Source organism: Papaver somniferum, chromosome 1 (genome assembly GCF_003573695.1).
Source record: "Papaver somniferum cultivar HN1 chromosome 1, ASM357369v1, whole genome shotgun sequence".
Taxonomy (NCBI): domain Eukaryota; kingdom Viridiplantae; phylum Streptophyta; class Magnoliopsida; order Ranunculales; family Papaveraceae; genus Papaver; species Papaver somniferum.
The window spans coordinates 79,867,076-79,939,164 of NC_039358.1; the positions used below are offsets into that span (position 1 = coordinate 79,867,076).

A 72,089-nucleotide genomic window follows, 5' to 3' on the forward strand; every position below is an offset into this window, starting at 1 on the left:
TTAAATTTTTATTAAGTCTAAAATTCATTGCCTTCACAAGTCTTAAAACAAACCTTTTATCACTATCTATAACAACTTTGAGAACACATCAAATTTTTGGCGCCACCGACGCGGACTTGTTTTTAGGCTAGAGTTTTTAGATTATTTTTTTTTAGGTTTTTATTTGTTTTTATTTTATTTGTTCTTCTTTAAGTTTTTGGGTTTTTGTCTTTTCCTTACAGATTTTGGAATTGGGAGCGAAAGGAAATTTTGCCAAAACTTTGGTGAATACTTAAAGACTTGGAGTAAAAGACAAAGCGAAAGGAGCGAAAGAAGAATTATTTTTTTTTATTAAAAAAAGAGAGAGAAAAAAAATAGAGACATTTTTTTTATTTTTTATTTTTTTTAGACTTTCCTTTTCTTTTGGACTTTGGACTTTGGACTTGGACATTTGGACATTCTTTTATTTTTAAACCCTACGGAAGGGTAGTATTAAATATTAAATTGTTTGCAGAGAAGGACGGTGATTACGATATCACCTTGGCCCCTCGGGTTCGTACATGACATTGTAGTTGTGGCCCGAGTCGACTTCAGCGGTTCATCCCCCGTCTGGAACGGGAGGTAAGTTTGTCGAAACACTCGTGAATCCCCGGTCAGCGAGTTACTGTATTTCTTCGTTTGCATATATGCTGAGGACTTGAAAATGGCTGCTTTAATTTCCTAGTAAAGGGAAAGGACTGGCCATACAAGATAAGGGTTCGGATTTCATCACCGTTCTCTTCTTTCCCACCTTAGGAAAACAAAACCAAACGCGAGCCTAAACCTAAAATTTGGAATAGAACGAGACTTATAGGGTAACGAGCTTAATAGGAAAGTCGTTCGAAAAATATTGGTTACTCTTTTGAGCATACTTCGAAGTTCATGATGGTTTCTGTGAGTTGAATGAGTGACTGCGCCGCCTTGGAATGCGCTGAGGCTTTGGGTATCAAAGCTCTACGCAGCTTCCCTCGCCTCTATTCAACTTACTTTGACTCGGATTGATTCCAGAGGGGTTTGCTCAAATTGTAACGAATTCCCATTCGAAGGATTAGAAGCTGGTCTAGAAACAATCTAAGTGGAGCCATCATGCTTTTTGTTTGCTAGAAGTCAGTAGGTTTGCTGTGGTGGAGTCAGCCTTGTTTGTGTTTGCATAGAAATTCCCTTCCTTTTAGGACTTTTTTCTTTTTCTTTTGTTAGTGTATGCCCGAAAGGGCTTGGAAAAGAAATACTTTTGGCCGTTTGATTAGTGACGAGCCTAGAAGTTCTTCTTGTGAAAGCGGGAAGCTCGAAGACTCTTCTTTTGAGAGCCCGGTTTTTGGAAACTTTAGTTTTGAGAATCTGTCTCTTCGTGAGAAAAGTACCCCTAGTACTTCAGTTGTGCCAGCAATGGCAACTTTGAAAGATTACATGTTCCCAACTAGGACCAACCAAGCTTCGTGCATTAAATTGCCAGCTAGTACGGATAATTTCGATATAAAACCTAATATTCTTCAGATGATCCCTATGTTCTTAGGAAAAGATGATGAGAACCCTTATTTTCATATTAGGGACTTTGAGGAAATCTGTGGGACAGTTAGAATAAAAGACCTCACTGATGAAGTTTTGAAACTTAAGATGTTTCCCTTTTCCTTGAGAGATAAAGCCAAGACCTGGCTGAACAACCTACCACCTGAGTCCATTGAAACATGGCAGGAACTTGTTGCTGCTTTCTATATGAAATTCTACCCTAAGCATAAAACTGCAGCTGTTAGGCAGAAAATTAGTGCTAGTGTGCAACAAGAGGGAGAGTCTCTTTATAGGTTTTTAGAGAGATTCAATGATCTCCTATCCCAGTGTCCTCACCATGGATTTGATAAAATGAAATTTGTTGAGATTATTTATAATGGTTTAGACTATTCGACCAAAGCTATGGTCGAGTCTATGTGCGCTGGTGAATTCACCAGTAAAAATGCTGATGATGCTTTTACCTTCTTAGGAGCTATCGCTGAAAAATCCCAACAGTGGGAGTCTTGTGTTAAACCCCCTAAAAGACTCTTGGTCAATAGAAGTAGCACAAATGTGGTAGATACAAGCTTCGAGTCAGATGCTAAGTTTGCTGCTTTGTCTAGAAGGTTAGAAGCTTTAGAATTGAATCAGCCTAATTATAGGTCTCTTGTTGAACCTGATGATAGGATTAGAGCCGCTCAAGTCTCTAGTTGTGGAGTGGATCCCAATAACTCATTTTGGGAAGGTCATGTTAGTCAAGAACAAGCCCATGCTATCTATAACAACGCTAGGTTTGAGAACCGTCAGAAGTTTGACCCATACTCAGAAACCTACAACCCTGGTTGGAGAAACCATGCTAATTTTTCTTGGTCTAAGGGCCAGAATCAAGGTCAGTCTAGTAATTCTCAGCCTCCCCCAGGTTTTGGTTATGCTAAGAACTCTTCAGGTCAAACCCAGTTTCAGAACCCTTCGGATAAAAAGATCACAAGTTTAGAAGACACTCCAGCCTAGTTTATTAAAAACTCTGATAAGATCAACCTAATGGTTGCTCAAGGGATAGAAAAAAGTAAAAATATAGGTTATGCCAACTCCCAAGCTATTTCTGAGTTAAAAAACCAGGTTAGTCAGATAAATGAATCTTTGAGGGAAAAAGGTAAGTTTCCTAGTCAAACTCAACCCAATCCTAAAGCAGAGAAATCGTACAATCATCTGAACTCTATTACAGCCCTTAGGAGTGGAAATAAAGTTGACAATAAGGTTGCCATGCCTGATAGCGAACATGCTGTAGTTCACCCTTCTGAGCCAAAAAATGAGGAGACTGATAGAGTCTCTAAAAAGACCAATGAGGGTCCTGCTGAGCCCGGCTTTGTTCTCAGAGCCCCGTTTCCCCAGCTGCTAGTTCCAACTAAGAGCGAGTCGAACTTTAATGATATATTGGAGGTTTTAAGCAGTTACTATCAACCTACCATTGTTGGATGCGATTAAGCAGATTCCCGCTTATGCTAAGTTTCTTAAGGACTTGTGTACACGAAAGCGTAAGCTTAGTGTCCAAAAGAAAGCCTTCCTAGCTAGTCACGTGAGTTCCATTATTCAGAATACCACTACTCATAAGTATAAATACCCAAGGTCCCCTACTATTTCTTGCACAATAGGTAAATACCGTGTTGAGAAATCTTTGCTTGACTTATGAGCCAGTATGAATTTACTTCAATACCATGTGTACCTCAAGCTAGGACTTGGTGATATGAAACCTACCCAGATGACACTTCAGTTAGATGATAGGTCCGTTAAAATTCCTCGTGGTGTGATCGAGGATGTTCTTATTGAGGTCGACAAGTTTATTTATCCAATGGATTTTGTTATCCTAGATACCCAACCTGTCCTTGACCCAGAGAACCAGATACCAGTGATTTTAGGTCGCCCATTTTTAGCAACATCCAATGCGATCATTAATTGTCGAACTGGTATTATGAACTTGTCTTTTGGTAATATGACTATTGAGATGAACGTCTTTCATATTAGTAAGCTACCCTATGAACTAGATGACTCGAGCATAGAAGGGGTAAACATGATAGGAAAATTAGTCGAGGAGTCATTACCAAACACTTTGTTAGAAGATCCGTTAGAGAAATGCCTAGATCACTTTGGGATTGATTTCGATGATGATAATGTGATTAATGAGGTGAATGCTTTGTTAGATTCAACCCCTTTGTTAGACATTAGTAACGGATGGAAACCTAAGTTCAAACCACTACCAGTTTCTAAGTATACCCTCGTTCCTTCGTTAGAAGAGCCTCCTAAGTTGGACCTAAAACCATTGCCAGATACCCTGAAGTATGTGGTTTTAGGACCGTATGAAACTTTACCTGTGATTGTTGCTTCTGACTTGGATAGTGATCAGGAAAGTAGGCTAGTGATCGTCCTTCAAAACAACAAGGAAGATTTAGGGTGGACCATAGCAGACATTAAGGGTATAAGTCATATTGTTTGTATGCATCAGATCTATTTAGAGGAAGATACCAAACCTTCTAGGGAGATGCAACGAAGACTAAACCCTAATATGAAAGAAGTAGTTCGAACCGAGGTTCTTAAGCTGTTAGATGCAGGCATTATCTACCCCATTTCAGACAGTAAGTGGGTCAGCCCCGTTCAGGTTGTTCCCAAGAAATCCGGTATTACTGTAGTCCAGAATGATAACAATGAGTTAATCCCGACCCGAGTGACCACGGGCTAGCGTGTTCGTATTGACTATAGGAAATTGAAAAAGGTCACTAGGAAGGACCACTTTCCCCTTCCCTTTATCGACCAAATGCTAGAGAGATTAGCTGGACATAGTCATTACTGTTTTCTAGATAGCTACTCAGGCTACAATCAGATTGTTATTGCCCCAGAAGACCAAGAAAAAACTACTTTTACATGTCCCTTTGGTACCTTTGCGTATAGACGCATGCCTTTCGGGCTATGTAACGCCCCTGCGACTTTTCAGCATTGCATGATGAGCATATTTTCCGATATGGTAGAAAAGTTTTTAAAGGTCTTTATGGATAATTTTTCAGTGTTTGGTTCGTCTTTCGATGAGTGCTTGCATCATTTGTCATTAGTGTTGACTAGGTGTAAGGAAAAGAATTTAGTGCTTAATTGGGAGAAATGTCATTTCATGGTTCGATCAGGAATTGTCTTAGGGCATATCGTATCTTCTAAGGGTATAGAGGTAGATAAAGCCAAAATTGACCTTATCAAGACTTTACAGGTCCCAAAAACCATAAGAGATATTAGGTCATTCTTAGGGCATGCAGGTTTTTATCGTCGATTCATTAAGGATTTTAGCTTGATTTCTAGACCTCTTTGCAACTTTCTTGCAAAAGATGTTAATTTTGTCTTTGATGATGCTTATTTAAAGGCTTTTGAGAAGCTTAAGACTTTACTCACTACCGCCCCCATAGTCCAGGCACCCAACGGGAACTTACCCTTTGAGATCATGTGTGATGCTTCAGATTATTCTATTGGTGTTGTGCTAGGTCAGCGAGAAAACAAATTACTTCATGTGATTTACTATAATAGAAAAACTCTGAATGATGCCCAGTTGAACTATACCACTACCGAGAAGGAACTGTTAGCCATTATGTTTTCCTTAGACAAGTTTAGACCATATCTCTTAGGTTCTAAGATCGTCATATATACTGATCATGCTGCTTTGAAATATCTTTTGTCTAAGAAGGATACGAAACCTAGATTGATTAGGTGGATATTTTTGTTGCAAGAGTTTTCTCTAGACATTAGAGAAAAAAAGGGTGCCGAAAATGTAGTAGAAGACCACTTGTCTAGGCTAGTTTTTGATTCCCCTAATGATTCCCTTCCTATAAGGGATAGTTTTCCTGATGAACAACTTTTCTTTGTTACCCAAGCACCTTGGTATGCGAATATAGTGAATTATCTTGTTACTGGTCGAATGCCCCAACATTGGGGTAAACAAGATCGTTCTAGGTTTTTAGCCGAGGTTAAGCACTTCTTTTGGGATGATCCTTATTTATTTAAGTATTGTCCAGACCAGATTATTAGGAGATATATACCTGAGAGTGACCAGTCCAGTATTATTTCCTTTTGTCATGATCATGCTTGTGGGGGTCACTTTAGTGCTAAGAAGACTGCTGCTTAGATATTGCAGTGTGGATTCTATTGGCCTTCGTTGTTTAAAGACTCACATAGTTACTGTGTTACTTGTGAGCGTTTCCAGAAATTAGGAACCATTTCCCGTAGGAACATGATGCCCTTGAACCCTATTTTAGTTGTTGAGGTCTTTGATGTGTGGGGTATTGACTTTATGGGTCCGTTTCCTAATTCTTTTGGTAACCTATACATCCTTGTCGCCGTAGACTATGTCTCTAAGTGGATTGATGCGGTTGCGTGTAAAACCAATGACCATAGGGTTGTGATTGAGTTCTTGAAAAATAATATACTTACACGTTTTGGTACACCGCGAGCTATAATTAGTGATGGAGGGTCGCACTTTTGTAATGAACCTTTTAGGCTTCTGATGAAGAAATATGGTATTACACATAAGGTAGCTACTATGTATCATCCGCAGACTAGTGGTCAGGTAGAGGTTTCCAATAGGGAGATAAAACGTATATTAGAGAAAACAGTTAATCCTAATCGGAAAGACTAGTCGTCTAGGCTTACTGATGCCTTATGGGCTTACCGTACTGCGTTTAAGACCCCCATTGGAATATCCCCTTATCGGCTTGTGTATGGCAAGGCATGCCATTTACCTGTTGAGTTAGAACATAGAGCTTATTGGGCTGTTAAGCAGCTAAATTTTTCACTTGACAAGGCAGAAGCCCATAGGAAACTCCAGCTCAATGAGTTGGACGAGATTCATATAGATGCTTACGATAGTGAGAAGGAGTATAAGAACAAAATGAAACTTGTGCATGATAAAAATATTTTACGGAAGTCATTTTCTCCAGGTCAAAAAGTTCTTCTGTATGATACCCGTTTACATATTTTCCCTGGGAAGTTACGTTCTCGGTGGACGGGTCCTTTTATAGTTCACACTGTCTTTCCTCATGGAGCTGTTGAAATTGAGACACCGGATGGTAGTAGTTCTTCGAAGGTTAACGGTCAGAGATTGAAACCCTTTTTAGAGCCCTTTCCTACAGGTGATGTTGAGGAGGTCCCTCTGGAGGACCCTGTTTACCCTTGATTGACCATCGAGGAAGTTGTATGTTGTATATTAGTTTTTGATTTTCTTCACCCAGGTACTATCTCTCCAACTTCTCCTCGTGTTATTTTACTTTTGGTATTGCTCTTTCATTAGAAACATTGAGGACAATGTTAGATTTAAGTTTGTTAGTTGCATTTTTGAAACTTCTAGCGTCACATGGTATCCGGTTAGCTAAGTTTACATACTGTTTCTCACCGAAAAGATATAAATTGGAATGCTAGGGATAACAACATTTTGAGACATTAGAGAAAAAGACATTGAGATCCTTGAAATTCGGGAGAGAACTTGTTCCTTTTAGAGGGTAACCGTGACGGACCTAACCATACATGATGGAAAGGCAAGTAGGTCAGGAAATGATAGAAAGACAAAGCAACCTCACAATGAAGTCTTAGTTACTGGATTGCGACTCTCTCTCAGTAGAAACTTATCATCATCAACAAGCGGAGCGACATCAAAATCTATGAAGAAAGTTGAAGACGTTTTAGGTTTAGAAGCAACAATAGAAAAGAATAATTCAAAAATCAAGTTGAAGTTATAAGAGCAAATGATATAAGTTGTTAGAATCCATGACACCAAGACATCACAAGTTGCGAAGATCCAAGTTTTGAAAGTCCTTCTCTCATGGCCATGTAAATTGTTGTCTTGTAATTTTTTATTACCAAAAAAATAAATAAATCATCGTTACGTTTTGTTCAATAAGGCCAAAGGGAAGTAGAAATTTATAAGTCGAGCAAGAAATCGAAGAGAAGAGTTAATTGTCAAATTTCTATGAGGTTCGATAGTTTATCATCAACAGTTGAAGACCGAAGAAGACGTTGTTTCTACTGAGCACTATGAGAGAGTCGAAGAAAGATACATTTGGTTGCTTTGTTAGTCCGCTTTCAATCTGGCACAAGATCTTTCTAGCACTGGTTTAACTCATCACACGTAATTAGTCCAGCTGTGTAACAGATGTCCCTCTCATCATTATTTCTCTCCTAATCTTATCCAGCTGTAAAGCAGCGGACGCATCTTACAATGTTTATCTAGATGTGTAGCGGATATCTCTTTATAGCAGTGTTGCGGATGTGTCTCCCCTTTTCTTCAGTCAAATTTAGAGCTGACACCTTTAATTTCTCTGACATTCTAGTTACTTGGAGATAGGTTGAGAATTTGTATGTCCTCATATCTCTTTGGATACTTGTGACCAATTAGAAGTCATGGTTTTGTGGGTACACCTCTGGTAAACCCTCCCGAGATTAACTCGGTTTTGTTTTTTTTATTAGTTTTGCTCGAGGACTAGCAAATAATAAGTTTGGGGGTATTTGATAGACATATTTTTGTGTCTAAATTGTCCTCAATGTCTGTTTTGTTGGAACTCGATTTTTGTACTAATATTGTGTTTTTATGTATTTTTATGAAATAAATATTGTTGGAAAATCCGGCTCAAAAAGTTGCTCGGAGCACCCCACGGAGGAATTTGCTATACAGACCCTCACTTTGGATAAGGGGTAACCTAATTACTAAGGGGCACCCCGTTTCTAGGCAGCTTCTAACCACACCCCAGAACCGGATAGGGGGCAACCCTTCTTCTTCATTTCAAATTCATTTTTTGGCGGGAAGAAGAGTTCACTCCTGGCAGTTTTCTCGATCGGATTTCGGATGGTTAGAGGTAGACTAAATCGCTGAAACTTCATGGGTGGACGTGATATAGCCTAAAAGGATTGGTATGGGCCTTTGGTTCGATCCAATTTGGATGGATATTCCGCGAGAAGAAAACAGAGCTACACGTTCGTGGGAGAGTTTTTCACGGGATTTTCTATGAATTGTGTGTGCTGCTGGGACTCTAATTCGTGTACTGAACGTGTATGGAGGACTCTTAGTTGCGATAGACGCGTGAAGGAAGTAAAGAAGGATATAAAACCATAATTTTGGAAATAATATATTCCCGAGTAATGGCTTTGCTGTGAGAGAATTTGGAGACATTATTGCGAGATATTTTGGTCCTGTGGAGTATATATAGGGTGATGGGGACTCAAGAGGCCAGAGGGAGAGTTAGGGAGACTTTAGAAGACAACAGAGGCGAGAAATCAAAGTTGTAGAGAACTCCATTGTTGTTGCTGGTGAAGAACACACGAAGAACAACGACCCACAGAGAACCGTCGTTTATGCTACAGTGGAGCGGCAGATTTATTTGCACAGCGACACTAGGGCAGACTTATTTGCACAGTAACAGCTACACAAACCTTATATCGTTCTTTGTATCAGTTTGGTTTGTAACAGAAATAATTTTTACAAACCCGGTTTAAGCATTATTTCTCCCATTTTCTTCATTTGTAAACCCCTTGAGCAATAAAAATGATTTCTGAGCGTGTTTCCAACATGATGATGAGCTAATTCTCCCACAACCAAGGCAGTGAGGAAGCTATTTACGCATGAATAATTGGTAATCATTTATTTCCTCTAATTTATAATTTATAATTCACTCAATCACTGCTTTTGCAGAGTTTTTAATTGTTTGCAAAAAATTTCTTCATTAGTTGTGATTCAATTAGATAGGTTATGCTTTGTTTAGATAATCTATGCTTAGGGATACAATTAATTTTTGAGAATTTTCCAGATTATTTGTGAATTAAAAAATAAGAGTCTTAAAATATAATTAGAGTTTTGGATTGTTTACCATAATTTATTCATGTGTAATGGTGAAATCAGTGTCTTGGTTGTTTTCTAATATCTTGAAGTCAATTTTGTAATAAGTTTTCTTTGTTTTTAAATTTTTATTAAGTCTAAAATTCATTGCCTTCACAAGTCTTAAAACAACCCTTTTATCACTATCTATAACAACTTTGAGAACACATCATGTATTTTCTGCGATTTGGACACTCGTTTGCAAAATGACCAAATCCTTTACACTTAAAGCACTGAGGCATATCCTCATCATCAGTCTCATCTGTTTCCCCGTTTTTAGGAGGAATACGATTATGAGGTTTTAACTAATGCTTTATGTTTATCTCTGGAGAAACGTTTACTTCTCTTCAACAGAAGATATCTAAACTGTCTTGTGATCATTGAGACTGACTTGTCAAGATCTTCATCTGATGAATCTTTCTCAGAATGATCATCTTCAGAGATATACACTTTTTACTCTTATCAAGTAATTTAGTGTCCTTTTGTGCTTTGAACGCAACATCCTTAGTTTTGCATGAATGTTCGTGATCAAAGATCTTAAGCTTCCCAACCAGCGTATTTCTAGAAAGATTATCAAGGTTATTTCCCTCAACGATGGCATGCTTCTTAGAATCGTATCTAAATGTCAGCGATCTAAGAATTTTCATCACAATGTCCTTTTCAGGAATAGTCATACCCAATGCAAAAGATGCATTAACAATTTCAGACACTTTGTGATTAAACTCATCAAATGTTTCTTCATCTGCCATACGAAGGTTTTCCCAAACGGAATTAAGGTTTCGAAGCCTGGCTTCCTTTTCACTGGAGATACCTTCGAATACGGTTTCCAAGATATCCCAAACTTCTTGCGACTTAGTGCAATTAGTCACATAGTGTTGAAGATTTGGGGTAATGGCATGTATGATCGCATTTAAACCGTCGGAGTTTTTCTTTGCAGCAAGTATCTCAGCAGGGCTGTATTCACCAATAGGTTTGGGAACGTTTACATCTGCAACTGCCACAACGGGAGGATCATAGCCATTAACAACATATACCCATGATTGAAAATCACGCGCTTGAAGAAAATCTCGCATAACAATTTTCCACCATAAGTAATTTGAGTCATCAAAGACTGGTGGTACGTTAATTGAGATAACACCTCTGTCCATAGAGTCATATCGCTACAAACACAAACTTGTAAGGTCTTGAACGTGTTTGCCTGCTCTTATACCAATTAAAAAAGCGGGGGTCTAACAACCACACCCAATATTTCTCTTAGAAATCTGTATGGACAAACTCCAATATACTTTTATGAGAATCAACTAGACAGTTAGACTCAATCAATGCAAAGTATATCAAAGAGTTTATATCTCAATCTATCGATTTTATCTTTACTCAAGCAAATAGAAACTTGCGAGTCTTTATCAAAGAGAGATAACTTGGATGGTACCAAAGACCGATATCCAAGTGTCAATCAATTTAAATCAACAACCAAAAAGGTCGGATATTCTAATTGATTGAACAACGCACAACCTGTGATATTTCAATTATATAAACAAATATAATGCGGAATAGAAATAACAGAGACACCAGAATTTTGTTAACGAGGAAACTGCAAATGCAGAAAAACCCCGGGACCTATTCCAGATTGAACACACACTGTATTAAGCCGCTACAGACACTAGCCTACTCCAAATTAACTTCGGTCTGGACTGTAGTTGAACCCTAATCAATCTCACACTGATCCAAGGTACAGTTATGCTCATACGCCTCTGATCCCAGCAGGATACTAAGCACTTGATTCCCTTAGATGGTCTCACCCACAACTAAGAGTTGCTACGACCCAAAGTCGAAGACTTTAATAAACAAATCTATATCACACAGAAAAGTCTACGATAATAGATAAATCCGTATCCCACGAATATACCTATGAGTTTTTTTCCGTCTTCTGATAAATCAAGGTGAACAAGAACCAATCAATAATACCAGACTTATATTTCCGAAGAACAACTTAGTATTATCAATCACCTTACAATAATCTTAATCGACGCAGCGAAAAAAGATATTTCGGAATCACAAACGGTGAGACGAAGTTTGTTTGTGATTACTTTTCTATCTTGCCTATCGGAGATATAAAATCTCAAGTCAATTATTTCAATTGTATTCGTACGATAGAAGATGCAATATCAGATCACACAACTACAAGAAAAGTAGTATCGGTCTGGCTTCACAATACCAATGAAATCTTTAAGTCGTTAACCTGGTTTAGAAGAAGAAACCAAAGGTTAAAGGAGAATCGACTCTAGCTTAGAACAACTAGTATCACATAGAATGTGTGGGGATTAGGTTTCCCAGTTTCTAGAGTTCTCCCTTATATACACTTTCAAATCAGGGTTTGCAATCAATGTTAGCTTAGTAACAAAGCATTCAATATTCACCATTAGATGAAAACCTGATTAGATTCAAGTTAATATTTATCAACCGTTAGATCGAAAACTTAGCTTGTCACACACAAATGAAATGTCCAATTTTGGGTTTATGAACCGTACCCAAACATTAACATTTGTTGGTTCAACAAGTCAACCAAATGGTTAGCCATATAATTACTCTCATATCAACCTTATTCTTCTTCACCATAACTAGTTCAAATGACTCAAATGAACTAGTTAGAGAATTGTTCAATTGCAAGGAAATCTTATGTAACTACACAAGACACAATTGAAGCAAAATCGGTTTGATTTACTCGAATCGTTCATGAACTTTATAGCCACGGTTTGCAAAAGCATTCCTTAGTTTATTTAAACATTAGTTCAAGAACAACCGACTTTAGATATAACATGCTCAAGTTCGCGGAATTAATCTCATGGAAGGAGTACACGAACTCCAGAAGAAAATCTCGGGCCGAGAAGTTCCGCAAATTCGCGGACTTGGCTCACGCCACTTCCAACTTCTCTTGATCAACAATGTTTAGCAAACTTTGGTTCAAGGAATATGACTTATGCATATATGTGTTTCCACAACAATGCTTATATCCACCAATGGTTATGTAATCTAAACTCTCATTTCAATCATTGAACATTCTCAGAGAACGTTATATAGCCGTTATTCACAGACCATTTTTCATCAGAGCAATATTCAAAGTGATTGAAACATAACATGACTTTCGTCACTTGGTAAAGATGAATTCGGCTAAAGCGAAAGCTTACCAACACATATTTCGAGAAATAGATAGGCGAGATAAACTCGGCTCGAAATAGCAAATGTGTATAATGAAAGTTTATATATCAAAACGACTTTTGTCTCAAAAGTAGGAGATAAAGTAAATAGACTTTTGAGTGACAGATAAGTTCAAGTCTCCACATACCTTTTAGTCGATGAAGATCCACCAGTTTGTTGAGTAGTCCTTCATCTTGTATGATGATTGCCATGGAGTCTTGAGCTCAAATACACTTTCTCTCCTAATCCAAGACCTTAGCTCTAATAGGCTAGTAATCAAGACTTGTAGTTTTGATCACTAATATTGACAAACATGCTTGGGATAGAAACGCATGCGAGTTCGACCGATCAATGCTCTAACACAACATAAATCAACTTGCATAATTATTCATATCAACCGGAAGCAATTGAAACAACATAGACATTAAAAGCACCGATTGCACCGAAAATTTGTAAGCCTAAACAATTGATACCACACAATAAAGCAAAATAATAATAGTTTTTCTTAACCGGAACCAATTGAACCACACACATCCACACACACATCATGGAATAAGCATCAATTGAACCGAAATTTTGTTAAGTAAAAGCAATAAATATATATAATATAAACTCAGGCTTTTCTTAAACAGGAAAACAATTAACTAACAAGATTGTTACCTCAAATTTCGCATCCACTTCTCCAATATGTTTGCATCTTCGTCCAGGGAGAATTGATATCGAAATATCATCATGTTGTCATCCTTATGGAAAAAAAAAGAATAACAACAACCAACCTTTACCATAGAAAGGTTGAAAATCGGTTTTAACAATTGCAAGCAGAAATTGAAAACCGTCGAAACACATATGCTTTTATGCTAAACCAAAACCGATTCAACATATTGTGACTTTTTCACATATTGTTTCTACCAGAACCCCTCATGATTCTTTGATAAAGCCTACCAACATGGGCTAGAACTTAATCTGCTAAATCAAAAAGTCACCCAAACCACAAGGGTTTCACAACATATGAGATCGAATATTAAGGTAGTAAAACCGAAATCAAACATCCCATAAACATACAGAGCAATAAGATAAAAGTATTCAAGCACATGCTATGTAAACCGAAAACTATCACAAGAAAAATTACCAATTAAATAATTTTATTCATAATAGTTTTATTCATTAATAGACCAATACAATCAATGAAAGAAATCAAAAATTGATGTCTATTCTTTCTCTCTCATTTTTTGTGAAGATTGCATTCAAAAACTGGATTCAAATTCCTCTGAGCACTTCCCCTTTTAGTAGACTTGTTCATCTCCAGTAGTTGAGAATGAAGGTTAGATAGTACTTCTTTTTAATCCTTTATCATCAGTTCATGATTTCTAATACAACTTTTTACAGAGTGAATCTGTTTTCTTAGAGAGTCTTGAGAGTTATCATGAAGAGGAACATCATGAGTTTCAGTCATTACTGATGCACAGAGTGCTAAATCACCAAGTGATGACCCTTCTTTTACTGATTTCTCCATTGCAGTAAGATACTTCTTTCGGACAGGGAGAAGCTATATAATGATGGGAGAAAATCAAGGAATAATTTGGTTTATGGAAACCGAAACTATTTTTACCGAAAATAAAATATATCTAATATTTTTCACTTAAGAAACAGTTGTGAACAACCTGCCCAGATTTATGCTTCCTCACAATCAGAATTTTTGGGAAATAAGTGAGGATGCATTCTTCAACACAATCAGTTTGTCTTGAGGTGAGAATTACTCTCACTATAGGTAACAAAGACATCCTTTGGATGACTTATAAGCACAATAGACTGTGCTTCCTTGCGTTCTTTCTTCCTCTTGTGATTGCATGATTTTGCAATTTCTCTTTGAGATCTAATAAACTTATCAGCCTTCAAAAACTTTATCCCCTTAAGAAGAGTCTTGATAAATCTATTTTGATGGAGGTTTCCACGAGAGATTGTGGTGTGGGTATTTCCTCCATTTAAAGAACGTGATGTCCTATTATCAGAAGTACTTGTTTCTGATACTTTTGGCATTTCACCAGATTTTTCTTTTTCAGATTTTACCATACAGGTTTTATCTGAAGGAAACTTCAAAAGGTTTTCAAGTTCCAGGCTTAACCTCTTAATCCCCAACTCACATTTTTCTAGGAGTTGATTATACTCCTTGGAATCATCACAGTTAGAGTTGGCAAGAAGTGCATTGCAATTGGATATTTCTTCATTGGATTCTTCCTCCGGGATATCATCAAGGGTGGAGACATACGCCCTATTGCACTTTATAGTTCTTCTTCTGGAACAATGTTTTGCCATATGTCCGAATGTTCGACACTTGAAGAATTGAACTTCATCATTACCCTTTTTACGGAAAACTGATAATATATCAGGAACATGTTTATCAATAGATAAGATTTTCTTAATCTGTTGCGCTAGAAGCACAATAGTCGAGTCAAGATATTTTTCAACAGGTGCCTTTATTTCTTGGCAATGTCTCTCAGTTTGATTCTTCAGTAAAATTTCTCTATCAAAGATTTTTACCTTTCCTACAAGAGAGCTTCGAGAAAGTGTAGAAAGATCATTTCCTTCTATTATAGCATGTTTCTTAGACTCGTATCTGGATGGTAACGATCTGAGAATTTTGCATACTATTTCCTTTTCAGGTATTGCCTTTCCAAGGAAAAAAGATGCGTTAACAATCTCAGAAAGTTCAGAGTTAAACTCCTCGAAAGTGTCGTTATCATCCATATTGAGATGTTCCCATTCAGATGAAATGGAAAGAAGTCTATCTTCCTTTTCAGATTCATCTCCCTCGAATACAGTCTCAAAAATATCCCATGCTTCTTTAGAAGTTCTACAAGCCAGTACATGATGTAGAAGATCATGACTAACTGCATGAATGATGGCATTCAAACCATCAGAATTCTGTTTTGCAAGAATTCTTTTTTCAAGAGTATAGGATGCTAGGCGTTTAAACTCTGACTCCAAATAGTCTACCGGACGTTGGTATCCGTCTTCGATTAATAACCATGTATTAAAATCTCGGGATTGAAGAAAGACCTTCATAACCGATTTCGATAATGGATAATTAGTCCCATTAAATATTGGTGGTACGTTAACTGAATCACTCATTAGATTCATTCTTATCGGTTGGATCGAATCAAACACAGATTGTTAGATCTTTTCGTGTTTGCCTGCTCTGATACCAATTGAAAAGGCGAGGGTACCCCAATATACCTCAAGCTAAAAAATTTCCTACCTATAAGTCCTTTCTCCGAAAGTGATTGTCTATGGACAGAGTCGAGACAATACAACTAATCGGTTCACACTTCGTGTGATCGTCTATGGATACGAGATCGAGACAATACAACAACGAAGTATTTACTTGATAAAAAAGGTTCGGACTTAACCAAACACAATAGGATTCACTTATCAAGTAAATAAGAATTAACATTTGTGTAATTTACTTTAATTACAATAAAACAATTATAATGCGGAAATGTAAACTAAATGACACAGCAAGATTTTGTTAACGAGGAAACCGCGAATGAAGAAAAACCTCGGGACCTTGTCCAGAATTGAATACTCTCAGGATTAAGCCGCTACACAAAATTACACCTAACTTCGTATAGTTGAGACCAAGCAACTAAACCTATAGTTCACCTAGTTCCGTCTGTATTCCCACGCCTCCAACTTATAAATAAGTCACGTACTTGGAACAATTCCTTTGGTTCGTATTCCAAACAGTAAAGGAACAACAAATCTGTTTGGTATCAACTCTCTTCAACCAAGTGATATGAGTAGGACAAAGGCTCTTCCGTTTATCTTAACATAAACTCCTTCGTCAGTTCCTTAGATCTATCTTATGTTCAATTACTAAAGTAATCGTTTAAGATTAAGCCAACAACACTCTTAATCCAAATAATCGTGTTGATGCCGATCTACTCAATTAATCAATCCAATATACCACAAGGATAAACCGATTATTAATTGGATCCTCTTTTACCGAAACAAGTATTGTGCACACCAAAGATTATAAACCCAAGTCAGATCTTCAATATCTTCTTTGTCTTCAAATCTTCTTAAATCTTCAATAAAAACCTACACACAATCACTTGAATCTCTTGTGATCAATCACGCACAGAACGGAGTCTGTTAACAATGTATTATCACAAGATTGTCTTTAGAACTAACAACAGTCTAAAGATCACTGTCGAAACTCTGAACTAGTTTGAGTGAATCTTATATTAGAAGAGAAGATTCTCAAGCATAAACAAACTAGGTGCAATCAGATTTCAACCATCGTTAGTCAATCAAATCAATGAAAACAAAAGATAAACCGCAATTATCTAGTTTCCCACCAGCGGTACACGCTAGAGCTTCTCAATCCCAAAGAAGACTTTAAACTGAGCGGCCGTAAGAGATTTCGCCTAATTAGGTTACTCTCCTCTCCGAATAGGCGGCTACACCAGTAACAACAACAAAAGAGGAAGTTTGTTGTTACGAAGGATTAGTTTGCTAGAAAGGAAAACTTCAAGTATTTATAGACAAGTAAGTTTGGACACCAAGGAATTTCCAAAACCGAAAATATTCTCAAGATATTCATTAAAGAAAAATTTCGGTTTCCATAATTCCTGGAAATGCTCTGTCCAATAATAATGATCGAAATCTCTCGGAAAATCTAATTAGTAAATGCACATTACTAATTCTTATATTTCCCTACAAAATGAAATTAATAACCTTAGTTAAAAGATTCTTAACTTACTTATGTTCGATCCTGGGATTCTCTTCCCTTATCTATTAAGGAATAACTTTGAACAATTATAGAGATAAATATTTATAGCACGTGTTCAAAGTATGTCGACATCCTTACTTTGTAAGTTCTCTTTCACACTTACAACCTTGAAACCGATTTGCCACACTTCCAAACAAGTTTAGAATTGGTTCATCTGACTTTCAAGAACTATGTGATTGATCAAACAAACATTCAATCACAATCATGGGTTTAACGGTTCTACCAAAATAAGTTTCGGTTCTACCTTCCATGTGAGTATTGTGCATAGTAACACTAGCTTTCCAAAATTCGATTGACTAGGTACTAAGATCGGTTCCCCACATATATATGGTATCTAACTTATATGTGTTGCACATGTCCATAGGATCGGTTCCCCTTTCTGCTATAAACCTTGCTGCACCCCATACAAGGATCGGTTCCCCTTTGTGATGTACTGTACCTCTTACTAGGATCGATTCCCTTTCCTATATTTGGTCATACATAAAATCACAAACCCGATCATACCATCTCAGGTGATTACTTGAGATCGGTTTCACTAATAAAAGTCATACCAATACATAAGCCAGACCTTTGTGAATAGTTCTACCAAGAACACAAACAAGTTGTGAGCGGTTATACTCAATCACACATATTGGTTGTTCATAAGATATGCAATGAATAACAAAGCCAATAACACCCGCAAATTTACTTTTCGGTTCACAAATAAGTTTATGAACTTACTTCCTTAAAACACATGTAAAACATTGTTCCCTAGGATGAAATCCTCACCTCATACCCATACATAATTACAATAGCATTCAAATGATTATGGCGATGTCTTATCTACAAAGTTTAATGGTTAAGCAATAAACCTCGTATTGTATTCCTTAATACTATGTCTATATAGAGTTCAAATATGCTTCGCAGTTTTGTTTTCAATATGCACGACTTGAAAGATACGTTAGGGAATGAAACAGTTCAAGTCAAATATCACTAACCTCAAGTGGAAGGATGATTGTTGTCGTTGTAGATCCTTGCTCCTTCACATCTTCAAGACTTCGCAATACTTGTAATGTCTCATATCCTAATACTTTCAAGCTAACCTATACGAAGTTGACTCTAATACATAATCAAGCGACTCTTAACATGAGTTTTGATTCACTAAAATATGACAACCAAACTTGACATACCAACACTTGGTGGGTTCAACCGAGCCATGCTCTAACAAGAATAATAAAAAAAACTTAGCTTTTATTGATTTTGAACCGATTTTAATGAATCTAATCAAATAATCATTCACATGCTCCTAAAATTAGATCTTTCCCCTAAAATTAGTGTACGATCAGAGGGAACAAGATAAATCGATACATTCTCTTTTTTTTTTCATCTTCAAAATCTCTTAAAAACCAATAATTACCAGATAGGTTGTGATATATGGTTGATTAACCACTCGGAGAGGTATTATTTTTTATTTTGTTGAGAAAAAAATACTTTACTTGTTGACGTGGACATTTTGGGTTAACGATGAAAGTGGTGAAGTCCTGTTTATGGGTTTTCTTGGAGGGTTCAAGCTTGGAAAGACAAGAAAATTAACGAAGAGAAAGGAATATAACGATGTCGCTGGAATTTCAGACTCAACAATAGAGAATATTCAAAGGAATAGATTAAAGCCACCAACTTCTTCTAGATTTATCGGTATCAGAACTTATCGAAATGGAATGCGGTTCGGCCAATTCCGTCTCGATAACCCAATAATTTCCGATAGAATTCTGTTTCCGACATCCGACATCCAGTTTGTCGGATAATATATATCTTATAGGATTCCAGATTATCGTAACAAATATTGGATTTTCGAATATGAATTGACAGCCCCAACCGAATTTATTTTTATTTACTTTTCCTCGACATAAATTTAAGAAATTTTTAAAATTGTTTAGTGAAAATTTCAGCCAATAAAAAATGTTGGAACGTGTACCCAGGTTTTTAGGGGTGTACACATTTAGAGGTTTAGAAAGAACTTCTACGAAATGCATCTTAACACAATAATGTTGGTGCCCCAGCAGTCACATTTACATTCGTACGACTACATATGGGTCATTTGGTCAAGGTACTCACAAGGCTACTAATACAAGACCGTGCAGCGCATAGATATGCCATTAGTTGATACTAATATCCGGCTATGTTGTTTGGTCATTTGGTCCATCCCACGAGCTACACGTTTATTAGTGTTCATGTATATCCCACGCGCTTCTCGCTTGAATTCTTGATTCCGGAGGGCGAATATTTAACGTTCAACAAATTGAAAATGTTGACACCTAACCTGAGCTCATAATTTACGGTAATACCCCACTTTGATGAAAATTCATACTATTAACCAACTTTAATGAAAATTCATATTAAAATCAAATAAAAATAAAAATATGGAATCCAGGGTACTGCCTTTGAACATAAATTAAAAAGATTACCCCAAAATACAATTAACTAGTGACATACTTATCATTTTAACAAGGCTTCAAAATGTACGTTCCCTCATATCTAAAACTATCAGTGTGCAATTAATTTTGTAGATACTGCATAAATCTTTTGCAATAATTAACATAGTGCCTTCATTTTTGGAATATTTTTTTTTTTAATTTGGACTATTTTTCACACTAAAATGATAGAAATGATAGTATATCTTTTCTAGAAGTTGAAAGAATAGTACTAGAGCAAGTCTTATGGTGGAAGAGTTCCATCTTCCGCGCCACCTCAGCATTTGGAACCGTGGATGGAAGTATAAGTGTAGTGGTGGAATAGTGAAAACGCTATTCTTAATAGCGCTAAAAAAACGCTATTAAGAATAGCGTTTTTTCTCAGCCGTTAGATTTCAACAACTCATCCTAAATCTGCGGACAAAAAAAAAAGCTATTTTTAATAGCGTTTAACGCTATTCTTATTGGCGTTCGGATGGATTCCACGAAACGGTGGAACCTTGTTTGGGTTTTCTGTGAAAAACTCCAACTTGGAAGCCATTAGACTTGACATTCCATGATTTTTCCACACTTGAAATAGGTTGGATTCCACTATAAGACTTGATCTTACGAAACACCAAACTGACCAGACAAATAGAAAAAAACTAGACCAGTTAAATTCATTGGGACAAAAAACAAACATTCAAAAATGTGACAGAAGACATCGGAGTTGACGGTTTTGGGCAGCAAAATTCACTTAATAGTGAGATTAGGTATCCACACGCCGGTATAAAGTCAGCGTGGAAAGTAGTCACGTGGATGATAGAATTCCCACATCAAAGGGTGATACTGTAATTACAGTCAACAGATTTCTTTCTTTATAAAACAATGACGTTAATACACACGGATATAAAAAAGGAACTGAATTACAGTACAGAGTCATCAGAGAACTGAGAAGAAATGGATCAAGTAAAACATTTTCTCTCCACAGCCACAACACCCGATCAACTAAAACTCCATGTCTCTACCGCAACAACATTCATCTCATCACTTCCTCCCACAACAATTGCAGCTATTGTAACATCCATACTAGCACTTTTCCTACTCAAAATCATATTTCGTAGCAGAAATTGGAGAAATTCACCACCAGGACCAATCGGATGGCCGATATTAGGCTACTTACCATACCTTACCGATCGTCTTCACGAAGATCTATTCAAATTATCGAAAATCCACGGCCCAATTTACAGTCTGAAAATGGGTCAGAAAGCGGCCATAGTCGTCTCATCACCTGAGATCACAAAAGAAATTCTTAAACACCAGGATACGACGTTCTCCAGCCGTACAATCACTGAAGCTGTACGGTGCGTTACTTATGATGCGACGTCTTTGGTGTTTGTGCCATATGGCGCTAGATGGCGTCTTCTTCGCAAAATTCTCACCACTGAACTTTTCTCTACCCGTGCCCTCGAACTCTTCCAACCTGCTCGTAAACAACAGGTATCTTTCTGAAATTCTGTGACATTTCATCTCTGAATCCAACACTTTTGCATCTGAATTTATTGCTCTTGTTGACCGGAAAAGTAAACGATGCTCTGAGTGTAAAGAGATTTCTTTAATTAATTGTCGAGTCACGTGCGTAGTAGGTGAACAGAATACACCTTTTTTTCCGGCATTTAATTGTTAACATTTAATAGCATTCCGGTGACGGATTTCTAATTAATGCATTGCCGTGGGTGTCATTCTGATGATCATACCTGTTGTTTCTATGAATGCTTACAGGTAAACAGATTGTTGCTTTCACTGTATTCAGCATCAAAGACAAAAACCAAAGTGAACTTAGCAGATTCAACATTTGTGGTATCAGCAAATCTCATTAGCAATCTTGTTTGTTCAAAGAATTTGTTTGATCCTACAAAGAAAGAAGGAAGAGAAGTAAAACAAATGGTTTGGGAAATTCTAGAAGTTGTGGGTGCACCAAATTTAGCTGATTTAATACCATTCTTGAAACTACTTGATCCACAGGGACTCAAAAAAAGGGTTTCCAAAGTTGTGCAAAGATTTGATGATTTCTTTGAGAAACTAATTGATGAGAGATTGGATGAGAGGAAGAGAGGGTTGAAGATGAATGAAAATGGGAGGCTAGATATGTTGGATGTGTTCTTGGATTATAAGAGTGACAAAAAAGATGATGAATTGAAAGAATTCTCCAGGGTTGACATCAAAGGAATGCTCTCTGTAAGTTTCCTTGACTATCTAAAACTTTAAAATAGGCACAAAGGTTGATTCTGAATTTGAACTGAACTCTTTTTGTTTGTGCAGGACATGTTTGTTGCAGGAACAGACACTTCTTCCAGTACTGTGGAATGGGGTATGACTGAAATCCTAAGAAAGCCAGAAGTTTACAAGAAAATACTCGCAGAGCTAGACGAAGTTGTTGGTAAAGACCGGTTTGTGGAAGAATCTGATATCTCTAAATTGACTTATTTCCAAGCTGCCGTGAAAGAAACCTTCAGACTACACCCAGGTGTTCCTCTCTTGATCCCCCGCCGAACAAATGAAGCAACTGATGTATGCGGTTATAATGTGCCAAAACATGCAATAGTTTTTGTGAATGTATGGGGAATGGCTAGAGATGAAAAAGTATGGCCTGAACCATATGAGTTCAAACCAGAACGGTTCCTTGGTTCTGAGCTTGACGTGAAAGGTCAAGATTTTGAGATTCTGCCATTTGGAACTGGTCGAAGATCTTGCGTTGGTATGCCATTAGGTCACCGTATGGTACATTACTCTTTAGCATCGTTGCTTCATGCTTTTGAATGGGATTTTTCAGCTCATATCTTGCAAGACATGACAGAGAAAGTTGGAATTACTCTTCAAAAAGCTAAGGTCTTATCTGGGGTACCAAAACCTCGCCTTTCTTTATCTGTTTACCAGTAGAAGTATTGTCTGTTAAGCTTTTTTCATAATGCACACCGCAGTAAGTGAACTGAGGGGAATGGGAGGAAATGCGGGAAGATATTCATGTGGTTTTTGGAATTTTATAATGTCAGACACTTTTCTGTGAAAATTTATATCAAACTTATGAATTGTGGCAAATTTTGGATTTTACTGGGACTCATTAGATCATGCATCTAAAAAATCTAGCCTATAACTATGTCATGGTTGCGAAATTAGCCAGGTCAGGGCTGAGAAGGTGATTCTTCTTTGCCTAAATCAAATACATTTTGATCTTACTGCGCCTGCTAAGGTAATAGGCATAATCCAGGACAAGTACTACATGTGCACTACTTTAATCTGTCAGCAACAGAGGAAAAACAAGTGATGGTAACTAGTGATCTGGTACTTCTTCATTTCTAGTTTATACAGCTACACATTAGCCCCAGAAAAAGCCAACCAAAAAAATTTAAGAGTGGGCACAAGTATGTACACACCACAGTGCAGCACAGTACGAGCAAGAAAGCGCAAACGTCACTTAATGCAGAAGAAGTAGCAAAACTGACCGTGTCGCAAAACAACCAAGATATCAAAACAACAGGTGACAGTCTCGCATACCATTGCTATTTAACCCTGCAGTCTGTCAAAAGGAGATATCCACTTCCCTGCAATAGGATTATACATGTCAATTTACTTGGAGAATTAAAGAGGCCAATTGGCTAGACTTGTAGCAAATCAAAATAACCACAAACTTTTCAAGAATAGGAATAACCTCGTCAGAGCAGGACACTATCATTGATAAGACAACATCAGATTGAAAATCATCCTTAACAAGTGCAGCTTCATCTAGGATAAGAAAAAGAGTGTTACTGAACGGTGTTAGACCACTGTCATCCGCTATCAACATTTCAATAACGAACATACTACGATACTATTATCTGTTATCTCTATAAGAGTAAAAGTGTTCAAGCAATAGCATGCAAAATAATAGATGAAGGATAAAGGTTTGAAATTACCCAAAAAATTTATACATATCCACTCACTAATTGGGCATAATCCAGGATGGTGGCGGCCAAAATAACTGATTATAGCTAGCAAAGGATCCAGGTCCAATTTTTTTATCTTCTAAGCTGAACAACCCTGTATTATGAATGTAAACCTCTCTATCTTCTTCAGCCCCATATGAAGTGTACAAGCCATCCATGAAAAAAATGCAATTCCCTTTATGCCGTGACAAATCCCTCGGCCATACCGAAAACGAGCTCCTTTCCCCTATTACGAAAACACGGCCACCCAAGTCTTCGACTCGAACCCATCTCAGATTACATTCATCTAACTTATACACTTCAAACTCACATGGTATAGCTTCATAATCTAATACCAACGGTATTTCTTCATCATCACTTTCAGTTTGATCACCATTTTCATCCCCATCTGAATCATCAGAACCCGAATACATATACACATCAACTAGAAATAAATCTCCATCTGAAATGACTAAACGTTTCTCTGTTCCACCTCCAACGGTCACCGGAGGTTCTGCAACTACATTCAATTCCAAATTTGTATCAACAACTACAGCTCTACCAGCAGCATCAACAGCATAAAAATTTCCATTATACGAAACAACATCTCTAAATCGATAATCTTCGTCTAACACGTTCCATTTCTGATTCTCCTTGGGCTTAATAAGTACTAAATTTCCCTCTCTACAAAGAACCATAACTCCATAAACATCATCATTTGTTGGTAAATTTGGGTTTGATGACAAAATCACAACTTTTTTAACATCTACTTCCCCTACATAAAGTTCTTTAACTTCAACACTGTATTGAGAATTTGGAATTTGAACAAGATATGCTTCTTGTAACTCTGAATGATGATGTTTAAGAACATACTCTTTACATAATTCAACAACATGGAAATCTAATAACTGAAATACCTTTGGAAAGTTTCTTGGTAATGGTTTGATTTGAACTCTAGATAAAGGGTTTACCAATTGAACAACTTTATCTTTCCCGATTTTTCCTTCAACTTTGATTACCCATACTTGAGAATCACCACCACCACCACCATTACTATTACCAGCTTCGTGAGGAAGTCGAACAGCGTAGATTGTTGTTTCTAACAGAACACAAAAACGAGATGGGGTTTCTTCATTATTAATGGATTTTATAGGAGAAGGAAGTTTAAGAGCTAATGATGAAATTAAGTTTGCAGAAGATCGGAATGTAGTACAAACTGCTCGGAATCGACGAACATTAACTTTGTCGTTTAAGTGTTGGGATATCTCTGTTAATAACTCTTTGGGTAATTCAGACCAATCAGCTTTGTACATTTTTTTTTTTTGGAATTTAGAAAGCAGAACAGAATAAAACTTGAAAAACACCCGACTTTTTCTGACTGTGATTAAGAATATTCAAGATTTGAGGTGGTAAAGAGGGTTTTTCAGACTTTAATCTTTGTGCCAATTGCCAAGTGTTGGCTTCATTCTTGCATGAGCGCCATTTTGTTTTTGGATGCAAACTCGGTTTGATTGTGGTCTAGTTTGGTCGGTTCGGTTTCCAGAAAGAAACAAGGGCAAATTCGACTTTTGACTAAGTGCTCCAAATATATAATAGAGGTGGAGAAAGTTCAATATCTCTAATTCTCCCAACGGGAATACGATGAGATTCAGTGGAAATTAGGTCATTCAAAGGTAATATATTCATATTTGATCTGATTTGTTTCTCTTCTTTATTGATTGTATATTTATGATTCTATAAGATTGGATTTTAACGGAATTTCGTTTCTGTTAATTGAAATTGGTATAATTGCAGATTGGGTTATTTCTTAGGTAAAATCATAGTTTCGAGTTTCGATTCTGTAGCTCAGTTAGTTATAACTGGATTCAATCACTTTTAGCAAACATGCCATTCTAGCAAACAATAAAAGAAATAAAAAAAAAACATGTAAAGATAATCAAGATTCGTGATAATTGTTAGGGTGATGGAATAAACCACATTGCTTTGTTTCTAGGAATTGTTTTGATAGTGTTTGCTCAATATAACTGATCTGAATTTTTTTGATATTAGATCCCCTTTTCAAGTTCTGATAATTTTTTTAGGTTCAGTTCTAGATAATGTGGATTTCGTTTCTACTTCACTTTTGTCTTCCAAAAATTGAAATTTTGTTGGATTACAATATGAAAAAGAAAAACAGTAGTCAATTGACAAAGCAAATAGTATATCAATGTGTACTCTCGTTGGAGGGTGAAGTTCATTCCCACTGTTATCACCTGTACATATGTACCCTACACTTTATTCTGGCTCCTCATGGATTCCCTCATGATTTAAATAACAGTAATTCTAGATGTCCCGAGGGAGAAGTCTCGAATTTGTCCCTATTCTCTTAGCTTCATGGGATTTGCCACGGCCCTGTTAATCTCTCATGGGGATGCAGGGCCTATGAAACTGTGAAAAAGCCCGGAGAAACCCCTGGGTTCTCCCCGGTACGTCTAGCATCATTGTTTGCATAATTTAAGTTTCTCTTTGCTCAATTGCTGTCATTCCACAAGAATAATATGTGTTCTAGTTTTAGACGTTGCATTTGTTGCTAAGCTAACTAAAGTTGTTGCTAGATCGATATGTCTTTTGTTTAACATCCACTATTTTCAAAAAGGGTTCGTCGTTACCTGAATTAGGCTATAGTGTTTGACTAAGTGTACATAGACCAAGAATAAAAAACACCATCTTTTTAATAAGAAAAGTAAAATATATGAGAGTCGGGCCTCAGCATGTTTTATAGCGTTATTAAGATGTTTTAAGCACAATTGAGTGGATGTTTTGAAATTGCTGTGCTTATTGACGGTCCGGTGCTGATTAGATGTCTCCCCCATCAGCACCTAACTTTTTCATAAGCTAGAGTTTATGTAGCCTCCTTGTCTTTCGAACTTCCCTTGGATTTGATAGGGAAGAAACACAACTTGGCTTACATTTCGTCTAGCCTATAGTACCCTTACAGTGAAGCTTTTATAATTGACCGGATCGTCCACTCTGGCTCATGCCCGAGGAGAACTAGGGAGGCATTAAATGTGTTGTTGGGCGTCGGGTAAGGTGTTTCACGTAAGGTCTGTTAATATCTCCCGACGGCTGCTGCCTTTTGAAGTCTATTTAATCCTTCTAAGGTTTGATTTTTTGGGTCAATATATGTACCCTAATTTCAAGGGTATACTTATGAACAAAAAAGGGAACTAGCCTCAGAAGGTCAAAATAGGCTTTGAGGGCCAGCACCAAAAGAATAAGTTGCTTGTGGCCTATGCCGGCTCTGCTACTGGTTCAAGTAGTATTTGACATGTTAGTAACTAGGGAAATTTTGTAAGTGTTGTTGGGTCTCGGGAAGGTTTATTATGTAAAGTAAGGTGTTTCACGTAAGGTCTGTTAATATCTCCCGACGGCTACTGCCTCTTGAAGTCTATATAATCCTTCTAAGGTTTGATTTTTTTTGGTCAATATATGTACCCTAATTTCAAGGGTATACTTATGAACAAAGAAGGGAACTAGCCTCAGAAGGTCAAAATAGGCTTTGAGGGCCAGCGCCAAAAGAATAAGTTGCTTGTGGCCTATGCCAGCTCTGCTTCTGGTTCAATTGGGAGCAAATAGTGTTTGACATGTTATTGATTTGGTAACTATATTGGTTTTTTCTGCTGCTTTTGGTTGAGCTGATGGCTAAGAAATCCTTCATATGAATAAATTAACAAGGAAATAAATCCCAACCGAGCTGGGATCCTTGCGCCACCTTTTCAAAGACCGCATGCTCTAGTCTTTGTACTTATTAGGATCATAGAACTCATTCTCCAACAGTGTCTTATTTCGCCAATTTCTTACGTTCTGTTATTGTTTAACAGCTTAACCATATACTACCAGTTCCCTCATACTTACATTTCTTTTGTTCTTTTACTAGAGAAGAAAGTCAATAATGGCCGAGTGGTCGCAGCTTCTTGGAGAACTGTTGTATAATATTGCGAAAAAACTGAACTCTGATATTGACGTTCTTCGAATGAGGTCTGTCTGCTCATCATGGAGATCATCAGTTTCATATCCTCTGTTCTACTGCTTCCCTAATTGTATTCCCATTCACCCGAAAGTTACTGGTACCAGTATGTCTAACCTTGGTCTCTTTTATCTCTCTAGAAGATTAATATTACGTCTTGGACCACCAGAGAGTCAGCAGACAGGAACATCTTGGCTTATCAAACTTGAGCAAGATGGTCCCGACATGCCACATCTTTTGAATCCTCTAACTGGAAACCTAGTTCACCCATCATATCCTACCTCACCAAAGATTATTGATTCAATCAACTTTCAAATCTTTGAGTTGGCTCAAGAGTTTGTCCTTCGTTTTACTGATAACCCACCATATACCAATCCCTCTGCATATACTGGCGATTTGTACATGGAGAAAGTTGTCTTCTCTTCAAATCCTCCTTGGAGTGTTGGCACCGATTATGCGATCATGACCATACATGTGTCAGGAAAATTAGCTGTCTTCAGATCTATAGACAATTTGTGGGCTATAATTGATGAATTTATATCTCTTTTTGATGATGTTATATGTTACAAAGGTGGATTCTATGCAGTGGATAGCCGCGGCAGAGCTGTAGTTGTTAACCCATCTCTAACCATTTCAGAGATTGCAAATCCTATATATGGTGGTGATTTGAAGTGTTTGGTGGAATCAGATGGAGAACTGTTAATGGTTGACAGATATCTAAGCACCGGTCTTGATGAAGAACCTGGTAATGATCACAATGATGACCCTCTTGTTGCGCTGAGTGATCTTTGTATTACCGAGTCCACAGTCTGTTTTAAAGTCTACAAGTTAAATCAAGACTTGCAGACCTGGGTCGAATTAAAAAGCTTGGATGATCGTGTTTTATTCCTAGGTGACAACTGCTCATTTTCTGCCTCAGCTCATGATTTTTCAGGATGTAAAGGAAGTTGCATATATTATACAGATAAATTTGCCCGCTCAAGCAATGAAGAAGACGGTACATTTGCCACTGACATTGGCCTATTTAACCTAGAGAGTGGCAATATTGGTCCTCTAGTTTCTAATTCAGGGTGTTCACAGTTATTCTGGCCTCCACCAGCTTGGGTTTCAAATTTAACAATCTAAGAGATCTTCTTTCTTTCTTTCTTTTTGTTATGAAACATCTGAAGTTCTTTTTTTCTTCCAATAAATCAATATGTTTTTATTCATTTGGTTTGTTTGAATTCTCAAAGATTGTAATACACTAGATTCTGCAGATATATGACTGAATTTCTCTAAAAGTGCAGATTACTTGTTGTAGGGTTTCTTGCATAGTTGCACTAGCAAGTGAATCAATTGTGCAAGGCTGGTAGTTTGCTAGATGTCAAATCCTAGCCCTATTCTGAAGATAGCATAAAGAGGTCGGTAACTATAAATATCCTCTTTGAGATGCACAAGGATGGAATCATCTTCTGAGAGAGACGTGGTTGTGGTCCGGTTAAACAAAGTTGTGGATGCAAGTGACAACACCGTAATGACACCATGATCCGTGTGTTACGTATTATCACCATAAGATCGTGTCGGGCAGTAGAAGTTGAATGTTTGATAACTGTCACTCCTGTGTACTGTGTACAGCAGTTGCTCCATTTCACCATGATATTTTATTTTCCTATTTAAACCGCAGAGAAACGATTCATTTACTTAACAAACTTTCAAAAGCAAAAGAAAGTGGAAGAAAGAAAAACTAAACAAAGCTCAACACAAACAATGGCAGCCATCAGTTTTGCAAAGAGTGCTGCAGTAATGAACATCTCCGGTTCATTCCCTCAAACCCCATCTACTTGCATTCCTTCATCATCTGTATCATTCCGCAAAGCCTCAAGTGTTAGCTTCTCCTCTATTCAAGTCTCAAGTTTCAATCCCAACCAAGTAAGTAGTAACAAAATCTACAATAATTTCCAGATTTCTAATCATTTCTCATATACTAATAGTACTTCTTCTTGGTGAATTTAATTGCAGGACAGGAACACAGTAGCTAGAGAAATGAAGTGCAGAGCTAAAGATCCATTAGCTGAACAAGCAGTAGAGAAACTAAACGAGGGCATTGCAAAAGCAACAGAACTGTCTGACAGTGCAATCGCTAATGTGACAGAAAACATCGAAACAGCCAAAGCGAAAGCAGGAGAATTACTAGACCAGTTGAAAGATAACACGTCGGAATCGATAGAGAATGTCAAAGGAAAGGGTGAAGAATTGAAAGAAAAGACTGAAGATGTGGCAGGATCCGTGAAAGATAACGTAGTAGAAGGAACCGAGAAGGCAACTGCGACTGCATCTAATTTAGGTGAGGAAGCTAAAGAGAGTGTATTAGATGTGGGAGAGAAAGCCAAAGAAATTGCCAAGGAAGCTTGGGAAGCTACTAAAGACACAACACAGAAAGTCAAGGAGGCTGTTGTTGGTACAGATGTGTTAGAGATGTAATTAGAGTTTCAGTTCATCTCTGGTCAGCTGAGCAAGAGGAACAAATTTTCAATTTGGTAGAAACCAAGAGCCGACACAAAGACCCAATACAATTTGTTTGTGTTTTTATACAATTTGTGCAAACTGATTACAATTCAATGTGCTTGGAAGCAATACATGCTGTTGTAAAATACTAGAAATCTTATCTGGGAAATTCGGTCAAGAGAAAAATGTTATTTAGAGTCATGAATTCAGTTTCATAGTAGTTGATGGCTAGAATATATTGCTCATTTTCTGCATCAGTTCGAGATTTTTCAGCACCCAAATTATTATTAGCATCATCATCCGACATTATCAGAGCGGTTAGGATATTATAAATAGTCTTCAGATTAATTGGGAATTCGCTGTTTGCGTGAGTCAGAAAAAAGAAAACAAAAAATATGACAGCTGTGGGATTTGAACCCACGCCCTTCCGGACCAGAGCCTAAATCTGGCGCCTTAGACCACTCGGCCAAACTGTCTTGTTGTATTGTAAAAACAGTAAGTTTTATATAATGATTAATAACGTGACGAGCGATGAAATCAGCATCCACAACGGGGACTCCGTGGGATTTGAAAAGATTGGAAATCGGAACACTATTTTTACCATAGAAGTTGATAAAATTGAATGAATTATATCAATTTTGATTTTGGATCAAGATCGTGAACTTGTAATGATAACTGGTGTATGAAATAGTTAATCTTATTCACATTGGAAATGTTGCTCATATCCGGTTGACCTGAGCTGTAGCTAGCTCTGGGGGGCGAAAGGCTTGTTATTCGCATCCAAAAATGGCCTGCACATCCGTTTGACCTCAGCTGTGGCCAGCTATGAAAGATAAATGCTTAATCTCATCTATATGCTTTGATAGGTTAAGATAGCCTACTTTAGTATGTTTAGTGCAAAAGAATCATGTGTTCATTCTAATTAAATTGCGTTCTACTTCGGTTCCTATCCTTTTAGTTCGAGTATTGAACTAACTTCTGTCACCTTTCTGTCTGACATGTGGAGTATTGAACTAACTTCTGCCATCTTGGTTGTTGTTATGGATGTTACAAAATGGAGACACTACCTATTGGTCCATCATTTTTTCATCAACACAGATCAACAGAACATTAAATACTTCATGGATCAAAAGCTCACTACACTCTGTCAGAAAAAATGGTTAGTCAAACTTCTGGGATTTGACTATACAATACAAAAAAGGTGTAGAGAATACAGCTGCAGATGCTCTTTCAAGAATGCCAGCTAGCTGCAATGCATTAGCATTGTCAACACCTATGTGGGCACAAGAAGTGATTCAAAGTTATTAAGATGATCCAGTTGCTACTACAATTATTCCTCAGCTCTTACTACATTCCACTGTTGTCCCTAACTATTTTTATTCAGAAGGTGTTCTCAGATACAAGGGAAGACTATATATTGGAGAGAATGATGCACTGAGAAAGAAACTTCTAGAGTCTATCCATTCTAGCTCAGTTGGTGGTCACTCAGGTGTGCAGGGCAGCTATCAAAGAGCCAAGAGGTACTTTTGCTGGAAAGGGTTAAAAAAGGACACTACACTCTTTGTTAGTCACTGTGATACTTGCCAAAGGAATAAGGGAGAATATGTCCACCCAGTAGGTTTACTTCAACCTCTACCAATTCCATGTCAATCCTTGCAACACATCTCAATGGATTTTATAGAGGGACTCCCTAAATCCAACAAGAATGATGTTATTATGGTAGTAGTTGACAGACTTACTAAGTATGCCCATTTCATTGCTTTAAGTCATCCATATACAGCTCTCACAGTGGCTCAAGAATTTTTACATCACATATTCAAACTTCATGGTTTACCAGCTTCTATTGTCTCAGATAGAGACAAGGTTTTCACTAGCACCTTCTGGCAGGAGCTCTTCAGATCCTTGGGTACAAGACTTTATATGAGCACTTCTTACCATCCACAGACTGATGGTCAAACTGAAAGAGTAAATGCATGCTTGGAAGGGTATTTAAGATGTATCACAGGGCCTAAACCACAACTTTGGAGCAGGTGGCTTTCACTAGCTGAATGGTGGTACAATACAAACTATCACTCCATCCTGAAAATGACTCCCTTTACTGCACTATATGGATATGTTCCAACTCACATGGCTTTCCCTGTAGAAGTTACCACTTCAGTTGTTGTTGTTGAGGACTATCTGAAGGAAAGGAATGCTTTCCTGGACATCCTCAAGGAAACTCTCACCAAGTCACAGGAAAGAATGAATATTTTTGCAGAAAAATTGAGAGCTAACAGATCATTTGAGGTAGGTGATCAAGTATATCTCAAACTGCAACCTTATAGACAATCCTCTTTGGCCATCAGAAGCAACATGAAACTCTCTGCCAGATATTTTGGGCCTTATCAAGTACTTCAGAAAGTTGGAGAAGTTGCTTATGAACTATCTCTTCCAGCTAGCTCCAAGATTCACTCTGTTTTCCATGTATTTCAATTAAAAAAGAAGATTGGAGCTACTGCAACTTTTTCAACCACCCTACCCCCAACTGACTCAGATGGTGAAATTTTTCTTCAACCTGTTGCGACTCTGGCTTTTAGATAAGATTTTCGTCATGGTCATGCAGTATCTCAGGTATTAATTTAATGGTATCATACATCTACAGCTGATACAACTTGGGAAGATGTGGCAAAACGTGGAAGCACACTTTCCTAAATTCAATCTTTGAGGACAAAGATTGTATGAAGAGGACGGTATTTGTTATGACCTTTCAGATGCCCTTAAATGACAACGAGTGTAATGATCTGACAATCATTAGTGAGCCGCTAAAATTTATTATTGTTTCTTTACTGTTGTTTTCACTTTGTAAACCAGCATGTACGCAAACTACACGTGTTGGTTCATTATTAGGTAGGATTTTTGATTAGGGTTTCCCCTTCAGTATTTAAGAGAGTTACATTGAGATCCGTTCATGAATGAAAAACTAAATTGAGGTTGCGCTCATTGAGTGTAGAGGTTACCAAAGCTATCTTCCTTCTCTGTTACTAGTTCTATCAGTTAGTCTTATCAATATCACATGGTACTTGACACACCAGCACCACCTCTACTTGTAACATAACTGCTAATTACGGCCATATCAAATACAATGATGAGGGATACTGGACCATGTTCAATACTTCCATGTTTGACTGTTGATAACTTCAGAAACGCACGGTTTCTTGGGATAATCACACGATGACATCCCCTACACCTCCAGAATGGATCTTCTGGGGGAATCACGGCTGGATTCACATAAAACGCTCTCACATCCCAGACCTCTATATGATGAGTACAAAGCGCTGGCATCTCCTGGAGAAGTAGAATACTGAGCGTATAAGCTACTTACTCTGTGAGAGTATAAGCTATTTCTTCGTTTATTCTGATCTTCGTATTCTTTCTATTCTTCTAACATTTACTCTATCTTCATCACCTCATAATTCAGTACTGCATGAGATATTTCTTTGTACTTCGGACCCCTGTAGATAGTTTGTGTTATCTTAGTACTTTATTTCTAATTGCTGCTGAAAGTAAAAAACTGTTACATGTAAACTACTGAGTTCCCATATTCCTCTTAAATGCTTAACATAATAAACTTCATGTATAGAGGAGATTACATCTATTCTTATTTATCAATGGTTGTTAAGCTATTTTCAGCCAGTTGTTTAAATTTTTATTTCTTTTACATAGGCACTTTTGAGTAAAGATATAAACTTGGCTTGGAGTTCAGCACTAAACGTTACCTCATGCTGGAGACGTTCCCTCCTGCACATTAACCTGCGATATAACCTTGTTCGAGTGATAAAATGATGGGCTACAAGCAAGGGAATATGTATCGGCTGAGCCGAGTTTAAGGAGTAACTCTCCGAGTCAGTGAGGGATCGGTCTGGAGTAGCTCGGTCAAACTAGATAAGAAGAAAAGGAGGAGAAGAAACCTATGTTGCACGGACACGCCAAGAAAGATGTCGTAACCGTGTCGAACACATGAACGGACACGCCACATCACATGCCGCATAAAAATCGACATTAGACACTTTGCGAACACTAATTGGACACTTTCGTACACACCATAAATAATTAATTGTGGCTTAGGAAATTAAAATAAACGGAATGTGACGCTAATTTATTATCTTTTTGGTCAAATCCAAGCATTATTCATGAGAAACTTTACCATTATTTCGCTATTATTAATTTTATTTAATTAGCAATTATGTATTTTATAAATAAAAACAATTATTTTATGGAGCATATTGTCGTAAAATCTCATTTTAATGGTGGAGATAATACATCTAACGTGTCCCCGTAACCCACTTTTTAGAGATTTGACGTGTCCCCGCAACCGTATCGTGTCGTAACTGTGTCACTGTCCGTACAACATAGGAAGAAACGGTAACCTCAGTGACTTATTAAAAGAGAAAAGATTCTGAAAAGAGAGGAAGGAGTACTTTGGTTTCTGTTTTATTGGACGACCAAAGGGAGTCCCTATGTGATGAAAAATAACCAATGTTGTCCGTCACAACAAATGTGCAGATAAATTGAAATTGGTTTTTTGATTTTTCAATTTCATCAAATTTACATTCGAATTGAGATAATCAACTAAATTGATTGTGAATTACATTCAAGTCTTACCAAAGAAGCAGAGTTATAGTTTAAGATTTCTTAAGATATCCATGACATCGATCAGAATTGATCAATCAGGAAATCAAAATCACTTTTCCAATTTTCCAATTTTTGCTAAATCAATCATATTTTGATAGTTCAAACAGCTATACTTCATTCATTTTCAAAACCCACATTTACAAGTGAATTAATAGTGAAGGAATCACTGGTTTTTACCACTGAAAACGCTACATATGAAGAAATTATGTACGATCAGAGTTGATCATCTATCACAAAAAAACAGAGCTGTTCTTCAGCTTTCGGATTAACAGGATGGAGTTGCGGTTCGGATACAGTCGTGGTTCAGTTAAAACCCGAAAACCATAAACCACTTTTTTATACTTCTTTATACTTTCTCTTTTGCAAGCAGTACTCAGAAGAATTTCAATTACAACGAACACAACTCAAAACGACAATTTTTTTTTCTTATGTTGAGCTAAATCTAGGCAAAGGCATGAGGTTGTTAACCAAAATCCTTCTTGATTTCTATTACTATGAACAGTGGAAATGTAATTTGTATCCTAATTTTAAGTGAATGGGTGATTTTGAGAAGTGGGTGTGTTAATGTTTTAACTAACATGGAACTAATGTGTAAATTTGACTAATACAGATTTTGTATCTCTTCTATCACTTTTTATGTCTCCTTCTAATCAAATTTGTTGTATGTGCCAAAAAAAATAGGAACAAAACAGTATTATCCAACCTGTTTGATAAAATGCCTCACAAAAAAGATTATCACGGACATGTACAAGTATCGCTTGTTACTTTTTAGTTTTGTTCTTTTTTTCTTCTTTGGTCGTCCCTCTACTGCTGCAGCAGTTATCTAGTTTATAATAACAAGGGACAGTTTTATTTATAGTAACAAGGGACGAGAGGAGGGAGTATTTTGGTTCAATAACAAGGGACAGTTTATGTTTTATTTGTAGATAAAAAGAGACGGTGGATGCGGAAAAGAACACCACTTAATTTAAGCGGAAAGTTAAGTGGGGGAAAAGTCGGTCAGAATCGTGGAATAAAAGCCATGGGCTTTTGCCACATCCCTGTAGTGTACTCACCTTGGTACGACTCTTTACTCATTTTTTGACCCCAGATATCAAACCTTAGGGAATTACTCGGAGAAACACAAAACCAAACTAAACAAACAAGATATAAAACCTTATTACTCAGAGAAAGACAAGAGCAAACTAAAAAAACAAGCTCGGCTCGCTAATTAATAAGAGCTCGCGGAAAAATAACACCATTTAACTGATAAGAAGTCGAACAGTTTCGATGCAAATGAGCACCTTACATGCTAATTAAGGTTCATACTTGTAAATTATTGTTCCTAATTGTTTTTGCTTGTTGCATTTTTCTGCTACTACTTTATCAGGGATCAAATCTGTTAATTCTGGAGTTCCTTGATCTCACCCTCCCATCTGAATTCTGCATGAAAAAGGGAAAATATAAAATGAAGTTAAAATCTGAAAATGAAATCTCGAAGTTCTAAATCACCTACTACAGTTAGCCACACCAAATTGAAATAATCTATCAGTGGGCAAAACACCAAGAAGATAGCAAGATCCAGGGATTAAAGAAGACAGTTAAGTATGACTGGAACTTATTCGAATAAAACCTCACTATCTTAACCATAAGAAAAAATCACGAACCTGCAGCGCTGCGCCTACTCAAGCATGTTGATGAACAAATAAGCTCGTATTGACGGGTTGAGGATGTATAGCCTCTCAAACCCAAGGCAAAGCCTCGAGGGGCAGTCACACTCTAACGCAGTCTCTAGAAAAACTCCAACAGGAGAAGCACCAGCACCACCTCTACTTGTCACGTTATTGTTGATTACTGTCATATCCAATACAATGAGGAGGGAGCCTGGACCATGTTCATTAACCCCATATTTCACTGTTGATACCTTCAGAAAGGCACGTTTCCAGGACAACTACACGATGACATCCCCTACACCTCCAGAATGGATTCTCTAGGGGAATCACGGCTGGATTCACGTGGAGCACTCTCACAGCCCATACCTCTATAGGATGAGTAGAGAACTCTAACATGGCCTGGAGAAGTATATATAGAGTTTATAAGCCAAACTTGTGAAGGAACTTAAGATGCATGAAACTTATTTCTAAACGGAAGGTGAAATGAAACCAATTGGAAAACGATAACGGCGAGATTTACTTATTCCCTTCTCATATCTAAAATTAAAAGATGAATCCATACAAGTCATGTAAACTAACAAGAAAAACTACAGTCACAGTGAAAGACTTGAACAATTTTAAGATATCAGGCTAAGAAAAAAACTAGAGAGACAATTCAGACAAACCTTCAAACTTTGTTTGCTGTCGTTGTCCGATAAACGGAAGGCACCATCTAATCCATCTGTTGCAAATGTGTGATGAACCTGCAATCACACCATAACTCCTGTTGGTTTCAATAGCAAAATCGAACCAAAAAGAAAAAGAAAAATGGTAGATAAGATTACCTGAGGAGGTTGTGTGGTCCCAACAGCCATCCATGGATATCTGACGCATAGTGATTAATGTCCATTTTGGAGCTGTTGCGAATGGACCGGCGCTTGCTGCCTATATCAATGAAGCGAAAACATGTTATCCAGATTTTGAAAAAACTAGACTGCAACTGGAGTGCACTAATAGTCAAGGTTTTAAAAAGCGAAAGCTTGGAGCGAAGCGCTCTCACATCAAAGAGTAAGGAAGGGCAAAAGTGTAGAGCGAAAGCGAGCTTTGCAAAATATAATATATATATATATATATATAAGAAGTTGAAAACATAGTAAAAGGAAAGTAAGAATTCTGAACATAATAAAAGGAACAATTAACCTAACTAAGCATACGACAAACTAATACTGCCTATTCTACCGAAGAGCTATTTAAAATACTAGCCATGAATGGCTGAATCATTCGTATCATCTTGATCATCATGACCCATAAAAGAAGAACCTTTCAATGTGAATATTAATATTCAGTTACAAAAATAGTAAAACATGCCCAACTTAATCGATCCTTACCTCAGAGAATAATCCTCATTTGCTGTAGCTAGAAGGCTCATCCCAGGTAGCCATGCAGCTTCATTATCGGCTCCACCCAGCACAGGCTGACTTCCTAACATTAGTACCCATAGAATAACTTTACCACCAGTGAAAATGGTAGTTGCATCAATGGTGCAAGCGGAATCCGAAATCTACACAATAAGAAAAAGAACACGCAAGCATTCAACACATTAAGCGCAAATACATTTCAAACCAACAAAAATCACAAAAACTATAATAAAACTACAAAGTGCTGAAGTATCGTAACTGGTTGGCAACAAGTAGTTGCTTCTTCTGGCATATTCCCAATACTTATTTCTGGTTTCTTTATTTCCCAAAAGCAAATCTGCAAAAATTTTAAACAACATATTTTATAAATTCATTGTAAACAAACCCCAAATAGATTTTAAGTGGTTTTTCATGACAAACCTGATAATCCCATGAAACGGTAACAAGAAAATTGCCTTCAGGACGGCGAGACACGTAATCACCATTGACTTTTCGCAATGTCCACATTGTTTCTAGCATGGATTAACATGAATTAAAGAATAATAAGAAGAAAGATACAAGTTGCATTACTATGAATTAACATGAATTGGAAAAACAAATTAATGCATTAAAAGGGAGGGTTTTCAAGTTCCCAATTAGAAAATCAAGAACCCAAATTTTTTTTTTTAGAATCAGAAGAAGAGAGATATAGAAGGATAAAGAACAACTTACATTACTACTTTGATGAAGAACCAGGAGGGATGAAGGAGATATGTTTCTTGTGTCTCTTCAAGACTTCTAAGAGAAGTTATTTCTGCAGATATCAACCATCAACATCTTGTTATAACTATACTACAACGAGAAAGAAGAAAATGTAATAAAATACTTCAAGAAAAGTGTTTTTAACAAAGAAACATAAATTGAAAAAGAAAATTAACGTAATTACAAGGGAGGGTTTTCAACTTCCCAATTTAACAACCAGGAAAACAAAATTTGTTTTTAGAATCAGAAGAAGAAAGGTATAACATATCAATAACAACTTACATTACTACTTTGATGCAGAACAAGATGATGAAGGAAGTCAGCAGACAATATGATTATGAAGAACAGGAACAAGATGATGATGATGGTGATGATGAAGCATCCACGGTTAAGGTGAAGTAAGTCAGCAGACAGTAGTATAATGTGTTATACGAAAATATTTTAGGGATATTTTTGTGACCAGAGTTGCGTTTGGGTCACGCCGAAATTTTAATTAGAGTTTGGGTCACGGACTGTGTTTGACTGTCTTGACAGTTACATAATCTGGTTAAATATATAAATGACTGAATAAAATTTGGATTTGAGATTATTTACTAACTTTTTCATCTAAGCCCTGAATTCAGTTCAAAGAGAAATCTTTTTTCTTCTCTGGTTTTTTCACCTGTAAATGAAGCTGGTGATAAATCGAGTACAACAGAAAAACATAACCAAACCTCAAATTTGTCTCCCTGGAATTCAAATCTTGTCAAACTCTTAAAATTATTCTTAATCTCGCCATTGCTAGCTGATTTTTAACGGCATATAGTTCTTCTTCAGCTCTATTTTCCCGTGGAAGTTAACTTTTCTCAAATCAATAAAAAATTCAAACCCAAACTTTGTTTACAACTAAGATTAAAGTTCCTTGTGGTTGTCACTTTGAATTTAGATGCAAACCCACTTCTTCTAATTCTTTATAGATTCTCAAAACATGTAAACAGGCTAACCCATGTTTCCATTCTAGCAAATTGAGATCCATTCATCATACTTGACTTGATTCAACGTTTTCTTAAGACAATACCAACCCACCAGTTCAGTCCAACTATCACCCAAACATATACATCGCCATCATCGAAACCCTAATTTGATTCTCACTCCTCTAACTAACCAAATAATCTTCACCTGTAATTCCCAACACAGTTCATAATTTGGGGGAAAAAACAAGAAATCCCTAACCCGTGATTCTCAATCTTCACAACTAAACCACAATAAAAACTCTATCTAACAAATTTCACTTCAAATTAAACAAACCCACCTACAATTCATCAATTCTTACTTAATTTTACATAAGAAGATTAAATCAAAGAAACCCTAAATTACCTGGGTTCATTCGATCTCTCATCAATCATCAGTTCTTCAATGTTCAACAACATCAATATCTTCGATTTCAGTTATCATTACACAGTTCAATTGATCCATCTCATGCTTCCCTCGGAAAATCTCTCAACACCGCTCTCTGAATCGCTAGAGAGAAGTAGAAATTAGAGACGGAAATAGAAGAAAGAAAAAAACGGTTAATGAAAGAATTAAATAAATTGAAATTAATTTTTAAAAATAAAAAATTAACTAACGGTCAAGACAATCAACCACGGTCCGTGACTCAAACTCTAATTAAAATTTTGGCGTGACCCAAACGCAATTCTGATCACAAAGTTGTGACCCAAAGTCAAAATATTCCAATATTTTATCAAGGCGTTTTATATATCTAAAATAGCCTTAGAGAGTCAAAATTGTTTGACCCCACAACTTAGCCGTTTTATATATAAAAATAAGGGTTACTAAAATGTTTGACCCCCAACTTAGAGAGTCAAAATTGAAATCTTAATAAACCTAACCTAATTTAGTAATGAAAAAAATCAACGTACCTATTCATTTTTCTTCATCTTCTTCTTCTTCTTCAATTTCGTGTGTTTAGTGTTACTCTTTTTCTTCTTCTTCTTCCGATCAGTGTTGTTACCCATCTCTAATGTTACTTTTCCCGCTAGTGAAGCTTCCATGGTTTCTCCTCCCTCTCTCTTTTTAGATCCTTGTTACGCATCCCACCACCATCATCCATCTTCATTGTTAGTTTAACAACTCCCGCCGTTGCAGCTGGTGCTAGAGAAGCCTCCATGATTTCTTTTCCCTCTCTCACTCAAACAACAGCGAATTTCTCTCTTCTTTGTTCAATACTTGGACTGCGGTTTGAGAATGAGGGTTTGAGACGAGATAATAAAAATGGAAAGGAAACTAAAAAGCCGCCTCCCTCTGGAGAGTTGTAGGATTTTCATTCAACCACGTGATGGAGGGTTTCAATGTTTCTTCTACCAAGATGAAGCGATCTCTCACCCTACACGTGTTATTGGTAGTTTATACACTTGGTCGTCCGAATCAGTTTAAAAAATGGACATTTTAGTCCAAAAATACGGTATAGTCAGCCGCCTCAACTAGGGACAAATTAGTTCAAAGAAAATGTAAAAACATTAATATCATTTACACGGTTTTCGTAATGCACAATAGCTGCGAATTAAAACGTTATTCATCTTAATACTTGAATAAAAGCCGGAAAAAAAGAAAGAAAATAATCGTTTAATCGAGTGAAAGAAAAAAAACAGAAATAAGTGAAGATTTAAATCAAAACAAACCGGGAGAAACCTAATTTATCATCAGAAAGTCTTCAACATTGAAAAGCCATTGATGTACATTGTATCAGCAGTAACATCATGGTGAAGAAGACGCAATAACAAAACAATTCAGAATTATATCTAAATTGAAATCAATGATTGGAAACAAATTAAGAGCTTTGAAAATAAAAAAACGACAATAAGCATTAGATTCAACATCTAATCAAGTAGCAAAAAAAGTCCGAAATCATTATCATCTAAAGAAAATCAGAGATTGAAGAGAAATCAAAACCTTCAAGAAATAAAAACAACAACAAAAAGAAGATCCAACATTTATTTAAGTAACAAAAGGTAAGATCATCATTTACTTTCATATATTGGACTGTTATGCATGTATAATGTTATTTTTGTTATATTTGTTGTGATAGTGTACAGATACGTACACGGACGTGTTGTTTCAGGAACGTATGTCATGTTATTTGTGTATGAATGCTACTTTTGTTAGATTTTTTATGACAGTGTGCAGATATGTACACTAGCATGTTGTTTCAGGGATATATGGCATATTATGTGTGTACGGATGTTGTTTTTGTTAGATTTTTTGCGATACGTTAAGATCGGTGAAAACCCTAGGGGTACCAAAATAGACCAGCAACTTTCTTAGGCAATCTGTATAAACAAACTTAAATGCAATTCCGAGAGCTCAATTTAATGAATCTCGATCAAGGAATAATCTTTAGAGTTATATCTCTTTATCTCACAATTAGAATGTTTACAGAACTTCGTGAACCTAATTACCGTGAAATTACTTGGAGGGTACCAAAGACCAATTTCCAAGTATCAATTAATTCTTATCCAACAAACAAGGATGGATGTATCTACTTTGATTGATTAATGTACAACCCGTGATATTTCAATTATATGGATAAATAATATAATGTGGAAAAAGAAATAGCACATGCACCAGAAGTTTTGTTAATGAGGAAATTGCAAATACAGAAAATCACGGGACCTAGTCCAGATTGAACACCAAACCGTAGCCGCTACAGACACTAGAATACTACCAATTAACTTTGCAATGGAATGCAGTTGAGACCAAATTAAACACTCACAACAATTCAGTTACAATCGCGTTCCTTACGCCTCTTGAATCCCAACAGGACTCTGCGCAATTGATTCCCTTAGTTGACGTCCTTTACATCCTAAGAGTTGCTTCAACTCAATTGAAGACTTTAAACCAATCTGCCTCCCACAAATAAGCTTATCTATGTGATTTTCTTTTTTATTGTAGATCAAGGTGAGATTGGAAATCGATAGCAATAGACAAAGTCCAGCTAACCTCAAAATCCGGCCTTATGCTTCCTGAAAAGCAGTCTAGATTATTACTCACCTCACAAGTATTAAACTTGTGGAATCAACAAAGTCTGAGACGAAGAGGGCTTTGATGATTTCTGTCTATCTTGATTGATGGAGCAAGCTCAACAACAAATCAAGATCAGGATACACGAGCTATCAAGATAAAACATAGCTGGACCTGGCTTCACAAATCCTTATGAAGTCTTTTTAGTTGTTAAACCCTATAAGGGTTTTAGGAAGAGGACGACTCTAGTTTATAACTAGGACACACAAGAAGTAGTGTCGGGATTCAAATATCCCAGTTGTTTGATGTTCACCTTTCAGAGAATCATGAACGATAATTATGAGACAAAACTAATTCATTAAACCCAAAATCATCTGATGTGAAATCTAACTATTCCATAACCAATAATAAAAACTTAACTCATATTCATGGAGTTCATAACAAAAAGAAAGAGAAAAGGTTTCATGTTTTTAAACCCTGGAACAAAAGTAGAAAAGAAGATTTTTTTTGAGAGATCAGAGAATGGTTTTCCCATCCTTATGTAGCGAAGTTTTCTTTTTCTCTGGCCCTTAACCGACCAACTCCCATGTAAACCCACACAAACTCTGCCAAAATTATCCGCCTAAGCATCCCACATGTTGTTAAGCCCAATTGATATTTGGCTTGTCAGTTCTCTGGAACTGACAGTCTACTTTCTTTCCTGCTCAACAGTCACTTCCTCCAACTGCGGGCCATCTCTCCTGCAGTTCCAGCTATGGCTCATCATTATTTACTCAACACCTTGCTGCATCTGCTGCTATTACAGGCAACTACATGACCACCAACACTCCATTTTAGCTTCAACTGCAATCTCTCATCCACAGATTCATGTTCTTTTACTGTCTTCACTGCCTACAAAGTCACTTCGGTATCAGCTCATCTTCATGGCTTCAACATACCACAACATTAGCATCAGTCCTTTCCGGCATCAGAATCTCCTTGTATGCACACAACCTCTCCTGCAGCAGCAAACACTATTTTCTTCTCCATTTAAAACTACACAACCTCGCACAGCACCAGACCACTACCAGATTTGAGCATCACCTGAAATTCCACAATCCCGTATCAAAGCAGCAATCTCAAGCACACTGAACCCATAACTTCTCCACCTGCACACAGCCATCTGAATGCATATGCTCCATTGCATCCATCCCAGTTCTCAGTACCAGTTGAGAAACAACACTTCCTTGAAGTAGCACCATCAGTTCACATCCCTGACGAGCAGCAACAGCTACAACAACATCGACACTTCACTGCCTAACTGCATCTGTCACCAGAACCACCATGTCCATGGCTGCAACAGCATCATACCCATGACAGTCACCATTCTTCACTGTAACAAACTGAGCCTAACATACATCTATTCTTTTGTAGCCTCAAGATCGTTCAAGCACCAACCTGCAATCATAGCTAGCTGACTTAAGACCTCCATCAATTTGTTCTTGGCCATTTGAGAAGCAACCAATTCAGTTCCTCTTTCTTTCAGCTTCAAATTCTCAAGAACACCAACACAAACCCATTTATCCATTTCAATAACAGCAACCACCAGATCCAATTCCTTCTACTCTGCCACAGAACTAATTGCAGTTCCATCGATACCAGCTCAGGCCACTTCACCTGCAACATCACCAGCCATTCTGTTCTAGACTGCAACTCATACTATGACCTGCAATCTCACAACAAGCACTGCATCATAATACCACCAGCAAACCCATTTCAATCATCATATAACAACGGCAACAACACCACTCGTTCAGCTGCAAACTTGAGCCGCTTCTGTCTCATCACCAACGCCAGCTGCAGCTTCTTCAATTACCAACAACAATACCACCTGCAGTCTCACATACACAACCAGTACCATCTTAACAACACCATTTCTTCCATTGCTTCATTGAAGCACAACCAGTTGATGCTTCTCTGCTTGTAAATACAGCTGCAACTCACAATTAGTTCTTCACTGCCACCACCATCTCACTGTGTACAGGCCTCCAATACCAGTAACCCCTTCATCGCAGCTGCACAACCAATTTCCATAGCACCAGTACCACCAACTCTGAAATCTTCATTTGCATCCAACCAATTCATGGTTCGATTTGTTGTTTCAACTCAAAACGCTGTAATCCTTCAATAACTGTACCTCCTAGCTGCTTCAGAATCACATTCCACCTCAAACCCATCTGCAGAAACATTAATCAAATCGACCCATCTTCTCATGAGCTCAAACACTAACTCGGATCTCACTTCTCCATTCCTGAATCCATCAAAACCCATCTTCTACAAACCCTGCTTGATTGATTGAGGTTCTTAAAACTCCACATGAATCTCGACTGCAACAAATCGCCAGAAGCAACAGAACAATTCTCTAACCTCCTTTAAACTCACCTCAAAACCCATTCTATTCGCAGACCCAGCTTCTAATTCATGACCAAAAACCCATTTCAACTTCAGATCTCCTTCATTCTTCAAGAAGCAGTAAACATCAAATCCCTCTTTAATTGTCACCAATTTTCTTTAACTTTCTACACCATCTTCCATCTCCTCTTCTTAGTCTCGAATTTGTCTTGAATTTGACCTCATCCCCATGAATATCAACAACCCTGAATCGGCAGCAGCTGAAAAATGGAAAAGGGAAAAGAGAAGATTTGGGGAGACTGATTTCTTCTCGAGCTAAGTTTTGAACTGGGTCTGTTATTGACACCCGGTATTACAATAAGGGCCACCTGAAATTACTTGGCATCTCAGTTTCAGATAACTGACAGCCTATTCGCCTTCTTGTTCACCTCGTTCGCTGCATACCTTTAGCTGGCTTCAAATGAACGTTTTCTCCTTCTTTTGTTCATAATGACTCCAAAGTACCTATAAAGGTAGTCAATATCGGTTGTACAGTCTGATATTAAAGGTTTTTATAGGATATCGGAAAAAAACCTTTACGATACTGAAAATATCGGCGATACGAAGGAGAAACGATAAAAACGCGTGTATCGTCCTGTACGGACCGATATATCGGTTTCACTTGTACACTGATAATATAGGTTTCACTTGTACACTGATATATCACTAATGTATTTTGTCTTTTGATTATGATTTCTTGAACTTTTAGTTCAAGAAAGTAACTCCGCTAATTTTGCTAACTTCATATATCATTATGGTGGATGTAATTACTGTAAATATGATATTGATGGGCTAACAGACATTCAATGCTTGGTTTTGTTGCTGATAATATAAATCTCTAATCAACCACCTCTTATTTTGTAAGGTTGAAGTATGTTTACTACAATTATTATTTTCTATTATGGTTATATCAATATATTTTTTTGTTTGATTAATAATAAATATTAAAAAAAATCCTAATGATGTATCGCGTATAAAAACAGATATTATCATTTGTATAGGTGTATAGGACCCGACCGATGCGATACCGATACACGATATTAACTACCTTGGTACCTATAACACTCAAAAGCAAACATGAGATACATAATTCACACGACAAATAACAAAGAAAGCATAAATACTAGATATAAAATTAGGTGTTTTAGAAACCTATCAATAACAAGATATACACTCTGGTTAGGGTGGACCGTAACCTAACCGTGTATGAAGACCACTTTTATGAATGGTTAGCCGAAACTATCCAACTGATCTATAAGTTTGAGCATTTTCATATGACACTTAAGACTTTAATCTTGAGTCACAATCATGTGATCAAATATGTATATAATGCCTTTAGAGAATTATTCAAATGTTAATCATCTCACAGAAATAATTTTATTGCATTTGAAGACATTCGACATGGTAAGTAGGCATACTAGGTACATATACTTAACCTGTTCGTGGATCAGTTATGTCACGGTACATGTACTGATATGGATACCCTTAAGACATAACCGGGTTCCGGAGTTCACAAATGGGTACCGGTATGGATACCACACTGGTTCCAAGACCACGGTTCTTTTCTAGTATGCATAAAGGTATGCATACTGTTCCGGATTCACGAGTTCACAAACGTCTTAAGGTGTGCATACTAGTATGCGGACCAATAACCTATTGTCGACATATATCTACTCTGTTACTTGTACTATGTACATGTACTATGGTTCTGTACTTATAACAGTTTTCGCAGTTTGTAAGACTGGTATGTATACTATCTTGTATCTGAATATAACAGTAGTTCTATAATTTTCTTTAAATCAATCTGAAACATTCCCGAATAACATCAATGAAACATATAATTGTTTTAGGATATTTTTGAATGATAATCCTGAATCATAATTTAGTTTACGAACAATAAATTATCCTTAGCCGATATTCATCAAGTATGAACAAAAAGGGATGATCCATGGACACTCTTAGATGGACAAGGTCGGACAAGATTTGCGTCATTTTCTCCGGCAAACTCAAACGACAATGGATTTAAGTATAATATTTTAATAATATGTTCTTATTATAATATTTTATATTCCTACCAAAAATGAATGCAATTCGAGATAGCAAACCTGACCATCTACCGATCTTAATTTCAACTGTTAATTTTGAACGGCTGATATTCAAAGGGGTAGATGGTGGTTTTATACATTTCGAATTGTGCTCATTTTTTGTATGAATGTAGAGTCTTATAAGAAGAATATACCACCAAAATATTAGGCTTAAATTTATTATCGTTTGGGTTCTGTGGAGAAAATGGCGCAAATCTTATCTGACCTTGTCCATCTAAGAGTGTCCATGGATCCTCCCTCATGAAAAACGTTCATTAAGATTAGTCATATATTTTGAGAATTAATTACCAAGATAAACTTGACTCGAAATTCTTGATATGCTTATGATTGTCTAATTAGTTATGCAACAATGTCTCATAGATAGAAAGATGAATATAACTTGAGAGACAGATGGTTCATTCTTCACTTACCTTTTGTTGAAGAAGTTCTCCAAAAGCTACAGTTGATATTCGCCTTCAAACGGTAGAACAAAATGATGACTACGACGATGTCCTTTTCTTAACTACATCTTCTATCCTAATCCGAGACGTAACTAAGAGACTAGAAATCAAGATATAGTTGTGACAATTAAATTTGAAAACAAGCTTGAGATAACAACACTTGTGAGTTCGACCGATTAATGCTCTAACATTCGGTTCTACCAAGTCTCCAAGTATTGTAGGGATCGGTTCTACCATGACTCCCAACAAAGTAAGGATCGGTTCTACCAAGTATCCTAATATATGTAAGGATCGTTTCTGCCAAGACCCCAACATAAGTAAGGATCATTTCTACCATTTATCTCAAGTCTCAACATAAGTTAATTTCGGTTCTACCAAGAATCTCACCCAGGTTCGAATTGGTCATCCAATAGATCTGCAAAGAAAAACCGGACCAAAACGCCTATTGATTCCTTTTCGATTATGAAACAAGTTTCATATATGTACTTCCTTTAAACATATGTAATAAAACATAGTTTCCTATGATGAAATCAAACTTATATCTAATACATAATCAAGTAACGAATTACATAGATTATATCGATGTTGCATTTACGAAGTTCAAAAGATAAACGTTATACTTCGTAATTAAATATTTTTCCTTAACACAATATATAGAAATTTCAATCACGGCAAGATTAACAATCTCTAACAATGTTTTTATGCCTTATAGAACTAAGAGTCTTTACCTCAACAGAGAAAGAATCCCGAACACCTCCTACAACACTACCACGTGCGTCATTGTTGTTATTATTATGTGTATGCACTGTTGTTGGCCATAATTTCTTCACCACAATCACTTCACTATTATCCATTTATGCTTTGTAAACCATTCTAGAACACCATTCAATCACATTAGTCAATTAGGCATCTTAATACTTGATCTACTGGGAACTTAAGGTTTTTAAATGGAGTGAACTACCAGGGCCATGAATATCTTGCACCCAATTTGGATTCATCGTCATGTTTAATAACTTTCCGTGCTCGAATCACTGTCATGGTTCCTAAAACTTGCATTGCCACTGTTAATGTGATTAATATGGCAATATCCAACTTCAATCTTCGAGACCTAGTAGCACCTTTTCTCATTGAATCCATCATAGAAACATTTCTTATGAAACATGACTTGTGCCCCCAAGAACAAAGACATTTCAACCTAGTTTTGTTTCAGATAATTGATGGAATAGTTTGTTATCTGGGAGATAGACAGTGAAATTATTAAAAGAAATATTCAAAGAGACGATATTTTCAAGTGGCACGAGCAGTCTCAGATCTCCTGTAAGGTTATTGTGTGACATGTCAAGTACTGCAAGCTTATTAAGATCAGTTATTTCATTTGGGATCGGTCCCAAAAGCGCATTTCCACTCAAATTAACTGCAATACTAAGACCCCCAATCTGGCCTGATTCAGCAGGTATTCTACCAGAAAAAATGTTGCTGCTCAAATCAAGTAGTTACAGGTTTGATCACTGTCCAAGCGATTAAGGTGTCGGTCCAGAAAATGAATTCTTGCCAAGAATAAGCTTATTTAATGATCCTAATCTCGACTGTATATTTCCCACAAAACGATTGAAAAAAAACATCTAACACATGTAATCCATCTATAGATGATACAGGAGAAGGCAAAGTCCCGATGAGAGAGTTGTTACAAAGATCCACCATTTGCAATCATGCACAATTTCCAATCTCATCAGGAACAGAACCCGCCAAACGATTCGCAGACAAGTCGAGGAAGTTAAGATTCAGTAGTCTCCTAGTTTCCTTTGGAATCTTTCCTCCAATTCGGTTATCTCCAAACCGAACTAAGAAACTGAAATCACCAACTTCATGTGGTACTGCACCAGGAATATCATTTGATATTAAGAGAAGCTTCATAAGTGTTAGAGCACTGCTCGGTCGAACTCTCAAGCGTTTCTATCTCAACCGTTGCTATCTCAATCTTGTTTGTCAAGTTTAGGTGTCAAAACTATTAGTCTTGAATTTTAGTCTACTTATAGCTATGCCTCGGATTAGAATAGAACGTATAATTGAGATTTAGACTTCACGGAGTTCATCGATTGAAGTCGAAAAACTACTAAGGGGAGATTGTGGATCTTCATCAACAAAAGATATGTGAAGACTTGAACTCATCTATCACTCAAAAGTCTATTCTATTTTATCTCTTATTGAGACTAAGTCGTATAGCTATATAGACTTTTACATTATACACATTTGATATTTAGAGACGATTTTATCTCGCTTATCTATTTCTATAAATACGTGTTGGAAATCTTTTTGCTTTAACTACGTTCATCATTATTCTTGACGAAAGTCAAAAGATGATCATGTGGAAAATCGCCTTGAAACATCTTACATGATTTGTGTGAGACAGTCATTTGACGTAGACTTAGAATGTTTCGTATTGATCATTCGATCACTTGAAATTACTTATAATCTAATGGTATGTGTGAGACAGCCATTGTCGTCTTTTAAGGATGTTTCAATGATTGATATGGGAGTTTAGAACAATTAACCATTGTATGGATATATCACAGTATGCATACTTGTGTGCAAACTGTTGTAGTGTGATTCAGGTCTGCAAACCAAGTTTGTGTACCAGTATGCAAACGATTTTAATTGTTAAAGTCCTGGAACCAAGTCCGCATACCCTTTTGCGAACGGTTTCACCTAAGTTCTGTCTGGACGACAGTACGCGTACCCGTTTGCTAACTTTCAGAAAAGATCAAAGTCTGGAACTTAAGTTTGCGTACCTGTTTGCAAACTTATGTGGTTAAGTATGATCTCATACTCATGAACAAATTAATACATTTATATATTAAGGAATGTGATCTTTGCAAACCATGGCTAAATGAATTGATTCTCTTGAATCAAATCCGATTTTTCTTCAATTGTGTCTTGTATACTTCTATGAGAATATAAACAATTGAACAACTCTACGAGTGACACAATTATATTCATTTTATTATCATTCAAGTTTGATTTTTTTTGTAAGAAACTACCCATGGCAAAGGCACACTGGGTAGAAAATTTTATTAATAAACATAAAAAAAGGAAAAAGAAGGGGACTAGGCCTTACCTCCAACAAGCAAAAGAAGAAACAAAAAAACAACAAAGAAAAACAAATTACATATTGTGAAAACGGTAAAGCGGAAAGATAGGTTTATCAATGAATAGTTTCCGCATTGTGAAATCTGGAGGCTCAATCCACCAACGAGATTCAACCATAGCACCATGCTTGGCTAAAAGGCCATCCACCAAGTTACCTTCACGGTATATATGAGTACACACAAACTGAATAGAGGATGCAAATTTTAAGCAATTTTTCCAGTAAGTAGATAGAGTCCAAGGGACCAATTCCGGATTATTGAAAGCATGTAAGACGAAAGTAGAGTCACATTCAATCCATAGTCGTTGTATTCTCTTTGTAAAGGCTATACGAAGAGCATGAATTGCTCCCCATAACTCGACACAAGAAGAGTTATCAAATCCCAAGTTATGAGCTAAGCAGACTTTAATCAAGCCATTGGAGTCTCGAAATATCACCCCACAACCAGAAGGGCCTGGGTTTCCCATAGAACATCCATCAATGTTAGCTTTAATCCAACCAGGAAGAGGAGACTTCTATTTAACCATGATGGCCTTTGGAATCTTAGGAGGTAAGCTTTTAATTCCCAAGAGATCAAGAATGACCTTGTCTGCTGAAGTATAAAAGGAGAAGCCACCATTATGTCTACTCGATTTAACAATTAATTTTTCAGATAAGTAATGGCTTGATTGGAGGAAGTAACGCAGTGCTAAAACCTTAGTCTATTACGACAATACCAAATGAGCCAAAAACAGCTAACCATAGCTATCCAGAGGAGGTTTTTTTTTTGAGAGCATCCCCTGAAGCTTTTAACGGATGTAAAAAGCAAGCTGAAACTTGCACAGTCCAATTGATGTCTGAACATCTGCATAATCCAACTCCATAGAGAGTCAACAAAAACACAGTTAAAGAAAGAGATGAGATTGAGTTTCGCTATAACAAGGAGAGGGACATAAGTTACATCAGTTTGCTGCTTCAACTCCTTGCGTTTTCACATTATCATCAGTGGCAATTCTTTTGTGCATAATGTTCCAAGCGATGCAGGCACGTCTAGGACGGACCTTTACAGCCCACAGATCCTTGAAATCCAAATTTACCGAAGCTCTAGGCCTATGATAGCTATAGGCGTATTTCATAGTGATGCATCCAGACTTACTAACAGTCCAAACTTGTTTATCATCTTTATGAGAAGCAAAAGTTGTCTCCCTTATAAACTGTTGTACATGGCCTTCCAATTCAGGCATGTACGAAGGTATCTGCCACTCTCCATCAGTGATAAAATCTGTAACAGAGTTGTGCAGATTTGAATTATCAAGCTCCAAGTAATCTGCAATGGAAGAACCCATATTTACGCACCAAGTATCATTCTAGAAATCAATATTGCTAACATGACCAACTAACCAGATCAAATTCTCTTGAATGATACTCCAATGTTCTTCAAACCCATGCCACACAGAAGATTTTTTGTAAGCAGCGCCTCTAAAATGAGCTTTGATAAAGCTACCAAAATTTGAATTTTCAGTCATCGTCTTCCATGTCATTTTCATAAGAGAAGAGTCATTCAGACTTCTCATATATTTAATGCCAAGACCACCTTCCTCCTCAGGTAGACATACTGTGTACCAAGCCACAGAGTTGTGATGAGTCGTGTTAATATCACCAGACCACACAAAATTACGAATCTACTTCTCAAGAGTTTTAATGCAAGAAATAGGCCATTTATAAACATGAAAACTGTACAGGGAAGAGCTAGTTATCACAGTTTTAACCATCTCGACACGCCCCATCATAGATAAATATTTACCCTTCCAAGCCGCAAATTTGAGCTTGATTCTGTCCATAATGTCACTAAAATGAGAAGTCCTTGGTTTACCTTGAAAAATTGGAACTCCAAGATAACGAAAAGGGAGAGTACCCATTGGGATATTATAAGAAGCAGCAATATTAGAGACTCTATCAGAAATGTGCTTACTTGAATAGATCGTGCATTTAGCTGCACTAATAAACTGCCCAGAATTCTGACTGTATTCTTAAAAAATGTTCATCAGAGCTTACACATCTCTCTTAGTACCTCTTCAAAAAACCATGATGTCATCTGCATAAATAACATGATAAGGAGCATTTGTACCTCTTGGAGAGGAGATGTGATGCACTAGACCTTGCGTAAAAGCATTAGAAATTGCACAACTTAAGATATCTTCATCCAAACAAAAAAGAATGGGAGAGAAAGGGTCACCCTGATGGACTCCTCTAGTGCACCCAAAATAACCCATAACCTTGCCATTTACCACAATAGACAGCTTAGCTGAATGAAGTATAGTATGAATCCACCCTACAAATTTCTCACATAATCCATAGCCCACCAGTGATTTAAGAAGAAACTCCCAATTAAGAGTATCAAAAGCTTTACGAATATCAAATTTGAGAGCAAGGTTTCCTCCAAAAGTCTTTTAGTCAAGCATATTGATCAATCGTCATATTTGATCTAGAAGTGTTAGATGAATGTGGTTAATACCAAAAGTGTTCATATGGCTAACTTCGGTTGACTGTTATTGTGCTAACTCAATATACACGTTTAGGTACAATTACCCATATCTAAATGAAGGTATATTTCATTTGTGTATAACAAGCTAAGACCATCTAACGGTGGAGAGATATTGCTTTTGTTTTAAGCAAACTTAGCTTGAATCCTAAATTAGGTTTTCATATAACGATGAACATCGGTTGCTTTGTCTCTAAGATATCAAACCCTGATTTGAAGACTATATATGAGTGAACTCTAGAAACTGGAAAACCTAATCCCCGCACTCTTGTGTGATACTAGTTGCTACTAGAGTCGATTCTCCTTTAACCTAGGTTTTTCCTAAAACCATTATAAGTTAACGACTTGAAAACTTCATTGGATTCGTGAAGCTAAACCCAAATATTTTCTCTGTAGTTGCGTGTTTTGATCTTGCTTGTTCTATCTTATTGAGTATTATCTTCTTTAAGAAAGGCTCGAGATTTATCTCTGATAGGTAAGATATAAAAAGTAATCACAAAGCTCCTCATCTCATTCTTTGTGATTCCACAATAACTTGTTCTACTACCATATAGTAAAGTTACTGTGAGGTGATTGATATTTCTAGGCCGTTCTTCGGGAATATAACACCGGATTATCAATTGGTTTATGTTCACCTTGATTTATCAAAAGATGGAACAAAAACTTCGTAGGTAATTTTGTGGGAGACAAATTTGTCTATCAGAATAGACTTTTCTGTGGGAGATATATTTGTTTATAAAGTCTTCGACTTTGGATAGTAGCAACTCTTAGTTTTGGGTGAGATAAGCTAAGGGAATCAAGTGCGTGGAGCCTGCTGGGATTCATAGGCATAAGGAACGCGACTGTACCTTAATCGGTGTGAGACTTAGTTAGGGCTCAACTAAATTCCAGTCTGAAGTTAACTTGTAGTATTCTAGTGTCTGTAGCGGCTTAATACAGTGTGGTGTTCAAATCTGGACTAGGTCCCAGAGTTTTTATGCATATGCGGTTTCCTCGTTAACAAAACTTTTGATGTCTGTGTTATTTCCTTTCCGGATTATATTTGTTTATATAATTGAAATATCACAGGTTGTATGTAGTTCAATCAATTGGTAAATCCGACCTTTGGTTGCTGATTGAAATTGATTAACACTTGAACATTGGTCTTTGGTACCGTTCAAGTTATTTCTCATAATAATCAGGCTCACGGATTCCTATCTGTTAGATTTGCTGATTACATTGAGAAACATAGATATAACTCCTGAATATATTTTCTTTGATTGAGTCTGACTCTCTAGTTGATTCTCTTGGAATTATATTGGAGTTAGTCCATACCAAGGTAGTTAATATCGTGTATCGGTGCCGTATCGGTCGGGTCCTATACACCTATACAAATGATAATATCTGTTTTTCTAGGCGATACGTCATTAGGATTTTTTTAATAATTATTATTTATCAAACAAAAAAATATATTGATATAACCATAATAGAAAATAATAATTGTAGTAAACATACTTCAGCTTTACAAAATAAGAGGTGGTTGATTAGAGCCTTATACTATCAACAACGAAACCAAGCATTGAATGTCTGTTAGCCCATCGACATCACATTTATGGTAATTACATCCACCATAATCATATATGAAGCTAGCAAAATTAGTGGAGTTACTTTTTTGAACTAAAAGTTCAAGAAATCATAAGCAAAAGACAAAATACATTAGTGATATATCAGTGTACAAGTGAAACCTATATTATCAGTATACAAGTGAAACCGATATATCGGTCCATACAGGACGATACACGCGTTTTTATCGTTTCTCCTTCGTATCGCCGATATTTTCAGTATCGTAAAGGTTTTTTCCGATATCCTATAAAAACTTTTAATATCGGTCTGTACAACCGATATTGACTACCTTGGTCCATACAGATTGTCGAACGAAATATTGGGTGTGGTTGTTAGACCTCGTTCTTGCAATTGGTATCAGAGCATGCAAACACGTTAAATACCTCATAAGTATGTGTTTGTAGCAATCTGAATCTATGGACATAAGAGCTATCTCTATAAACGTACAACCAGTCTTCGATGGCTCGAATTACTTATGTTGGAAAATTGCTATGCGTGCCTTTCTTCAGGTGCGTTATTTTCAATCATGAGTTTATGTTTTTGATGGCTATGATCCTCCAATGATTATAGTAGACGGTGTAACTGTTGCAAAGTATATTGGTAGATATGAGCCTGACGAGATTCCCACAACAAAGAAAAACTCTGACGGCTTAAATGCTAACATACATGCCATTACCCCAGATCTTCACCACCATGTGACTATGTGCACTCGGTCTAAAGATGCTTGGGATATCTTAGAAACCGTATTTGAAGGGAATACCTCTGAAAAGGAAGCTAGGATTCAAAACCTAAATTCTGATTGGGAAAACCTTCATATGGTTGATGAAGATTCATTTGATGAGTTTAATCACAAAGTGTATGAAATTGAAAATGCATATTTTGCATTAGGTAAGACTATTCCTGAAAATGATATTGTGATGAAAATTCTCATATCTCTACTAGCCGAATACGATTCTAAGAAAAACATGCTATCGTTGAACGAAATAACCTATAAACACTTTCCTGAAATACTCTGGTAGGAAAGCTAAAGATTTTTGATCTTGAACTGAGTAAAAGAGATAAACTTCGCATGTCCTGTTGCTACATCCAATGTAAATTCTATATGTACTGAATTAATTGATACAAAAGATGAGAATTGCTTTAATTCTTTCTTTTTTAATACAAAAGGAAATTATATTGAATAGAAGGTAATTACAATTTTTTATCTTCTTGGATATATAAAGAAATACAAGAAGGAAACTGATCACTCCATTCTTCCTCACTAGAAAGATTTCTCGCATATTTTTCTATAGAATCTGCAACATGATTTGCATCTCTATGCACACAAGTGCAAAGCCAATCCTAAAAATCAACTAATAATTATAAACAATCCAAAATAATGTTTCTGGTTGTCTACTTTACTGAAACCAAACTACCATTAATAGCTCTAATAACATTAGAGAGGTCTCCTTCTAAGTGAAGCTTTCTGACTCTTTTCCTTTGTGCCCAAATTATTTCCCCCATGAGTGCGAAAGCTTCAACTTATTCTGGGTCTATATCTTTTGAGTGCCAACATCTACCTCCATTACAGTCACCTGCAAAATCACGCATTATCAGTCCTATTGCAACATCCTTAGTTAACTCTATAAATGAAGCATCAAAGTTAACTTTAGAAAAACTATTTTTCATGATTTTTTCATTTCTTGGCATTATTATTTGAATCTGTAACAATCTCACTGTGCATTATTGTCTCCCTATGAGTTGCTAGGGGAGGTACCTCCTCTAAGGAGGCTATCGGGGACATATCCGCCTGGGGACGGATAAGTTAACCATCAGATGAGGATGAAGGGAACACGTTAGGGTTCATCACGCATGGATGTGTCCGTCTAAAAATTCCATCATTTGAAACCAGGAACTGATGAATCAGCATGTGACTGTTGACCTGGCCTATGACCAGTCAACAGTCAGGGGACTAATGTTGATACATGAAAATAATTAACCCCAAAAGAGGTATCCCCTTATCCTATTAAGGGTTCCTCGTAAGAAGAAGAAACTTGGGGACTAGGTCCAACCCGTAGGATAATGGATGGACCTAGCCCAAGAATGAGAATCTTGAAATAGTTGGGTCTCATCCCCAACAAAATGGGTCTTTTTCCTAGTTCCTTGATAACTTGGAAAAGAGGAAAGTGGTAGTTTTGTAATATATTAGCCTTATGAGTGTTTATTCATAAGAAGGGATGTAAGGATTATTATAAAAGGGAAAGAAAGGATACTTAATGAGCGTATTCATCTCTTTCTCTCTCTTCTTCTCATTCTCTCTCCATTCACCTCTATGGGGATGGGCTTGTTGTGGCTTGGACTTGCTTCTCCTTCCCATTTTTACCCTATTAATATTGTGACCACAGTGGGAGAGGTGTAGTTTCTCGCCCATCAAGACCCGTCTGCCCTGATTCTCACTTCATATTTATCTTATCTCGCCCTTCCTTGCTTCGCGCTCAACTCACCTCTCGACTCTCATTTTCCATTATCCTCTCAACAACCCCTTTTCCTTCTTTAGAGCTTCTCCAGTGGTCATGTGGTCAGTTTCATATGTGTCATAGTTGGAAGACATCCTCTATCTTATTTGGTAACCAATTTTCATAACTATAATAAGGGGAAAAAAATATCTTGTCCAACCTATTTATGTTTTCATATATATTTTTGTGTAGCTGTCGCTTATTTTCAAATTTAACCAAAATTTTTATTTGACATATGTACAAGGAGTTGAACTGCATATCTTGGATAATTATTCTCCACCGTTGACAGTGATTGTTAGAGCATTGCTCGGTCGAACTCGCATGCGTTGCTATCTCAAGCATGTTTGTCAATGTTAGTGATCAAAACTATAAGTCTTGATTTATAGTCTATTATAGCTAAGTCTCGGACTAGGATAGAAAGTGTAGTTGAGCTCAAAGACTTCATGGTGATTCATCATACAAGAAGAAGAACTACTCAAAGAACCGGTGGAGCTTCTCGACAAAAAGGTATGTGAAGACTTGAACTTATCTGTCACTCAAAATTCTATCTATTATATCTCCTACTCTTTGAGACAAGAATTCGTATGCTATATATATATAGACTTGGATTATACACATTTGGTATTTGGAGCCGAGTATACCTCGCCTATCTATATCTCGAAATAAGTGTTGGTAATATTTTCGCTTCGATCAAGTTTATCTTTACCTAGTGACGAAAGTCATGATATGTTTCAATCACTTTGAAAATTGCTCTGACGAAAAATAGTCTGTGAATAACAACTATATAACATTCTCTGAGAATGTTTCAATGATTGAAATGAGAGTTTAGATTACATAACCAATGGTGGACATAAACATTTTTGTGGAAACACATTTATGTATAAGTCCTATTTCTTGAACCAAAGTTTGCGAACTTTGTTGATTAAGAGAAATCGGATGGTAAGTGCCAAGTCCGCGAACTCAGTCCACGAACTTCCGAAGTTCTCAAACTCGAGAATTTTTGCTGGAGTTGACAAACTACTTGCATGAGCCAAGTTCGCGAACCCAGTCCGCGAATCGGCGTAGTTATCATTCCGAGAATTTCTGATGGAGTTTGTGAACTCTATCCGATTGCTTAAGTCCGCGAACCTAGTCTGCGAACTTGAGAAGGATATATATCTGAAGATGATTTCTGAACTTAAACTTATAAAGACTAAGGAATGCAGTTTGCAAACCGTGGCTATAAAGTTCATGAACCGATTCGAGTGAATCAAATCATCTTTGCTTCAATTGTGTCTTGTGTAGTACATGAGATTTCCTTGCAATTGAACAACTCTCTTAACTAGTTTAATTGAGTCATTTGAACTAGTTATGGTAAAGAATAACATGGTTGATATGAAATGCTCATATGGCTAACCTTTTGGTTGACCATGTTTAAACCAACAATGCACACGTTTGGGTACGGTTAACAAACCTAGAAGCGTGCAATCCAAGAGTGTATAACAAGCTAAGTTTTTGATCTAACGGTTGAGAAATATTAGCTTGAATATAAATCAGGTTTTTATCCAACGGTGAATATTGAATGCTTTGTTACTAAGCTAACATTGATTGCAAACCCTGATTTGAAAGACTATATATAGGAGACATATAGTATTGTGAAAAACTAATCCCCACACCTTACGTGTGATACTAGTTTGCACACTAGTGTTGATTCTCCTTTAACCTTCTGTTTTTGTTTTCTCAAACCGGGTTAAACGACTTAAAGATTTCATTGGTATTGTGAAGCCAAACCGATACTAATTTTATCGTAGTTGTGTGATATGATCTTGCATCTTATATCGTACGAGTACAATCAGATTGATTGGCTTGAGATCGTGAGAGTTCTCCGATATGCAAGATATAAAAAGTAATCACAAACACTTCGTCTCATCGTTTGTGATTCCGCAACATCTTGTTTCTCTATCATACGATTAAGATTGTTGTGAGGTGATTGATTAATCTAGGCTGTTCTTCGGGAATATAAGACCGGATTATCAGTTGGTTCATGTTCACCTTGATTATTATCAAAAGATGGAATAAAACCTTTAGGGTTTATCTGTGGGAGACAGATTGATCCTTTGATAGAATTGTCTGTCTGAGACAGATTTGTTTATTGTTAAAGCCTGCGATTTTGGATCGTAGTAACTCTTAGTTGTGGGTGAGATCAGCTAAGGGAATCAAGTGCGCAGTATCCTGCTGGTATCAGAGGCGTAAGATCATAACTGTACCTTGGATCGGTGGGAGACTGATTGGGGTTCAACTATAGTCCAGTCTGAAGTTAGCTTGGATTAGGCTAGTGTCTGTAGCGGCTTAATACAGTGTTTGTTCAATCTGGACTAGGTCCTGGGGTTTTTCTGCATTTGCGGTTTCCTCGTTAACAAAATTTCTGGTGTTTGTGTTATTTCAATTTCCACATTATATTGTTTTATCTGTATAATTGAAATAATACAGGTTGTGCGTTTAGATCATCAATTGATCCTTGGATATTGGTCTTTGGTACCATCCAAGTTATCTCTCTTTAATTGAGACTCGCAGCTCGCTTGAGTAAGATTAAATCGAGAGATTGAGATATTAACTCCTTTAATATACTTCTATCTAGATTGAGTCTGACTGCCTAGTTGATTCTCTAGTAAAGTATATTGGAGTTAAGTCCATACAGATTGCTAGAAATATTGGGTGGTGTTGTTAGACCCCCGCTTTTTCAGTGATGAAAATAGGATGTACAATACCATATGCATTTTTAGGGTACAAAATTATCGAATGTTGCAACACTAGAATCAAACACCAGATTCATGATTAAATTAAATTTACAAATCATTTTATAACAAAGACATGGGATCCATTAAGATAAGTGGATTATTTGGATAATCATTGATCATGGACTATTGTATTGATGGGGTACATTAATTGAGTCTGATGTAATTAGAGATTATGTATGTGTTTGTACCCTTAAATATTTTACACCAAAAATTGGCTAAGTTAGGCCTATAAAATTCCTCATATAGGCTAAGTATGGCTAACTAGGCCTTACAAACACTCCACGTGCAATCCCATGTGCAAGAACCTCCAAACTAGGGTAAGAAATCATCCGACAATGACATCAGCGTGCCACGTCGCAAGTGCTGGCCAACCCGCGACCGACACGTCAGCAAGGTGCCACATAAGCAATGCCACATCATCAAATGCCACGTTAGCATATGCCACGTCAACGCGTTCAATCGTCTGCAAGTTGCCACATCATCAACATGACACGTCAGCTTGCCACGTCACCAGAACGGACCAACCAGCGCCGACCACGTTATCAGCTTAGGCACAGTCAGCAGCAAACTGTGCACTGACATCAGCAGATGCTAATACTGTCGGAATATTCCGTTAACGTTAACGGCATTAGCATATACCTAGATTATTTCGTTCCGTTAACAGACGCCGTTAGTATCTTCCGTCATGATGTCAGCACGACGTCATCATCAGCAACAGTGGCTGGCGTCTTCATCTTCTCAGGCAGCGGTGACGGAAATACAGCAGCAGATCGCCGGCGGCCACAACCGGCGGCGTTCGACGGCAACAGTAATCGGCGGCACAGCCGGCGGCAGACCGTCCGACCAGTTGGATCTTTCATTGCGTAGCACGACGCAACTTAATAACGTAGCCCTGATTCAGTGCAGCGCGACGCAACTTAATTCTGTAGCCCTGATTCAGTGCAGCACGATGCAACTTAATTCTGTAGCCCTGATTCAATGCAGTGAAGCACAACTTAATTCCATAGCCCTATATTTTTCAGCCCCATGATGTATGCCTAACGGATTTCTAAGACCCACTATTGCCTTGAATGAATTATTCCTTTTGGGCTAGGCATGTAAGCTTACTTGTTGGGCCAACCCTTTGCACCATTTTGCTTGGCTAGTTTCATAACCCTAGAGGAGGTTTCTGGAACATTCCAGGAGGCATGCAGGCCAGTCATGACAGAGGGCATGCAGGTCAATTATTGGAGGAGGCATGCAAGGGCCAGTTATGGGAGGAGGCATGCAAGGCCAGTTATGGCAATTGATGCCTACCACGAAATTAAAGAAAATGAATGGAAATTCACACCATATAAATGCAGGGGTTCACAACCCAAAAAATGTATGCAATCTTCCCCATACAATTATCTGTGAAAAATCCCTAGCTAACTTAAGCATCAGAGTTTTTTTTTTTGTAGAAACCCCCCCTACACTGTTCAATTGGAGATTAAACCAACGGATCGATCTTCGACAAAATCATCATCAAATTCGTGTTTGGGGTAGAAGTAATTTTACCATTCAAACATTGGAGCCGACCAAGGTTTTCGAGAAAATATAATCGTGTTTTACCAAAAATCGAGTTATGGCAGTAATCAGACAGACTGCACGAAGGGCCGATTCTGATAGCGATTCCCAACAGCGCAGGAGACGCGAAGCAGAAAGGCATGAAATTGAGGTTCAGCCAGCTCCAGCAGTACCTATTGGAAACATACAGGGTCAAAATCGTGCTCATGATAGAGCCCTAGATCGTGATCATAACAGATCCCTGAATCGTGGACGAGATAGAGATCGTTTCCGTAACATAACTCCAGATGTGAATCGGAGAAGGGAAAAACAACCAGTGTTCGATAACGAAGGAATGGATGTTGATGGGGAAAACCCACAAGTTCGAGGAAATATAGGGAGTGTTCGGCAGCCCGTTTAGGAGGAATAACGATCGACATGACCTGCAAGATAGCCGCACCGCGACTCCTAGTACAGAGGATGAACAATTACTAAATCGGCTGAACGAGTTGGAGAAGGAGAACGCTTTCCTAAGATTAGAACGTGAAAACCAGCCTCGACCTAGGTCTGGTAATCTGAAAAACAGAGGGGTAGGTATGTATGGAAGTGCCTTGGAAGTCGAGTTAAACCGCAAGCTGCAGATGACCAGAGACAAATCTGTTGGTCACTAGAGATCTACCTAAACGAAGGCGTGTGCGACTAAGGCAAGCAGGGACCCGACCAGCAGCAACTCAGTAGAGTGCGGCCAAAACTACCACCCATTCAAAACGTCTCAGGAATGATGAAGATGAAGTTCGAGATCAACACGATGAGAGAGAAGTTTCGCCCGATTACTATGCTCGTTCGAAACAAGGCAAAACTAGAAGAGAGACCACTGGACCCCAAAGGAAAAGAATGAGATCTAAAGCTCATATTCCACAAAACCGAGATTATGAGCAGGAAGATAGTTCCTTAGATGGTGATGTGGACGTAATAACAGAAGCTCGCCTTTTCAAGATGTTCGAGAAAGTAATGTCGAAAAATCGTTCCAGAGAGGAAAAGATGGACATGCTGCATCGAGCTGCTGGGGCTCCGTTCAAACTGAATATCAGAGAATTCCAGCCGCCAATGAATTTTCAGGTTCCCAAGCTGCCAGAATTCGAAGAGAAAACAGATGATCCAGATCAACATGTTTTACACTATGAAACTTCCATGACTCTGTGGCAGTTCATCGATGAGTTGATGTGTAAGATGTTCCTCAGTCACTGACTGGAGGAGCAATAACGTGGTTCAATCAGCTACCGGCACAGTCGATCGGTACTTACCATGAGCTGGTTGGAGCATTCTGCTCTCACTACAAGTAAAAAAACGTGATCAGAAGGGATGCCATGCAGTGTTCCTTCTAGGAATTCGGAAAGAATCAGACAATTCACTCGACGCTTCAAGCAAGAGTTGGACGATATGGATGGAGCCAACGATCAAGTTGTTATTCCAGCCTACAAACAGGCATACCAACATGATCACAGAGGAGTGTACGGTTCATTGGTCAAGAGACCACCAAATACTTTGGAAAAACTATATGATTGAGCAGAAAAATACGCTCGAGTGGAGGATGATGCTAAAGCTGGAGAAGAAGTTAACAGATCATCCAATCATACAAATGATGGGAAGAAAGACAAGTCAAAGAACCGTTCGGGCGGACAACATAACGATCGAGGTGAAGTTTGAGAGAAAAACCAAGGTGAACGCATGGAAACTGGGTATCATAAGTATCATGATATGAAGCTGACACCATTGAATATACGGCTGACAGAGTTGTATGAAAAAATAAGCAAGAATTTGAGACCCCTAGGCCTTTTCCAGAAGAGACACGTGATAAACGTGATAAGAGCAAATACTGCAATTATCACAAAGACCATGGTCACAAGACTGAGAATTGCCGCTCTTTATAGATCGAGGTCCAGCGAATGATAGATGCTGGAAAGATACAAGAGTACGTGAAAAGGGATTTCGGGAAAGGTCCTGGACAGTTTAGCACAACACATGTGATTAATACACACGTAATTAACGTCAGTCACGCCAGGATCCATTCGATGACCAGGCGGGCATCGAAAGATGAAACCAGGAGAAAGCTCAGGAAGTTAAAATAATGGTACTTGACAAATCATATCGATTTTTTCAGTGGAAATGGAGCAGAAATTCGAGAGCTTGGGTGCACAAAGATCGAGTTCTCTGAAGCATACATGATCAGTGTATATGCTCCACACAATGATTCTATCATTATAACTGCTTGGATAAGCATGTTTCATGTACACCTGTTGATGGTGGTTTTTAGCTTAGGGTTAAAATCATAAAACCAAGTCAAACTGTGACGTCACACTTGAGTAGTAATGTCGCCTCTAGCACATTTATTGAACCATTCAACATGTCTGCGTAAAATTACCGGCGTACCTTTTCTTTTTATATATATCCATACGCTATGTTCCATGACAGAACCCCCTAGTATCGACTGGCATTGTCTCCGCACATGCAAGCCGCGCATGCTAGCCAACCATGCCAACGGCATACCATGTCAGCCACGTCTCCGCGACAAAGGCATGTCGACCATGAAAGCCGCACCACCGTGCCAATGGCATACCATGCCAGCCACGTCTCCGCGCCAAAGGCATGCCAACCATGCCAGCCGCACCACCGTGCCAATGGCATACCATGCCAACCACGTCTCCGCGCCAAAGGCATGCCAACCATGCCAGCCGAACCACCGTGCCAATGGCATACCATGTTAGCCACGTCTCCGCGCCAAAGGCATGCCAACCATGCCAGCAGCACCACCGTGCCAATGGCAAACCATGCCAGCCATGTCTCCGCGCCAAAGGCATGCCAACCATGCTACCCGCACCACCGTGCCAATGACATACCATGCCAGCCACGTCTCTGCGCCAAAGGCATGCCAACCATGGCAGCCGCACCACCACGCCAAGGCATGCCAACCATGCCAGCCGCACCATTGTGCCAATGGCATGCCATGCCAGCCACACCTCTGCACCAAAGCCATGCTGGCCCTACCACATGCCGCTGGCTGCGAAACGAAGGTTTGCAACAATCAACGACTACCCTTCCATCTGAGATGCAGATTTTAGCCGTCCAAATTTGCCACCTAACGCATGACAACTTCCGACCCAAGGCCAAACATCAAGGTTTTTCCAAAACCCTAATTTTGTCCGCGCATAAAATATGCCAAAGCCATGCCGACCCTACCACATGCCGTTGGATGCCAAACGGAGGGTTGCAACAATCAACGGCTACCCTTCCATCTGAGATGCAGATCTTAGCCGTCCAAGTTCGCCACCTAACGCATGGAAACTTCCGGCCCAAGGCCAAACATCTCGGTTTTTCCAAAACTCGAATTTTGTCTGCGCCTAAAATATGACAAGGCCATGCCGGCCCTACCACATGTCGTTGGCTTCCAAACGGAGGGTTGCAGCAGTCAACGGTTACCCTTCCATCTGAGATGCAGATCTCAGCCGTCCAAGTACGCCACCTAACGCATGTCAACTTTTGGGCCAATGCCAAGCCCTAATTTTGGCCGTGCCTAAACTATGCCCAAACCCTAGTTTTTGGCCGCGCCTAAACTATGCCAATGCCATGCCGGCCATGCCGCTGGCTGCCAAAAGAAGGGTTGCAACAATCAACATCCACCCTTCCTCCTAAAATATGAATCTCAGCCATACAAACTTGCCACCAAACAATTTGTGGCAATCTCTTGGCCATGGCGCCAATTCTTGGCCACGATGCCAAAACTCTAATTTGGCCGTGCCAAGAGCATGCACGCACTGCAACCATGTCGCTGGTTGCCAGACGAAGGGTTGCAACAATTAACGGCTGCCCTTCCTCCTGAGATACTAATCTCAGCCATACAAACTTGCCACCAAACGATTTGTGGCAATCTCTTGGCCACGACGCCAAAACCCTAATTTGGCCGTGCCAAGAGCATGCAAGTGCTGCAACCATATCGCTGGTTGCCAAACGAAGGGTGGCCACAATCTACGGCTACCCTTCCATTTGAGATGCAGATCTCAGCCGTCCAAGTTCTCCACCTAACGCATGGAAACTTTTGGCCCAATGCCAATCCCTAATTTTGGCCGCGCCTAAACTATGCCAAAACCCTAGTTTTTGGCCGCGGCTAAACTATGCCAAAATCTCAGCTTGGTCGTGCCTAAACTATGCCAGAGCCATGCCGTCCATGCCGCTGGCTGCCAAAAGAAGGGTTGCAACAATCAACGGCCACCCTTCCTCCTGAGATACGAATCTCAGCCATACCAACTTGCCACCAAACAATTTGTGGCAATCTCTTGTCCATGGCGCCAATCTTGGCCACGACGCCAAAAATAGAATTTGGTCATGCCAAGAGTATGCACGCGCTGCAACCATGCCACTGGTTGCCAGACGAAGGGTTGCAACAATCAACGACCCTTACTCCTGAGATACGAATCTCAGCCATACAAAATTGCCTCCAAACGATTTGTTTCAATCTCTTGGCCACGACGCCAAACCCTAATTTAGCCGTGCCAAGAGCATGCAAGTGCTGCAACCATGCCGCTGGTTTCCAAACGAAGGGTTGCCACAATCTACGACTATCCTTCCTCCTGAGATGCAGATATCATCCATACAAATCTGCCACCAAACGACTCATGTCAATGTCTTGGGTGCGATGCTAACTCTTGGTCACGACACCAACTTGGCTGCAATGCTAACTCTCTGGTCACGGCACCAACCTGGCTATGATGCCTATTTTTTGGTCACGACAGCAACTTGGCTACAAACGCCAAATCCTTTGGCCACGCCACACGTAACAACATGCTACACTTTTTCCACGAAAACACTCGAGACATCAAAACATGTCACAAACTGGGGGATGCTCATCAGGGTATTGGTATGGCGGTTTACAGCGTGCGGCGTACACTACGCCCGTTACAAGAAAGTGTCATAAGAGTGATGCGGCTAGTAAATACAAGGAGTAATGTTGAAACGTTTCCTTAATTGCTGAGACATCAATTCCAGGCATTACCCATTACCGCTTTCTTCCATTTACTCAACCGTTTTCAATTTTACGAGACCAGGGTACGTTTCGTTGCGACTTGTATAAATAGGTCTCACCTATTTCCACCAAACAACAAGTTTTTGGTCCGGAGAATACAACGCTCAGAAATCACTTATTAGATTTCTCATTTGTTAGCTTCCCACTTTCTGATACAAGTCGTCAAACAACTACTCTTCCCGAATCAACTATTCTGGTCTCAACACTCTATTCGCTTCCCTCCCTAGACCAACCCTTCTCCTTCACTTTGTGACCGAAGCAAGTCTGGAACGACCATTTCTTGGTTTAGGCCGGATTTGTACAGATTGATCTCTCGAATAAAAGTACTCCCTTGCAGTACATTGTTTAGGGTTTAGACTCGTTTCTCACCCACACACCTGAAATTACCAAAATCAGCAGAGACTGTTTTCACCCTCAAAAAATTGGAGACCACAGTGGGATATTAATCTCTCGGTTGCAATATCAATTTTAGATTTCTTTTTTCAACTCCAACTCAGGAAGATGGTCGGTTTTAGGGCTGAATCCGTGCCCCAAAGTTCCCCCCAGAAGAATGGCGATATTTCCTTTCCCAACGCAACATCCAACAACGCGACCGATGGAGAAGTTCCAAGGCTGGCCGATTTTTCACGGGTTCAGGAGATCTACACCAGGAATATGGATCTGATGAAAGAGGCGATCAACAACATACTCAAATTCCTTATCATCTTAACATCGGAGTTGAATGACCCACCTGCCCCGGAACCTCCGGGACTGGGGACTAACATCCCAGACAATCATTCCCAAGTCAACGGCTTCATTACCAACCAAAAACCAGTAGGCCAGGAAACGGCTTCATTGGTGGAAAGTTTATGTGAACTTATACATCTTTCAAAGGATCAATGGATGGAGACGTTCATTGCCATCAATCAGATAGTGTTAAATGTATCCCTAGTTCCTTCGCGTTTGGAAACATCAAGAATGCCGGAGATGTCCATCAACAATGTCACGTTTACCGATGACGACATGATGGCAGAAGAAGGACACAACCGAGCCCTATATGTCATAGCCTATATCAAGGATGTGGAATTCAAAAGGGCCCTCATTGACACAGGAGCGTCCTCCAATGTCGTTACCCTCAGGACACTCTGAACAGCCAGGGTGCGGCCAAGCGAAGTCGTACGACAGTCCAATACGATGACCGATTTCGAAGGCAACCAAACCAGCATGTATGGATACATCAACCTGAATCTATCAGTAGGACCGATCCAGTCAAAGGTAAGGTTCGAAGTAATAAAAAAGGAGCCAGATTACCATATGATACTAGAAAGGCCGTGGATCCACGACAACAGAATCATTCCTTCGACATATCACCAGTGCCTGAAAACTATGCTAAACGGAGAAGTCATCCGCATCTCTGCATCGTTATCTCCCTATGCGCCGATCTGTGGCATGGAGATGTTTGAGCCAAGGAAGAACCCGTGGCGCACAACCAACAAAACTCACCACACTCCACTGCCAAAATGGGCGTCAATTGAAGAAAGTGATAGGCTTGCATCGTTTCACGGAGAAACCCGATCTCACACCACCTCTTCGGAAGGGAAGAGCGCCAGTCCTCACATGCCAAACCAGAGTTTGGCTCGCTCCCATGCCAAGCGGGATCGGGCTTTTATCATGAGTCATGATGAAAAAGGGAAATCCGTATATCAGCGCCGTTGTTAGCAATTATCAGGGGAGGCTACCGCACAGTCTCTCCGCCCAGCAAAATGCAATTACAGTAACGAGCCGCAAGAGGAAGTACCGGATGCACCACGACAGCTACAGGACGGAACCAACTCTACCATGGACGAACTTGAGGTTGTCAATGTCGGAAGTGAGGAATCTCCGCGACCCGTCTCAATCAGCTCAACTCTGTGCGCAGACGAACGCACAAAGCTGGTAGACCTTCTCAAAGAATATCAAGACGTATTTGCATGGATATACGAAGAAATGCCTGGCTTGGACGAGAAGATGGTCACCCACCATCTACACGTTATAACCGGATCCAAACCGGTCAAACAAACCCCGGGACAGTTCAGGCACGATGTGGAAGGTCATATCAAGATGGAGATTCAAAAGCTACTAGATGCTTGTTTCATCAAACCCATTCACCATCCTACTTGGTTGGCCAACGTGGTTCCGATAAAAAAGAAGAACGGCCAAGCAGATGTTGTGTTGATTTTAGGGATCTGAACAAATGTTTCCCTAAAGATGATTTTCCACTTCCTAACATTGACATGATGGTAGACGCCACCAGTAGACACGATATGTTCTCTTTCATGGATGGGTACAACAGCTACAATCAAATAAAGATGTATGAACATGACGCAAGTAAGACGGATTTTCGAACTCCTCTCGGAAACTTTTGCTATACCGTGATGCCATTCAGTTTGAAAAATGTTGTTCCACCTACCAACGCGCCATGACTACCATTTTTCATGACATAATGCACAAGCAAGTTGAAGATTACGTAGATGACATAGTGGTTAAATCAAAAACTTGGACGGCCCATGCGGAGATTCTGCGTCAGGTGTTTGAAAGGTGTCACGAGTACAAACTGAAGATGAATCCATTGAAGTGTGCTTTTGGTGTCTCTTCGGGCAAGTTCCTGGGTTTCCAGGTAACCGCCTAAGGAATTAAAGTCGATCCGGTCAAAACCCAATCCATCCTCACAATGCCGCCACCGCGAACTGTGAAAGAACTCCAGAGTTTCATGGGTAAAATAAACTACATTCGCCACTTTATACCAGGATTGGCTCAACTTGTTGCTTCGTTTACCCCCTTGCTTAAGAAAGGAGCGAACTTTGTCTGGACCATGCTACAACATGAGGCATTTTGGAAAATTCAGCAAATACTGTCTTCCTCAGCCATCATGAAGTCTCCCAAACAAGGAAGACCGTTGTACCTTTACACTGCTTTTAGTGACACTGCCGTCGGAGCTCTCCTCGCCCAAGAAGACGACGAAGGGATTGAAAATCCCATATACTAATTCAGTCGAACTTTAAGAGATGTCGAACTCAGATATCCCAAAGCAGAAAAGGCGTTCTTAACCCTGATTCACTCCATCCAGAAATTCAGACATTACCTGCTTTCCAACAAAGTGGTGCTGATATCTAAGTCCGATCCCGTGAAGTTCCTCCTCTCAAAACCGGCCCTGATAGGAAGGACAACCAAATGGCTCCTTCAAATGTTAGAATTTGACATAACATGCGCTTCCCCGAGATCTATCAAAGGACAGGCAGTTGCGGACTTGCTAGCAGCGTTCCCGTGAGAGAATACCTCAATACTACACGAGGACCTCCCTGGAGATTTTCCATAAATCTTTTTTATCGAAGAAGAAGCGTGGATACTATTTTTCGACGGCTCCGCCACCCCTAACAACGGTACCGGAGGAGCAGGCGTGGTTCTAGTATCCCCGACGGGTGAAGTATCCTCGCACTCCTTCAAGCTAGACTTCCCTTGCACCAACAACTCAGCAGAATATGAAGCCTTTCTCATCGGACTGTCATTAGCTAAACAAGTTGGAGCCACGCGCCTAGAAATAAGAGGGGATTCTAAATTACTCGTCAGCCAGGTGAATGGAGTATACGCACTGAAGGAAGTAACATTGGCCCCGTATAGAGCCGAGGCACAAAATCTACTAAATTACTTCGCCGACACGACCGTAACGCATGTTGGCCGCAGCGGCAACAAACATGCTGATTGTTTAGCCACACTAGCATCAAAACTACAATTCGAAGGTTCTGAGGAAACTCTGACAGTGAAGAGACGAACCGTGGCTTCAACATGGCTTTCACAACCTGAGGAAGCCGAAGCCAGTGATTGGAGTACACCGATTATCCAAGAGCTTAACAGCTTGCTTTCCCAGGGAAAGGTCATTCTCAAAACTTTACAAAACTTCTTCATGCTCCGAGGAGTATTGTACCATTTGAACCCAGACGGTTCCTTGTCAAGATGCCTCGGAGAGGAAGAGGCGCAACAACAACTCAATCGAGTCCACGGTGAAGTTTGCGGGCTAACTCTAGTGGTAACACTCTACCGCCGTTTGCAACGCCTTGGCTACTACTGGCCAAAAATGGAGGCTCAATCTCGATTGCTTCAAGGAACCTGTTCCAATTGTCAAGCGCTTCCACATCAATTAGAAGTCTTCAATATTGGCTACGTCAGGGACTGGAAGGAGCCATACATTAGTTATCTTCGCGACGTCGTACTCCCCACCAACAGGAAGGACGCGGCCAAGATAAAACAAAGGTCCAAGAGATGCATATTCCATGAAGGAATCTTATATCGTAAAAGCTTTGGAGGAAGTTTGCTGCGGTGTTTGAACGAGGCAAAGATCCCGATCATGCTAAAAAAAATGCACGAAGGCGATCACCAAGGAAAACGGAAGTTATTTCTTCAGATACACGAGAAATACTACTGGACAACCATGGAGGATGATGCAACTGTTTTTTTTCAAAGATGCCAAAAATGTCAAATCCACGAAAACCTCATCCATGTACCATCGACTCCTTTGCACTCAATAAGCAGTCCGTGGCCCTTTTATAGCTGGGGACTCGACATCATAGAAAAGATCAACCCGACGTCTTCGAAACAGCATGAATACATAATAACGGCTACCGAGTATTTCACCAAATGGGTCGAAGCCATACCTTTACGAGGAACTACTGGAACCGCAATCGCAATGTTCATTAAGGAGTACATCATCTGCCTATTTGGCGTACCTAAACATATCATCACTGACAACGGCACTCCTTTCGCCAACAAGCAAGTACGATAATTACTTGAGGAATATGGAATTAAGCAAGTTTTCTCCACCGTGTACTATCCTCAAGGAAACAGACATGCTGATATCACTAACAAAACTTTGATCCGAATCCTCAGTCGGAAAGTGCACGATAATTCTCGGACATGGCACGAACAATTGCCAATGGCACTTTGGGCGTATCAGACATCACCAAGAAGTTCCACTGGCGCCTCTCCCTACTCCCTCATCTATGGCGCGGACGCCATCCTCCCAGTTGAAGTTAAAATCCCATCGTCCAGGATTGCCGAAGCAAGCGGATTTCGGTGGAATGAAACTGAAACATTGAACGCCAGGGTGGCAGAGCTGGACACCGTGGATTCCAGAAGATCCAGGGCGCAAGAGCACGCACAAGCGTACCAAAATAGGGTTTCCAGCATATAACAAAGCCGTGAAGCCTCGGGTTTGTCAAGTGGGAGATTTGGTACTGAA

At 38.4% G+C, this 72,089-nt stretch overlaps 4 protein-coding genes and 1 non-coding gene across 7 annotated transcripts; 3 read left to right on the forward strand and 2 right to left on the reverse strand.

Moving 5' to 3' along the window:
- The first annotated feature begins 20,722 nt into the window (after nt 1–20,722).
- LOC113291683 (geraniol 8-hydroxylase-like) lies at nt 20,723–22,919 on the forward strand. Its single transcript, XM_026541186.1, has 3 exons — nt 20,723–21,310; nt 21,593–22,048; nt 22,133–22,919. Exons 1-3 carry the CDS (start codon nt 20,771–20,773, stop codon nt 22,748–22,750), a joined length of 1,614 nt encoding a protein of 537 aa, XP_026396971.1. The 5' UTR covers nt 20,723–20,770; the 3' UTR covers nt 22,751–22,919.
- An 870-nt stretch (nt 22,920–23,789) lies between these two features.
- Nucleotides 23,790–25,085, reverse strand: LOC113342032 (F-box protein At2g17036-like). Its single transcript, XM_026586717.1, has one exon. It carries the CDS (start codon nt 25,083–25,085, stop codon nt 23,790–23,792), a length of 1,296 nt encoding a protein of 431 aa, XP_026442502.1.
- A 298-nt stretch (nt 25,086–25,383) lies between these two features.
- LOC113291688 (F-box protein SKIP23-like) lies at nt 25,384–29,044 on the forward strand. 3 transcript variants are annotated; one of them, XM_026541197.1, is made up of 3 exons: nt 25,384–25,445; nt 27,689–27,789; nt 27,919–29,044. In XM_026541197.1, the coding sequence occupies exons 2-3, from the start codon at nt 27,704–27,706 to the stop codon at nt 28,901–28,903; spliced, it is 1,071 nt and encodes a 356-aa protein (XP_026396982.1). In that variant the 5' UTR covers nt 25,384–25,445; nt 27,689–27,703; the 3' UTR covers nt 28,904–29,044. The 3 variants fall into 3 exon arrangements, with proteins under 3 accessions (XP_026396982.1, XP_026396978.1, XP_026396980.1); XM_026541193.1 differs by having other exon boundaries at nt 27,689–29,044; XM_026541195.1 differs by having other exon boundaries at nt 25,400–25,445; nt 27,694–29,044.
- A 132-nt stretch (nt 29,045–29,176) lies between these two features.
- Nucleotides 29,177–30,513, forward strand: LOC113291697 (late embryogenesis abundant protein 2-like). Its single transcript, XM_026541200.1, has 2 exons — nt 29,177–29,686; nt 29,777–30,513. Exons 1-2 carry the CDS (start codon nt 29,525–29,527, stop codon nt 30,236–30,238), a joined length of 624 nt encoding a protein of 207 aa, XP_026396985.1. The 5' UTR covers nt 29,177–29,524; the 3' UTR covers nt 30,239–30,513.
- Nucleotides 30,514–30,658: 145 nt separating this feature from the next.
- Nucleotides 30,659–30,738, reverse strand: TRNAL-UAG. Its single transcript has one exon. It is a non-coding gene; the product is annotated as a tRNA-Leu (tRNA).
- Between the last annotated feature and the right edge of the window lie 41,351 nt (nt 30,739–72,089).

Excerpts from the sequence above, each read along its gene's own strand:
- LOC113342032 (XM_026586717.1), bottom strand. The coding sequence starts at position 25,085 with ATGTACAAAGCTGATTGGTCTGAATTACCCAAAGAGTTATTAACAGAG.
- LOC113291697 (XM_026541200.1), top strand. The coding sequence starts at position 29,525 with ATGGCAGCCATCAGTTTTGCAAAGAGTGCTGCAGTAATGAACATCTCC. Across the intron at positions 29,687-29,776 it reads CAAGTTTCAATCCCAACCAA|GACAGGAACACAGTAGCTAG; the intron begins GTAAGTAGTAAC and ends ATTTAATTGCAG.
- LOC113291683 (XM_026541186.1), top strand. The coding sequence starts at position 20,771 with ATGGATCAAGTAAAACATTTTCTCTCCACAGCCACAACACCCGATCAA. Across the intron at positions 21,311-21,592 it reads AACCTGCTCGTAAACAACAG|GTAAACAGATTGTTGCTTTC; the intron begins GTATCTTTCTGA and ends GAATGCTTACAG. Across the intron at positions 22,049-22,132 it reads ACATCAAAGGAATGCTCTCT|GACATGTTTGTTGCAGGAAC; the intron begins GTAAGTTTCCTT and ends TTGTTTGTGCAG.
- LOC113291688 (XM_026541193.1), top strand. The coding sequence starts at position 27,704 with ATGGCCGAGTGGTCGCAGCTTCTTGGAGAACTGTTGTATAATATTGCG.